The sequence below is a fragment of the Vigna unguiculata genome, chromosome 1, assembly GCF_004118075.2.
Source record: "Vigna unguiculata cultivar IT97K-499-35 chromosome 1, ASM411807v1, whole genome shotgun sequence".
Lineage (NCBI taxonomy): Eukaryota > Viridiplantae > Streptophyta > Magnoliopsida > Fabales > Fabaceae > Vigna > Vigna unguiculata.
The window spans coordinates 28,157,556-28,229,644 of record NC_040279.1 but is presented as its reverse complement, the minus strand read 5'-3'; the positions used below and the strand labels follow the sequence as shown (position 1 = coordinate 28,229,644).

Genomic DNA, 72,089 nt, shown 5'->3' with positions numbered 1-72,089 from the left:
TTTAATTGATAATTTGTTTCAAGGTGTGATATCTAGTTTATAGTGATTTTTTTTTTCATGAATACTAATTGTTCAATTGACTCTTTCGTGTGTACGTCTTCATTTATTTTTTTATTGTCCTTTTGCAGCTTCTTCTATGTATTATATTTGTGTTGTTAGACAGTCTTACAATGAGTTTGTTCGATCATATTTTACAACCAACTCGTGTGGTGAACATGAGATTCAATCATCGTGACTTTGATAAAGTAAAGGTTGAAAAAATCACTAATACGAAAGATTTTAGATTCTGACAATTAAAGATATGTACTTTTGGTTCAATAAGAACTCCTTGAAGAGTTTGAATGTGAATGTTGGCATAATGTAGCCACAACGAAGAAGAAGGACAAGAAAATAGAGTCAAAAAATGTTCATATCACAATTGTCCTTATCCTTGATTATAACTACTTGAGACAAGTATCAGAGGAGAAGACTATAATAAGATTATGAATGAAGCTTCATAACTTAAACGGTGGAGATGCATCAAATATCTTATCTTTCCATCACAAGAAGGAGCAATGAAAGCTTCTATTCTAAAAGACAAAAGGAAGGCTAAGAACCTTGACGAATTCTTTAGATCTAGTAGATTGTCTATCTCTAATAAACCGTCTACGTCTGGGGAAACATATTTGGTTGAAGATGTTTATGAATCATCAAAGGTCCTTATAGTGTCAAGAAGTACTGATGAAATTGAGTGAATAATGGACTATGGTTGCTCATTTCACATGACACATAATCGTTTATGGTTTAGGAGCTTACAAAACTTATAAGATTTTTCTTTCAGCTTAGTAATAACAAAACTTGTAAGATAGCTTGAGTTGGAATCATTAAGTTTCGTCTGCACAATGAATCTAAGAGAATGTTAGAAGAAGTCGGGTTTGCACCGAGCTTGAAATATAATATGATATCCCTTGGTGAACTAGAAAAGAAGATATGTGTTTAAAGGCGAGCAAGAAATATTAAAGGTGATAAGAGGATCCACGATAAGGATGAAAGGTGTGGGGAAAAACAAATTGTAAACCTTGAAAAGGTACGGTTCAAAATATTTTAATATAATTTAAAAAATAAATAATTAGAGACTCAATAAATCTATTAGAGACTTAATAAGTATTATCACAATAAGAGATAAAAAGTAGATGAGGGAAGGAGTAGAAATAGTCTGGGTCGAGACACGTATAACTCTATCTTTAGAGAGAAAATGTCCATACTGCACAGGATAAAACAAAATCATATGTGTTTCTCTCCCACGATACATAAACCTGTCAAATCAATCGAGTGCAAAGAAGGATCTCTGAACTTTATGAACACCAATATAAAGAATATAGAGAAGAAAATAACATTTTTTAGAGAACTCTAATATTTGTTGTGTCTTTCCACATGCACCTATAGGTGGTATTTATAGGTAGAAAAAAGAGACACAAGATTGAATTGTAATAAAAAATATAGCCGTTAACCATAAATAACAGTAACCCATAAAATTAAGAGTCCATAATAAGATAATATTTTAATTATTTATTTTTTAAATTATATTAAAATATTTCTAACAATCCTCACATAATTTAAAACTATGCGTGTCTCAACCCAAACTATTTTTACTTCTTATCTCTTATTGTTATAAGAATTATTGGATTTGTGATTAACTAGTTAATATTTGTTGATTTATATGTATGTCTTGATATTATTACTACTCTAATAATTATTATTATATTATTTTATATTTTTATTATTAATAGTATCATTTCTTTAATCATTTACTAACCGGTACTGTAATATTTGGTTCATCATTTGCCTTTAAAATATATTATTTATATAAACAATAAAGTTATTTTAAATATGTTATTTAACATATTAAACTATCATTGACCATGAAAGAGAGGAGAATGTTTTGAGATGAAACCACCTACCATTACCTTAAATTCTTATTTCGTAAAACCTTCTCTTACATAATATATTGATATTGATTCTAATTAAAATAAATTATTTTTGTATTAATTACCATAAAAGGTAAAACTTATACATTTCATTTTTTGTTGTATAATTTTTAAATAATTATTGAAATTAAAGAAGTTAAGTCATAAAGGTTGGAGATTAACTTTTTTTTTTTAATTTATAAATTCAATTACATATTAAATGTCATAGGAAAAGACTTTTGCCAAAAATAGAAATTTGAACCTATATTTTAAAAAGATTAAGATAAAATAGCTCAACAAAGATTGAATTAACATTTTCTTATATAAATTAGATATAATTTGAAGTTATCATAAAGGAAGTTGGTGGGAATAGAAATACAACAAAGGATATTAAAAGAATAATTTAATTTTCACATCTTAAACGATATCCAAAACTCCTTATTTGAAGGAATAGTCAACAGGTTATTTCTACAACACTTATGACGAGTGACATATATAAGATTCTAAGTTATTGACGATAATTATAAATTATTTTGGTTTCACTTAAACAATCTTTTCAAAGCAAAAGTAAAGAGTTAAGGAGATTAAGATTAGGGGACAAATATATAAGATTAGTAGAATAAAATATATATTTTTTAGATATTGATAAGAAATTTAATAAAATAAGGGGGCACTTATTGTTAAAGCGAGCCAACTCGGCTCGGGTTGACTCACCATGAGTCAAGTTGAAAATGAGTGAACCCAATTCGACTTACTTTATGGTGAACCAGAAATTTTGCAATCCAACTCAACCTATCACGGGTTGGTGGGTTAAATGAGTTGGCTCACCAATCCATATATAAAAAATTATTTGTTTATTTTTAAGAATTCAAATATTTAAATAATTTCTTAAGCAACCCATGACATGACAATCACAATAAAATTAATAATCAATGTCTTCGTCATGCTGACCACAAATATATGATGAATTGTTTCCATGAAAGTATTCATATAGTTCAAGAAAATATGGCTAATATTACACATTTTCTGTCATGCTATTTAACAAAATATAAATAAAAAAGTTAAATATTTTTGTCATGTTAATTTAGAAAAAATTGTTTATAAGACAGTTGTTTGAGTATTTTATTATAAAAGCTATAGTTAAAGACTAAAGTATCAACGTATATAACTTGACAATCAAATTAATTAAACATTTAAACTATTCAAATATTATATAGCAACATTTTAGCATTTAAAAATATGAAATTGTGAACCTACATAATTAGAATTAGTAAATAATTATTAAAAAAAAATTAAAAATTGTAAAAAAATGTTGGTGAGTCAAGTGGACCTTCAACCCGAGTCAAATCTATGGGTTAAGTGAGCCGAGTTGAGTTCAACCCACTTTTGAAAAAACTAAATTTTTTCCAATCCAATCCAACTCGAATCCGTGATGAACCAGGTTGACTAACTTTTGTATTATAAATATAACAATAGTTATTCAAAAAATTCATAAGACTTGTTTTATTTGATGATTTTCAAATTTTGTGTAAATTTTTTCGAATAGTTTTACAATAATAGAAAAGGTGTAAAATCCAATTCCAAACACACTATTTCAAATTTTATATTAAATTAAAAATGAACTCAGAAAAGCTACAAAATAATTATTTGAATTTTATATTTGATATGAAACTATATTTTACTTTTTTATAGTTGATATGTGTAACTTTTTAATAAACTTCTAAAGAAATAAGATGTAAATCAATACTTAGGCAACATTATACGAATGGAACATTGTCATTTCCTCTGAATTTAATTGAATCTAAATAATTTCAATTGTCATATTCATATTCTTCTTTGTGAAAATAGAAAACATCTTCAAATTCGTTTTCTAAAGTGCTGTCCGTGACACAACAAAGAAACATGATTTTATAAATTAATTTTGACATTTATCAATATTTTGATATTGATTTCCTTTTCTATTGTAGTACTCAGGTTTATCAACAAAATTATTTTCATATATTTCTTATTATTGCTATTATTTTAGTATTGGCATATAGATTGAGATTACAAATTCCCAGAAATTTATATATTTATTTTCTGAGGATATGTGTAATAATTAAAGGAAATTGATATATTACATGTCATTTTTGGTAGGTCAAGAAATATGTGTTTCCTTTGAGAATCACGATATGATTCATTCACATCCGTTTTTCTTTTATTATTTTAATAAAGTTCCTTTAATTAAGCAACTCATTTTGAACTTTTAAATTCATGACATTTAAAATGTCTCTCATTCTATATCACATCACAATCAAATAACTTAAACATATTTTATTTCGATGGTTAAATCAGTATTAATAGTTATAATTGCCTTAAAAAAGTACATTCCTTGTATTCTTCTAAAAATTTTTGACAACCTTTGCCATACACTTGGATAGGAGGAAAAATCATAAACAAAAAGAATACTTTTGAAATTTAAAATGTTCCCAAAGATATCTCTTTTCTAAGTCTAGCAAGAATTCAAACCTTAGTGGATCACATTATGAAAAAACATATATAATTTAAACATTTATTAAACTCCCATGCTTTGTTTCCCATATCCAAATTATAATAAAGTGTGATTGTGTCCGTGCCAACCCATTAAGGTAGTGAAATGAATAGTTTTAGGTGCATAAATTAAGAATATTTTGCAGCAACAAGCACCCACAATTTCTGTGGATTTTTCTCCTCTTCAACAACATGATATATATGACGATACGTGTGGAATCATATGTAGTTGACAATTTATAAACACTGTGATGTTGTTAAATGCAAAAGGGTTTCAAAAACATCTACATTTTTCGCCTTGTTCAGTGTATCAGTGACCTGGAAAAAAAGTTTACGTCAACAACTATGCATTAGTTTAATGATTCATATATGCAATTGGCTTCCTATCTTTTCATGATGCAACTGCTCAACCTCTAGATATTGCTCCTCGCAATTCCACACAATTTAATATCACTGTGTATGCTTATTCGCCTGCAAAACCCTAATTTTTGTTTTATATGCTCTCTCCTACCCAACATACACAAATTCAATATTCTTTATAATTACTCTCAACATATGTTTCCACTAATTTCTCTTCTCCATAGACACTTACGGAGAAAAATAAAATCATTTCTTTCTCAAATCAAAATTAGTTTATGTATCATTTAATTTATCAAGATTTTCTGACCGTTTCACAACTTTCTTATTTTTTAACTTGTACACAAGTAAATGGTTTTCTTTTTACTATGTGAATATAACTTTTTGTTGAGATATTTTAGATGAAATATACAAAAATAAAATAAAATATCATTTAAGTGATATCTTCATCTTTTGTAATATGTTGTTTCTTCAAATATTTTATGTATTTACTTATAAAAGGGTTGGAATATAACGTATCCATGTCTGACATATATGTATGATATTTTAGGATATTTTATCAATACTTATCAATGAAGTATGTAATTCATAAAGTCGTAGTACATCACAAGAAAATCTTTAAATACAGACAAATTTTAGTAACAACAAATGATTAGTCTTTATATAATGACCAATTTTGGTAACAATTTAAAAACTAAAAACTATTGACAACTAAAATAGTTCCAAAAAATTTATAATTAGTCTCTAAATTGATAATTAAAATAGTTTTTATTATGAATTATGGTTGGCATTCATAATAATTAATATTTTTTATATTGACAACTTTAGTAATATAGTTTTAAGTTGGATTCACACAATAATTAACAATCATATATTTATTATGTTTTTAAGAATTATTGTATATTTTTTAATATTCATATATCACGTATCGTATCCTGTTAGTGTCAAAATAAATGTATCGAATACGTGTCATATCCGATACACTTATATGTATCATAGGTTGGAATACGTTTTATATATATATATATATATATGTATGAAATGGAAGGATGAATAAAAGGGACTTGCATAGGAGAATATTTAAATATGGGAAATGAAAGAGGAGTAATGAAAATTATGTGTAGAATTGTTGAGTTCATCTAATAGTCACACATTCGCTTAAGAGTTGAGACTAGTTTAAATTTTTTTTTCCTTCAACCTCTGAAATGCCTTTTAAATATAAATATGTGACAGAGTTTTAAACTCCAAAACAGATAATACCTCAGATGCGGTGATTAATCCTAACAATGTCAAGAGTTTGGATCGAAACATTGACGCCGTTTATGTGGAAGGAAAATGATTTCCCTTCATTGGGGGATGAATCTACATTCCCTTTAGACCTCGACTTGGGACTTATGTTTTAGTACACCCAATAGTCTTACATCATTTAGGAGTCGAGGCAAAAGACAATTTAAATACATCTTCCTCCTTCAACCCGATGATGTGCCTTTTAAAAATAAAATCGTGATAGAGTTCCAAAGCAGAAAATATCTCTTATGCATTGATTAACCCTAACAATGTTATTTGATGGGCTGGATCAAACCAAGAATTTTTCTAATAAACTTAGTTGTAATTGGGTTAATTAGATGGCAATATTATATTTATTTCATATTTTTATTAACGATTAAAAGGTCTTATGTTGCTGTAAAAAAAAGGTTAAAATTGTACCAAAAAGAAAAAGGGTCGCGTTATATTTTATTTTACATTTTCTTATTAAAACTAAAGATATTTTATAAATGGGTTAAATATGTTTGTATCTTTTAACTTTGAGCGAAAATTATTATTAGTTTTTGTTCGAAATTTTAGCATAATTTAGTCCCTCAATTTTAAAAATGTATGAATTTAGTTCTTTTTAATTATTAATTTAATTTTTTTAACCAAATTTTGTTAAGTTTGTTTAACGTTTCAAATATGTTTTTCAGCTAAAATTAAAACAGAAATGTGTCAAATGATGTAAATAACTCAAGTACTGTATATTTGAAACGTCAAATAAACTTCATAAAATTAGGTTAAAAAAAATTAATTCTACACATTTATAAAGTTTGGGGACTAAATTGTACAAAAATTTTAAAGAAAGATTAATTCTAATTTTTACAGAAAATTAAAGAACATAAATATATTCAACCCTTTATAAATAAAGATTAGAAATTTTACTTGACCAAAATTTCAAGGGTAGATAAAAAAGTTGAATCTCCGTAGGGTTTGAATTTTCTTACGATGTTATCCAACTTGATTGTGGATAAAGATGCATATGTTTCAAACATTTCCTGAATAGAAAATGCATGTCTGCCAAGATTCATGCATTCAAATTATTGTGCTTCTGCTTTTCATCCATTTCTAGCCGGCTGCCCCTTTCCAATCCGATATTAGCTATTCCTACCATGCCTGTCAAAAATCACAACCAAGAAAATCTAAGAAAAGATTAACAAATAATAATTTTTGTTAATATATATTTGAAAAATAAATTTCGTATCTAATTCAATCTTTCAAAATTAGGTTGTACGATGATGTTCTTTCATGTGAAATTTCCAATATATTATGATGAAAGAAATTAATATAGTCTTTACATTCAAAAACAGTCCTGAGATAATCCATGATTGTTTCTCTTCAGATTCAAAGAAAAAAGGAAGTAATCAGTTTAAATTTCATGGAATTGAAGTATACATCAATTTTCAGTTACTTCAACCTTACATAATAATTAATATAATTCTGCTGACAAAGAAAAGCATATAAATATATTTCCTAAATTATCCTTAAATTTATGTATGTGACTACCATCTTTGTTAAACATGATTAAGAGTTCTTTAAGAAATAAAGCTTTATATTTATATATCATTAAGGAAGTCAAATTAATTTATAATTCGGCATTACACCTACGAGATATACAAAAGAGTAATCAATCAATTCAATAGTTCATAATATTGAAAAGAGATTTCAAACCTACTAAATGTACTGATTTTATTTTTAAAGCTAGAATCTGGCAACTCTTATTATTTTGGGTGTGAAAAAGGAGTATAAAATTGGGCATTTTTATTTGTATTTGAGATTTGATAGAGTAAAATTTGATTCTTTGAGGTTTAGAGTACACCACGAATAAATTAAGAACTGACAGACAGCATCATTTTTTTTCTTCGTTTCGCTTATTGACTGGCTCCAGACATGTCCCTACACCTAGAATCGATTTCTCAAGTGTTTATTATTTTGTTGGCTTTTTGTTTATCAATTGAAAAAAGTGAAAGAATATGATTGATCCTTTGTTTTGAATATTCCAATAATTAATTTCAAAACAGTGAAAAGCTAAAGAACTGTCTTGTTCAATGTATTCTTGAATCAAATAATATATATATGAGGTTATATTGGGAAACTCTTTTCTCCCTTCACTTGTTTTGCAGGATGAATGCAGTGAATGTGCAGAGCGAAAGGAATATAGTGAAATCACATTGCACAGGTTCAACTTTTCTTGGTGATAATGGGTGGACAACCCTAGTTACATTGAATAATTTACTGACAAAGATTGAGTGAATGTAAATTTTAATTTGCAAAAGAATTGGTCACAAAATCTATTACTTAACCATGAGAGTATAAATTTATCTAAGAACCAGCCAAAAATCTAGAGTAGATGTTTCTAAAATTTTGTTTCTTGAACTCATTATTTTTTTTTTAAGTTATTCTAAACTACTAAATAAAGGCTTATATATGAGATTCATTGTATTCATATCATGTAACTCCTTGTCACAAGGTTTTTTTATTGTGGGACATATTTTGAGTGAAAAATTATATGAATTATTACTTACGATACATGAAATTACTTTCGTATTCATGATTCAACTTTTTATTCTACATAACTTCCGCTCAAAAAAATTTAGTTTAATTAACTGTTTTCAAAATTTAAAAATAAAATCAATATGTTTCCTTATTGAAATTATCTTAAAATAATTTTCCTCTCTTGATAGATATACTTTTTACTGCAACTATCAACAAACATATAATCTATTTAGGAGCGTATAAAAAAATGACAAGCCATTCAAGATTTGAATATTATGTGATTGGCTTTTTCTTTCTTAGGATCAAAATTGCAAATACTCTTAAAATAATAACAATAATAATGATAATTATATCTTCAAATTAAAATTTATAAGTTCAAACTTCCATTGTTTGATTCACACAATGAATATCAGAATTAAACTAACATGTCGATTGGTGAGTCCACTTATTTAATGACTGATCAGACTTGGTTTTAAGAAACCGGTGTTAGGTTTTGAGGCATTTCGATCGATTAGGGTATTTTGGATGTTTCCATCGTTAGGAAGGATAGGAAAAACAAATTACAAGAGGATATGGATTCATGCATCTAAGTGACTAAAGTGAAAAAGTAATGGAATATTCATAATTAAGTTGACATAAAGGATTGGATTTATCGATAACATATATAAAAGTTAATCAAATCATACCTTCAAGCTCTTTTGTAAAATAAGTTGATTTGATCTTAGATTTCATCGTGTTTCATGTTGAATTTATGTGAATCTTTTATGCATTGAAACATGTTTAGAGGGAGGACTTTCAAAGGCTTTGGTTGGAGAGTGATTCTTTTTTAGTGTATCATGTTTCTTTGGATCATCGAGTGTTTATTTTTAACAAATTTTCATATGACAAAATGATTTATGAATTTTGAGATGTTAATATATCTGAGATGTCATGATGACAAATGATTGATGAGCTTTGAAGTGTCAGTATAGTTGAGATGTCAAAGTTCATAGTGATAATTAACATAACCTTATTTGAGATGTCAAAATTTATAGTGATGTCTAACATGACCTTAGTGAAATGTCAAAGTTCATAGTAATACCTAACATGACCTTATTTGAGATGTCAAAGTTTATAATGATGACTAACATAAACTTAGTGATATATCAAAGTTCATAGTGATGTCTAACGTATCTTATTAAAAAATTTCATATACTTATTTATTAGTTAAAATAGGTATACAATTTCGTATAATTTCTATTTTTATAGATGTATTCTAATAATAAATATTTGTGGTTTTTAAATATAATATTATACGATAAAAGTAAGTAATTTAATAAAATTTTAAATAATTTTGAAATTGTGTACTCTTTATTCAAGATATAAATAATAAAAACCGTCAAATTAATCTTTTATATATATATATATATATATATATATATATATTAATAATAATAAAAGTAATTATGTTTTTAAGAAAATGTTTGAATACCAATTTCCTTAATAATAAAACTTTGTTAGTATTTCTTTTATATTGATATGATATTTTATCTATTAATTATTGTGAATGTAAAATCAAATTATGAATCGTGTATATAGGAGATTGATCGTAAATCATTCATTATATTCTTTATAAAATAAATCTTTTATTAACTTAAACATCAAAAAAGTGTTGTAAAAAATGAACCTCTATTTGATCTTCTTCAACAACACTTCAGAGTTATTCACAAGATATTCATGGTGTATGTAATAAGAGACTTTTCCCTTTCACAACAAATCATAAAGCATCAGGATACCAAATCCATATGGATATGTAAAATCCACTTTCCCAAAACACACTAACATACCATATCATTGGACGATCATTTGAGTAATGAGAAATACAATTTCTGTAATTTTCTTAATATATAGACACACAATTTCTATATTTTTACTAATAGCACTCTCAATATCTAAATTAATAAGCTGCATCAGAGCAATTTAACTCTTGTTAAATGAAAATGATATTATTCCTCTATAACCAAATACGCAATATAGTAACAAAAAAAAATAAATGTCACAAGTTTAAAGAAAGAGTGAAATTGATTTTACCTATTTTTCATTTGTTGACCAGAATGTTGATGGCATACTCCCCATTTCACAACAAATAATGAGGTCGAACCCTTAGTTAGACTACTTTACCGGTGTCCATGTTCATATTCGTCTGAAATATTGTTGTGATCTTTTCTCTTATAAGATTTTTAGATTGCCTTTGTACACATTCCTGCATAGCTAAAAGAAAATATTTGAGATCAAATTAAAACTTACAAATCAAGAAAAATATTTTCTTTGATTTCATATTTTCCTACACAAATCATTATTCCATTCTGCATATTTTTCTTTCAGATGACCTATAAGCTAAGAACAGGTTTCTGCGGGCGCAGCCATATAAGAAAAGTTATGCTTCTTTAGTGAAGAAATTACGAATATAATTTAGGACTGAGTATCAACAACTTTTGGTGAGTTATTTTCCTCTATAACAACACGATATATGACGAATGGCTGTGGAATCATAGCTACCCGACAACTAGTAAAAGCATAGATGATGTTAAACGGCAAAAATAACCCAAAGCATCCAAGTTTTTCTCCTTGTTCAATGTATCTTGAACTGGATAAACCCTAAGTCAACATGCAAGTAGCATTATATTAATACTATTTAAGTTCTAGAAATGGATGACCTCCCTATGTTTTCAATTCCAACTTTACCACAACTCAAGCTTTAGCTATGGTTCCGAGTGTTCCCTGCAACCAAAATTTAAGAGCTGAGTTCCATTACTTCATATTTATCAACCAATTTAATTAACAACAAAACCCTAATTTATGTTTTATGATTATCAATTGGCAGCAGGCTTAATAAGAATAGAAGAATGATAGTATTTGTAAAGAAAAGAAAAAACTCAACATTCTCTCTGTGTGGGTATAACTATATTAGTTTTTGCCCTAGTTAAGTTCCTCTTTATTTCAGAGAATGGAGAATTCAAGAGTTTAGGTTAAACAAAATTTAGAATTGGACGATGTTCGTTTAATTTTAAAAACAGTCTTACATCATTTTGAGAAAGTTACGAATTTTATTTTAACACTTGTGATTAATTAAATATTATCACCACCACTCATTTTAACAAGGTTATTCTTTAAAAAGATATAAAAAATAAAAAGTATGAAAAATCGTAACAAAAAATAGAAAGTTATAATACAAAAATTAACAAAAAATCTAATAGAAAATCATAAAGAAGATATTAAAATATCTTTAACAGAAGAAAAAAAAAATTAAAACAAGAGAATACAAGCTACCGTGAATTTCTACCGACCATATTTCTTCCCCATAAACACATTTTACGTTCAACCCTATCCCATCATGTTCCTCATATATGCACAAAACTTGATAATAATGCATAGTAAACCAAAGGTGGTTGGCGTTGTATTGACCTAGGAGTTCGTCACTAAGTGTGGTTGGCGTTGTATTCACTCAAAGTCAATGCCCAATTTCAACTGGGTGACACAATTAAGACTCACTACGATTCCATTGACAGTGAAAAACATGGCATGGTGCGAATGGATTTGAGTTTTAGATTTGCAACAGAAGGTGGGTATTGAAGTTTTGTGGAGGATGAGACAATAGTGATGGTTTAAGGCAGAGGATCCCAATGGTATGGACACGAGGGAGACAGTGACTTTGTTGATGTCGTATAAGGTGGTTTGGAATGTGATGGGTGGTGTTAGGTTAATGACTTTTTAATTGGACGACGATGTTGACGAAGAAGGTGACAAGACAGTGTTGGTTGGTGTGTGGTTCACTCTGGAGGATGCTTAGCCACCATGGTCTCGTCTTGAAATTCATCATTTTGTTTGGTCCAAAAGATTTCTGAAGGCTGTAAAATCTGAACTATTCAACTAAAGAACCAATCTTTTCATACGTACTTGTGCTTAAGGTAGAGAAAGGTTTCAATTTTGTTATGATGATGGGTGCAATGCATGCATGTTTGTCTAAGGTTTCAACAAAAGATAAAATTGCGAACACTTCAAATCATTGCTACTCACGAAACCCAACGTTAATGTCATAGTTCTGCTCATTCATCTCGCCGCCTCCCTACCCTATCCACAACATCTCTTTACTCGATTTCAACGTTGAAGAGTAAGAACTCAGAAACAACCATATTAATATATATAAAATATATGTATATACTTAGTTATCTGAAGTTTGTAGGTAAGCCACAATTAAAATAACTTCCTAAACGGTTCTTTTATTTTTTGGAAAAGGTCTAACGTTATGTTTTCTTAAATTACAGAGTATTTTCTTCATGCCTTAAATATTTATTTTTATTATTATTATTTTTTTAATATTATTATTTTCTTTAGGCTTTAGGATCTAAACTTAATCGAGTTTTAGAGCATTTAAGTATGTTCATCTCTTTCTGCTCTCTCTCCATATTTTGGAAATTTCTTCAACAGTAACTATAGGAAAATTCATTTTTTACCCCTAATGACCCATTCATGATTATGTCCAATTTAATTTTATATTGATGGGATTTGGTGATTCAAAGTACTACAGAAACAATACATTTTAAAGTTTAAGTAAATCGTAAAGACTTTTGGCAACTGAAATTGGGACGAACATATGTGGTAGAGAAAATCATAACTGCAAGGTAGTCAACGATTATGGGTGGTAATTCGGGACGGGTCACGTTGACTAGCGTGCTGTTTGAAAAGTGCGAGACTGGCCAAGGTTGCTTGAATAGTTGATGGAATTCAAGTCCCTCAATCTTCACCAATCCTATATTTATTCATTGCATTTTTTAAATACATAAGCCTTTTGTACAAAAATGGATCTAATGACTTATTCTTGTTCTAGATCTCACCTATACTCTTTCTTCATCAAAAATCAATTAGGAAATCAACAATAGAATAATAAAATAATCATGTAACCATAATGAGAATTATCTTAAACTCTCAAAACCATTTATCTTAAAGTTCAATTTGAACCTTATTTGAAACTTCTTTCAAATGGGATTAGGTTCATCAAATTATTGCTTGATAATGTATAGAATTACAACAAAAGGATCATTTGTTGGTGTAAATCTGTGTTCAAATATATTGTCAAAATTTACACATACACACATAAATAATGACATATTTTGGAGAATAACAACTTAATTAAATTTTACTTAATCTCGTTTTTCAAAATGAAGCCAAGGTCTTTGATCAAGGACATTGCCAAAATCATACTCAAGTGTAAGTGATCTCGACATCGATGTAACATGATTCAAAGTGGGGTCTTTGGAAAAGGTATTAGGAGATGATTAACGTACAATGATGACCATGTTGCTCCTAAAAATGTAGGAAGTAATGCTCCTTTAGATATTAGACGTGTAGACTCCATGGTTGTTGGATGAACTGAAGAATTGGGAGGGTGGGGATTAGATGAAGCTCTCACCAACATAAAAATCACCTCAATCCCTTGGTTTCATCTATATGTGAAATTTATTGCATATATAACATGTGATAGAGCAATCAAATTGGAACAAGTTATTTTTAATAAACAAATAAGCTAATTATGATAAAAAGTCTCAAAACTTGATAGTGTTTTCTATACTCAAATATGTCATTTATCTTGTCTCTCATTGACTATAAATATTAAAAATCACAATCACATTAATGCAAAAATTAATTAACACAAGGAATACAATCAATTTTAATGCATGAGTTATCAAAGAGGTATTGGTGTCATCAAAATCACCATCATTGTTGCCCTCACTTGAAATGTATAGTCTTCCTCATATTCTTCATCTTTGTTTGTTTGATTTAGTAATTGTATGTCTATTTATTCTCTCTCACCATCAACACCAACAAGACCATCATGAATGAAGTATGGATCAACATGTAACACTACTTGGAGTTGCAGAAGTTCATCGTTTTGGTATGGACTCTTACCATATTATTAATGATTATTAAACTACAAGATTTTGCATTATATTACTTACAACCAACCTTGGCGTCCCTCTTAATGTTTGGTGTATAAACATGATCTACTTATTGTACAAATATGAGTCAATCATATATTTTAGTTGAACAATTTCATATTTATTATCTACTTTGATTTCTAAATTAGGAGTATTTTTAAACCATTAATATTGAAAGATGACTAAATTCATCAATGACAAGTCAATATACTCCAATTAAATAATATTAGACCCTATTTTATAGAAATTTCACTATAATCAATCATTGCTTCAATTTCTGCCTTCACTCCGAAGAACAATAATATTTACATCCATCGATAACTTAGAGATCATGATTATACTTTTCTATTAGGATGTCATACAAAATTAACTAATAATAGAACTTAAAAGTTATCCATCCTTAATTTAGGTCTAACAATTTAGAAATCATTAAAATTTAACTGGAGACTAACAAAACAAATAATCAACACAAAAAATGGATAAATTTTCATTTATATGAATTGAAATAATTAGAAAAAAGTAGAAGAAAAAAAAAAAGATAAACAGAATAGACATATTTTTTAAATAGCATATTTTGATGCTCACAAACAAAAGGATAAACATGTCACGATTTAATTTTTTAATTGTTCTTTGAAATTTTGTTTACCCTTAAAATCCCACACTTTCTTATAACATGAATCTGATCGACATCAATCTTCTCTTAGTTTCTCTCACTTCTATCTTTTCCCAGACAATTGTAGCTCTTATTTTCCAAAATCACTATCAATGACAAACAATGAACAATCTCTATCCCACCAATTCATTTGATCAAAAGTCCAAGACATGTGATAAAAGTCTTTAAATTGTCGATTGCATAAGGTTCAGACATATATCAATTTTTTCTCATATATTACATGGAAATTTTCTTGTAAATTTGTTAAAAAAATTTACAAGAAAAGACTTTTTCCTACTATTTTTTCTAATAATTTTAATTGGCAGATAATTCCTTCGTGGATAATTATTTTCTATAAAATTATAAAACTCTCAAATATTTCCTACAAAATTTGTTGCGAAAAGTGTTTTATACAAAATATTTTGTAAAATAATTGACAATAATTTCCTGCAAAATTTTTTTCATAACAAAATTTATAAGTATTTCCTAAAAAAAATTCAAAACAAAATTGTTAAGAAATATGAATTTTTTTAGTAGTGTTTGTATTTAAAACTTACCAAGATAACATATTGTACCAAATATTTATGTAAATAGTATGGTTTTGTTTTCAAGTTAAATTTTGAATTGTGTTATTTTTGGTAAAATTGTTTTTTTATTTCTAAAAAATTCTTTCTCCTTTTCTTTTAAGTTAAAACAATAAATTAAAAATTTAGTTTAGACTTGGGTTTCAATTGAATTTTGACTTATTTTTCAATGAATTTCCTTTCAATCATATAATTCATAAATTAGTTTAAAAAAAACTAAATTTTTACCTAAAAAAGGTACTATGTTTATAAATATTTGAAAAAAAATAGTATTTAACTAATTTTTGGATATATATACATGGTAAAAAAAATAGAAAATGATGTTAAGGTGTTGAGATAATAATGTGTAGTTTTAGCGACAGTTGGAAGGATATAAAGTGTGAAGGAAAAAGAAAAAGGAATAGTAAAGGGAGCAATCAATTGGAGGTGAGTGGTATATGATGTACGTAGACATTTTGTGTGAACATGCAATGCATCTTCGTTAATATCTCCCTCTAGCCACTGCCTAAGGTCAGAACCAGAACGTACAACAAATAAATTTCATTATTAATATTGCACAATTTCTACTCAAATGTCAATAACAACTACCACCCAATTTTCACGGATTTCAATTAAAAAAAAACAAATTACTCTATTTTTTAAATAGTTTCCACATGTGTTTTCAATAACACTAATCAAGTACATTTTTGTTTTTATATGGTTTTAAAAACAATAAACTCTTTCAACTATATTTTATATTAATGTTATATTTGATTGATCTAAATTTTTTCTCATTTATATATATGATAAAAATTTCAAATTGAATAAAATATATACTAACTTATCACATCATGATATATTGTCTCTTTTCTTCTATGATCTATCTACTACAATGAACTAATATTTGTGTTTCTCACAGAATACTATTGTGTATATATTTGATTTTTTTTTCTTTGTCGACTTGTTTTTGTCAGCAAAAATATGTATAGATATATAATAGACTACTTGAGATATTCTAATCATTAAATTTACTTACAAGATTTCTCAAATACAGAATATGCATATATCATTACAAAAATAATTATTTTTAGTGGGGGTTATATTTGACGTTTCTGGGGTTTTAACCCCCACTAATGGTTTTACCAGAGGTTTGCAATTCTCCGAAAGAGCAAGCGTAGCTAACAGATTACCGGAGGTTTTTAGCAACCCCTGGAACTAACACAACTTTACCGGAGGTTTCGAAAACCCCCGTTAATACCCGGAGTTTCGAAAACCCCTGGTAATGCATGGGGTTTCGAAAACCCCTACTAATGCTTGAGATTTCGAAAATCCCCAGTAATGTCTGGGGTTCTGAAAACCCCCAGTAATGCATGGGGTTGAAAACCCCCAGTAATGCCTGGACTATAACCATATTTTCTATTCAAATAGTATCAATAGTGGACTAGCAATCATTGAACCCTGGTGGATTATATGCAATAATTAATGTATAGTTTGTTGATTAAATGTAACTAAACAATTATATTAGTCTTACATGTTCACAACCAATTACAATGACATGTCATATAATGTGCCACATTATATTAAGTGTTTATAAATTATAAGTGTGTAATTATCAGCGTACAACGTGATCGTAATTTTATAGACCGAATAAATAATATTTTTCTATAATTTGTAAACTCAGTAGTAGTAGGCATCAATATTTCTATCCATCATGTTTGGGATCAACAAATTTTCAACTGTAAAAAATATTTATGTCTAGAATAAGAAATAGAAAAATAAGTCATTGTCAACTAAAATTAAAAGACCTACACTATCTTTACATCATTACATTTACAAAAGAAGTTTCATCCAAAAGAAGATTCTGATACATGTATGCACCTGCAATAATACAAAACTTATATTAGTAATAATACAAAAAGTATTATGTAAGTAGCTGACTTTACTCATTCAAAAGAAACCAACATATACAATGAACAATCAAAGTCATTAAAATTAAAATATAGAATCCTTCATAATTTCGCATTAATTAATTTAATAATATAGAATCATTTCTTTCTCAAACAAGTTATATATTATTCGTCTTACATCTATAAATATTATAAAAGGTCACAACAGTATAGTTATACACACATTAGTGTATTGGATGTAAAATATTTTTCACAAGACTTACCGAAATGTCACTTATAGAAGCATCAAGCAGCTCATCTGCCAAATACAACATTCCTGTCAACCAGCCTAATAAAAAAAATATCAATAAAAAGAATAAAACTTTGAAAAGATATATCTAAATCAAGTGAGGCTCTACAAATATATCAATCCAAGCATCGTACTTATATTAACCTGCACTATCCAAATTCATCCATCAAATCAATTACTTTGACTCATAAAGTTAGATACACTTTCATGTATTTTTCTCAAATATTAGAAACAAGAGTTAGATCGACATTATTTACCTTGGTTCCATTAGGGACAATGGTTCCATTAAGGACAAGAATCTGTAGGATTCTTGAGGTGCATATATGAATGTTAAAATATAAATACTATTTTGTACCAAAAGAACATAAGTGGTATGTGGGGATTGGACAATTATTTAAGGCATGTTTTTATGGCTATCACAAAATTTGCATATTTATCAAGGGCCACCACCAAGTATTGTATTGTCCTTGATCTCCCTGCATTGCATCACTTCAGACTTTGCAATTAGAAAATTATCTCAATTATCAAAAAATTCCAAAATCATAAAACAACATAAGACACCTAATAAGCTACTTAGTAACAGATGAACTAAACCATTTCATCCTAGTCTTGAATTTTAACTAAGAAGACTAGTAGAGAAAATAGGAGAATAAAAGAGATCACCAAAGTACTGAGAGAATATAGGTGTTTCTTCATAGCATGATAGCTCATATCCAAGTATTCATTAATCACAAATGGTTTGATCAAATCATAAAGCTGAATTCTAATGACTAAGAAGCATTTAATTGACACGTAAAGATCATCCTATATCCCTTAGCAATACTATATTGTGATACACTTCTAGTTCACAAAAACCCAAACTATACTACCACATAGAAAAACCAAACTAAACATCATCATTCTACATTAGAAAAAGGTGAATATAACAGGAAGAAAAAAAAAAGAACGGCGAAGAAGCAATTAAAAAGTCCATATTTTTAATAAATAAAAAAGAATACACTCATCAAATAAAACAATAAATTGTAAAGTAAGCAAACAATAACATAATGGTTATGGATACTACTATGATGTTTGTGGGAAGCAAGCATTGGGTGATATACACTCACCATTTGGTGAAATGAAGAATCAGTCAAATAAAGTAAGATAAATTCTTCAACTTCATCCAAGGAAAATCAATGAAGAATAATCATGAGAGTTGATTGGATTCGCTCTCTCTTCTCTCTTGCACTTTAATATATTTAACATATTGATTGGGCAGCAGCTGGAGAAGCATCCTGTAAAATTAATATATTTAACTCATTGATACCAATAGTGTTAAAAGACAAATGAACAACTTAGCATTACCCCAATTTTTCTGTAAGCAGCTATAATTCCTTCAAGTGTTCTAAGTCTTGGCTTAACATCACCCTTATTGGTGCCATCTTCAAATAATTTCTCCCTATCTCATAACTTATCTACAACAGAAGGAAGAACCTCTTACCAGTCTTTGTAGTAAAAATGTGATAAATGTTTTGAAAGTGATTTACCTTAATAGTTTTCCAACCAGGGTCATTGTTCAACCTAAGATGAACATAGTAGTGAAGTGCAATTAACAAGACAACCACAAATTCAGTTCCAGGAGTAATGACATTTGAATCCAAAGTATGTCCCTTAAACCTTGCTTCTTCAGCAACCTAAACACAAGAGAAAAGAAGGCAAATATGAACAAAATTATTAGGCACAAACAAAACCAAGTGATTTAAACATCTTTGTTGGAAGTTTAGAAAAGTAAAGGGGAGAAAGGAATGTGGAAAGAATCAAACAGTATTATCCTCTATATCAAACAGTCGACCACTTATGAAAGAATGATATTATATAGGTGGTAAGAAACTCTCTATAATTGATTCATTGAATTCCCTAAAACACAAAAATGGGAAAGAAAAAAAATTCTACCGACTGTTGACCTTTCTATGAGATAGAAGTATCACAAACTCTGACTACCTTCAACTGTGAATTGCTAAATATTCTGCATTGGAATAATATATTAAAACTTACATGGAATTGCTTCCTATCTAGCACACACGAAAAATTTTTGACCTCCTGGATTACAAATTGTAATTCATCTCTAGATTATTATAATAAAATACAACAAGTAATTGAGAACCTCACTGACTTGCAATGAATACACAACTTTCTACATGTGTCCAGGCATAATACTATACAATATGATAATAGCATATAACTTAATTATTGTCTTCATTATCACATATGTCCAGCTCTTTTCACCAAACAAAATCACAAAAATTAGCATAAAAACAAATGACCAGTTGTTATACAGTTACAGAGCCAATTGTAGTGAACGAACCTGTTATACAAGAATGTTCTCATGGTGAATGATAATAGTTTTGTCCCGGTTCCACTGGATCAAACAAATGTTCAAGCTCTTGACAGGTGCGTACACAATGTCTTGTTCAAAGATTAAACTCTTTTTCTCTTGCCACAGCTAGAAAGATGCAGAAATTCAGCTATGAGCACGTGAAGTAGTTTTGAACTAACAATTTCGGATGAATAAGCGAGCTAACATGTGAGAAATTGAGAGAGTGAAAAACAATTTCGGAAAACCAAAGAGGGAAAACGAAAAATCGGTACCAATTGAAACATTTGATTGAGAGACGAAGATCCTGAGTTTGATAGATGAAGATTTGTTGAGAGATGGATGACATTTTAGGGCACACGAGCACAGTGATATGAGTATAGGATATACTAAGAAGAGAGAAAAGTAAAAAAAAATGAAGAGAAGGAAGTTACAGAAATTGGAAGAAAGAAAAGGAAAAAATAGGCGGGAATAAAATGCAAGGGAAATTTTCTGGGATTTTTGAAAGAACCGCTTATATTTTTGGGGGTTTCGAAAACCTCTGGGAGTCGTATCATTTATTGGAGGTTACTGTAACCTCAAGAAATAAACCCCAAGTAAAATTAAATTTTGTTGTAGTGTATGATAGACCTTAATGCTTATACTTTAAAAAAAAAAAAACCTATGAAGATTCTATTCATATATAACAAAACTACCACAAACTATAGTATATAAGAATGCACACTATCTTTGTCAACTTAATGTATGGAGAGGAAACAATTTTATACATCACAATGTTTACAAATTGGTGATCAAGTTAAAACATAAAGGTGTTGACGAGAGGTAAGTAAAGTTTGATAGATAAAAGAGAAATAATGAGACATGAAAAAAGAATATGTTTAGGATAACAAAATAGACAAAAATAAATTAAATGCGTAAGATTCGCTAATTATTTATACTCCATTTGTCATTTATTTATTTATATTATTTATATTATTTTTTTAAATTAAATACCTTTTATTTATGCATCTGATATCTTGTATTTTTAGGATAAAATTAAAAATGTTTTGATATTATTCTAAGATGCTTTGAAGTTGTATTATGACTTAAAGTGAACTATGTAAGAGCAAATGAAGAGGTGTTGAAAATAGTGACAATCAACTTAATAAATTTGATGCTGTTTTGAATTTCTCAACGATGAAAATGACCTTTACATATTTTGGGATATCAATAGGAGGAATTCTTAAAAATTAAAATTTTGGAACATAGTGTTAGAATTAATTGACGAATTAATTCTATTAGTGACTCATTTGAAATATTATGATGGGCCCAATTGTGATTTAATAAAATATAAAGACTTATTGGTTATTATTATGGGAAGTGATAATAAAATAAAGATAAAAATAAAATAAAAACCAACTTGATGGACGTTGGTATAAAAAGGAATTGGGGTTCTGTCTCTGGCCATAAGGTTCTTTTCACTGTAACCCATCAAGTACGTGTGAGAAGAGAAAGAAAGGCAAAGAGATAGATTGAGAAACGGTGGTTGAAGAGCACACAAGATTATAAATTTGAAGAACGCATATTCACAGGATCTCTCATGGATCAAGTTAGTGCTCTATGATGTTTTATCGAGTGAGAATCATAAATCTTAAAGATCCTTAATTAAGTTTTACATGTGGTATCAGAGCTTGATTGTAGGATTTATGATTCTCCTATTATGTGATGTTTCTCTTTATGATGTTTTCTCCTAATTTAATTTTATGAATGATGATGATGCCATGGATCAAGTGCATCCGCTGCTACCATTAAAATGCCATTAATCAGAATTTATGCGTGCGCTGCTTTACTTTAATGGTGTTTTGTTTTTAATTGGCAATTGAATGAAGATATAATAATACTGTTATGTGCGAAAGTGTTATTATTATTATTTTTTTTTTATTTTAATTTGGAATAAAGTAGTGTGTGAATGGCTTAAAAACGGTTACTGTGTGAATGACATGAAGCGTGAACATGGCATTGGGAGTTTAAAAAAGGAAACGTACCTGTGAACGTGCCTAAATGAAAGTTTAAAAACTGCTGAACGTGCATTATGCTTAAATTAAGATGAGTAATTTTTTTTGGTTTACGTCACCAATAAATTATTTATTTTAATTATTTTATTTATATAAATAATATTAATTATTTTATTTATATAAATAATTAATAATTTTATTTTAATTTGCAATAATATTTATGTTTGTTATTGTTAAATTAAAATTAATCAAATTATTAATGTTTTTTTTATTTTAATTACCCATAGTATGGATGCTAAATTATGAATAATTAAATTTATGGGTTAATTAAAATTCATTAATTATAAGACATTTAAGGATCGCCCAAAGGTTGATTAATTGTTCTCATAATTAATGAACATGATTGTAGATAATTTTGTATGCGTCACTAGTTTTATTTATATACCCAAAGGTAGTAGGTAATTCTAGTTGATGCATATTTTAATTATCAATAATGTTATAATATGATTAGCATCATTATGTTTATGTTTGTGTATTAGTGGATCTCCCAAAGGAGAACATTAGTATGCATAGAATGATTATTTATATCTGAATCTGTTTTTACGTTTAGTTTTATGACTCAAAGCATTAATGTTAGGCATGTGTTAATTGCAGTCTCTGTTCCGGTATCTTTACACGCGCTTGCTTCGTCTGTTCCAGTCTTTAATGGGTTGAATTTCCCTGACTGGAGTGAGCAAGTCCAATTTCACTTAGGTGTGTTGGATCTTGATCTAGCTCTTCTAGTTGAAAAGTCGGCTGCTATCACGGATACTAGTAGCAATGAAGAGAAAACCCATTATAAAGCCTGGGTAAGATCAAACAGACTTAGCTTAATGTTTATGAGAATGAGCATAGCAAGTAATATAAAGTCAGCTCTTCCCAAAACTGATGACGCAAAAGAATTTATGAAATTTGTGGAAGAGCGCTCCCAAACTGCTGATAAGTCTCTCGCTGGGACACTGATGAGTACGTTGACCACTATGAAGTTTGACGGTTTGCGTACTATGCATGAGCATGTGATCGAGATGACAAATATCGCAGCAAGACTTAAGTCTTTAGGAATGGTAGTGGATGAAGGTTTTCTCGTGCAGTTCATTCTGAACTCATTACCGTCTGAGTATAGTCCGTTCCAGATGAACTATAACACCATGAAAGACAAGTGGAATGTGCATGAATTGCACAGTATGCTAGTTCAGGAGGAGACCCGACTGAAGAACTTAGGAAGCCACTCTATTCAATATGTGAAGAATCAAGAAGCTGTTGGAAAGAAAGTTGCTAAGAAACATGGAAAGGGTAAAGGACCACTGAAGATTGACGAGTCCTCAACCAAAATCCAGAAGAAAAATGACAAATGTCATTTCTGCGGGAAGTCTGGACATTTCCAGAAGGACTGCATAAAGCGTAAGGCTTGGTTCGAAAAGAAAGGTGAGCATAATGCTTATGTATGTTTTGAATCAAACTTAACTGAAGTTCCCCATAATACGTGGTGGATTGATTCTGGATGTACGACTCATGTTTCTAATGTGATGCAGGGATTTCTTACAACCCGAACCATAAACCCAAATGAGAAGTTTGTCTTCATGGGCAATAAAGAGAAAGTTCCAGTGGAAGCGGTCGGGACTTATCGTCTAATCCTCGACACTGGATATCACTTAGACCTTATGGATACTTTTTATGTACCTAGTATCACTAGAAATTTAATTTCTTTGTCTAAGCTAGATATTGCTGGATATTCTTTTAAGTTTGGGAATGGTTGTTTCAGTTTGTTTAAGCGTACTTTTATGATTGGATCTGGTACACTTTATGATGGTTTATATAAATTGAATTTGGATAATTTATATGCTGAAACTCTTATGACTTTGCATCACAATGTTGGCACTAAACGTAGTTTAGTGGATGAACGATCTGCTTTCTTGTGGCATAAACGTTTGGGACATATTTCCAAAGAAAGAATGCAAAGATTAGTAAAGAATGAATTTCTTCCGGATTTAGATTTTACTGATCTGAATGTGTGTGTGGATTGTATTAAAGGCAAACAAACTAAACACACAAAGAAAGGAGCCACAAGAAGCACTCAGCTTCTTGAAATCATACACACCGATATATGTGGTCCGTTTGATGTAAATTCTTTCAATAAAGAGAAGTATTTCATCACCTTTATTGATGATTTTTTGCGTTATGGACATGTCTATCTACTGCATGAGAAATCTCAGTCAGTAAATGCCTTGGAAGTTTATATAAATGAAGTGGAAAGGCAATTAGACAGAAAGGTGAAAATCGTAAGGTCTGATAGAGGTGGTGAGTATTATGGAAGATATGATGAAAGTGGACAACACCCTGGTCCGTTCGCTAAGTTCCTTGAGAAACGTGGTATTTGTGCTCAATACACAATGCCAGGCACACCACAACAAAATGGTGTATCAGAAAGGCGTAATCGAACCTTAATGGATATGGTTAGGAGTATGTTAAGTAATTCATGTTTACCCGTATCATTGTGGATGTATGCTTTAAAGACTGCCATGTATTTGTTGAACAGGGTTCCTAGTAAAGCTGTTCAAAAGACTCCTTTTGAGTTATGGACGAATAGGAAACCCAGTTTGAGACACCTGCATGTTTGGGGTTGTCAGGCAGAAGTAAGGATATACAATCCGCAAGAAAAGAAACTGGATGAAAGAACAATCAGTGGATTTTTCATTGGTTATCCAGAAAAATCAAAGGGGTACATGTTTTACTGTCCTACCCATAGTACTAGAATCGTTGAAACTGGAAATGCTCGGTTCATTGAAAATGGCGAAACCAGTGGGAGTGAAGCTTCACGAAATGTGGAGATTAAAGAAGTTAGAGTACAAGTTCCTATAACTAGTACTTCTTTATCAAGAGTTGTTCCACATGTTGTAGAAACTTACAACAATCAAGAAGAACAACAAATTAATGATCCCGAGGTTAACAATGAACCGATAATAGAACAACCACAAGAAATAGTATTAAGAAGATCTCACAGAGATAGAAAGTCTGCTATTTTGAATGATTATGTGGTTTATCTACAAGAGTCAGAAAATGACTTAAGTATTGATAATGATCCAATTTCTTTTTCAGAAGCCATTAATGGTGATAATTCTGATAAGTGGTTAGATGCCATGAAAGATGAGCTTAAATCAATGGCACATAATGACGTATGGGACCTTGTGGAATTGCCAGAAGGATGCAAGAGAGTTGGGTGTAAATGGGTCTTTAAGACTAAGCGTGACTCTCAAGGCAATATTGAACGTTACAAGGCCCGTCTTGTTGCCAAAGGTTTTACTCAGAAAGATGGCATTGACTATAAGGAAACATTTTCGCCTGTTTCTAAGAAAGATTCTTTTAGAATTATAATGGCATTAGTAGCTCATTATGATCTTGAGTTGCATCAAATGGATGTTAAAACTGCTTTTCTGAATGGGGATTTAGAAGAGGATGTCTATATGGACCAACCGGTGGGGTTCGCTGAAGAAGGAAAGGAGCACATGGTGTGTAAACTTAAGAGATCGATATATGGACTTAAACAAGCTTCTCGGCAATGGTATCTTAAGTTCAATGATACTATTGTGTCCTTTGGATTTAAGGAAAACACCGTTGATCGGTGTATATATCTGAAGGTCAGTGGGAGTAAGTTTATATTTCTGATTCTGTATGTTGATGATATCTTGCTTGCGACGAATGATCTTGGTCTATTAAGTGAGACTAAGAGGTTTCTCTCTAATAACTTTGAAATGAAAGATATGGGTGAGGCATACTATGTGATAGGAATAGAAATATTTCGTGACAGATCACAAGGATTGTTAGGTTTGTCTCAGAATGCATATATTAATAAAGTTTTAGAGAGATTCAGAATGGATAAATGTTCAGCATCTCCTGTTCCAATACAGAAAGGAGACAAGTTTAGTCTCATGCAATGTCCAAAGAATGATTTGGAACGGAAACAGATGGAAAATATCCCTTATGCATCTGTTGTTGGGAGTTTGATGTATGCTCAAACCTGTACGAGGCCAGATATTAGCTTTGCAGTTGGTATGCTTGGTAGATACCAAAGTAATCCAGGTCTGGAGCATTGGAAAGCTGCAAAAAAAGTTTTAAGATACCTACAAGGAACAAAGAATCACATGCTTACTTATAGAAAATCTGATCACCTTGAGGTGATAGGTTATACAGATTCAGACTTTGCCGGCTGCGTGGATACAAGAAAGTCTACATTTGGTTATGTGTATCTTTTAGCCGGAGGAGCGATTTCATGGAAAAGTGCGAAGCAGTCTGTCATTGCTGCATCCACCATGGAAGCTGAATTTGTGGCATGCTTTGAGGCCACAGTTCAGGCTAATTGGTTGCGGAACTTTATTTCAGGACTTGGAGTAGTCGACAGTATTTCCAAGCCGCTGAAAATTTATTGTGATAATTCCGCAGCAGTCTTCTTTTCTAAAAACGACAAGTATTCTAAAGGTGCTAAACATATGGAGTTGAAATACTTTGCCGTTAAAGAAGAAGTTCAGAAACGTAAAGTGTCAATAGAACATATTAGCACAGATCTTATGATTGCTGACCCTTTAACAAAAGGGTTACCGCCCAAATTGTATGCTGGTCATGTAGAGAATATGGGCATTATGTCTACTAGTGAATGTTAAATGTTGAATGTTAATGTTTTGAATGTTTATGTGACACTTTGAGCTCCCTAATGTATAAATTTCTGAAATCTGTGTTTTCTTCTTTATGTTTATGCATGCAAATTATGATGAAGAAAACAAATTATGTTATGTTATTGTTTTGTAAAATGACATTATGTTTGAACCCATTATGGACTTCTCATTTTTAAGGTCATATTAAGGAGAAAGGGATGATATAGTAGTACATGGAAGGGATCATGTCGATCAAATGATGTGTGACCGCCATGACTCTTATTATGTCTGTATCTTTAATTATGAATAATGATGGAACCAATTTATGCAAGGTCTTTTATTGCGCATTATGTTTATGTATTAAATCACATAATGTTATGACATCATATGAGTCAAGTGGGAGAATGTTAGAATTAATTGACGAATTAATTCTATTAGTGACTCATTTGAAATATTATGATGGGCCCAATTGTGATTTAATAAAATATAAAGACTTATTGGTTATTATTATGGGAAGTGATAATAAAATAAAGATAAAGATAAAATAAAAACCAACTTGATGGACGTTGGTATAAAAAGGAATTGGGGTTCTGTCTCTGGCCATAAGGTTCTTTTCACTGTAACCCATCAAGTACGTGTGAGAAGAGAAAGAAAGGCAAAGAGATAGATTGGGAAACGGTGGTTGAAGAGCACACAAGATTATAAATTTGAAGAACGCATATTCACAGGATCTCTCATGGATCAAGGTTAGTGCTCTATTATGTTTTATCGAGTGAGAATCATAAATCTTAAAGATCCTTAATTAAGTTTTACACATAGTTTTATACAAAATTAAAATTAAGAGAAAACTGAGAAGATGAAAGGGTCGACAATTATCTTTTGTAGATAAAGTGTGTTTGATTTGCATATTTAGAATAATGTTTATGTCTAAAAGCTTGCATTAAAAGTATCTAAAAATAAGTTTATGTCTCATGTATAGAGATAAAAAGACCGAAGGATGAAACAAATTATAAATAGAAGTGATGCAATTAATAAAATTGGAAGGTGCTACTATTAGTTGTGTGCAGGTTTGCAAGAATGATAGGAAGTGAAACAATATTGCTTTAAGAGAAAGATGAAGGTGTTAACCTTAGAAATCATAATGACAACCATGAAAGTATTATATTTCATAATTTTTAATTGACTAGAATAAATATTGCTCTGAAATAAAGGTGAAGAAGTGTCTAATAAATTGACTAAGAATTAATTGTCATATCTAGTCTTATTTCTAACATAATAAATGAGAAATTATTTAAAATTTTACGATTTTTTCCGATTTCTATTATATTATAAATAAATAAAAACAATATTATAAAGTTTAATATGATCATACACGATTAATGCAAATACTTTTATATTACCAACCAATCAAATTTTTTATTGATATTTAACTTTTAATACAGTAATTACAAAAATTATAATTTTTTTTCAAGTAAATAATCTTATCAAAATGTTTAATGACTAACTTTTATATTACCTTATCAAAATGTTTCTAGGTAAATAATCTTTTCAAAATAAACTTTAACTGTTTATAAGCTAATCTTATCAAAATGTTTCTAAGTAAATAATCTTATCGTTTTGAAACTTATAACCTTGACACTTATCATCTAGCAACTGATTTATTCGATAGAAATTAATCATGTAACTTATAAGCTAATCTTTAATGACTCATTTTATTTTAAAAAAAAAAAAAACTATTTTGCTTTTATGATTTTTTTTTTTAACATCCCAATTTAGGAGATTTATATTAGTAATTGAACTATTACAAGTTAGGTATTAAAAAAAGAAAATAATTTTTTAATAATTAAATTTTGACAACTTTCTCTTACAACTTGATGTGTCATTTTTTAATTGGTCTCCCATTTTTCATTTTTATATATTTCTAAACTAATTAGAAGATATCACCTCATATTGAAAGTTGTTAATATATCATTATCCTAAACAAAACCATCACATAAACATATAATATATTTTTATAGCACTCCATGTCAACTATACTCTATCTAACAATTATGCAATGTCATTGCTTCAGAACCTTCCTACTTGCATTATCTTATGTTCACATATAATACAATTATAATAAGCATATAAACATAATATCACAAAAATTAAATAGGAACATCAACCCACACATTTGACATAAAACAAGTATTATTAATTAATTACATCTTATAATTCTAACATAACCTATTTTAGACTCAATTCGAGATTTATGAATTGAATTAGATGCTCTAAATGTATGGCACTGTCATGAAATTACAAAATAATACATCCAAAATTTATACATTTAATTATTGTCTCTTTGGATGTTTTTCGTTAGGAAAATGATAGTTTTCAAGTTGTATTTGATATGGACCCCATTTTAAATAAGCTCTTTGAATTTCATCTCTTTGGCTCATTGCATATTCTCATATTTGAAGATGTTTTCCTAGATCACATTCTAAAGAATTAATATGAAACTTCTCACCTATAATTCTTTCAACCTTAAGAAAGGGCTCTTCTGACTAAACAATTGGATCATTAGTATCATGCTTCAGGATATATGGAGGAGTTGAATTTGTCCTATTTTTATCGTCATAGGTAACTTTCCTTTTATCACTTTTAAAAAATAAATTTATTCTTTTATTTTTCATCAATATACCTATTTAAAAAAAATAAGACTAAAAAATAATTTATCACAATCTAATAAAAAATGAGAACAATTTCTGAGAAACTCAAGATATATAATGGAACCAAAATTAAAAACGCGTTATAAAAAAACACATGGTAAACTAATATTTCATTATCAAGTGAGATGAAATAATTACCTTCTTCTTTTTTTCTTCAAGAATTGAAGAGAACAAATAAGAAATAAAAGCAAAAAAAAAAAAAAACAGACATTTTCTTCTTAAAAACACAAGAAACAGGTGAGAATAAGATATGAGAACAATTTATGAGAAACTCAAGCCATAATGGAAAAAATAAAAAAAAATGTCTTGATAAATCTTTTTCTTCTTTATTATGTTTAATTTTATATTTTATTATTTATTAACATTAATTATTATATTTATAAAAGAAATAAAGTATTTGTATTAATCATCATTAATTTGTAATATATTACCTAATACCTATAATACAACAAAAAATCAAAATACCTATAACGTAAAAAAAAAAATTCAAAGTTTTTGGGGGGCCATGGCCCCCTAGTTACCACAATGCCGCCACCAGTTATATCCTAATCGATGAAAAATTTATCTTGAACCCTTAAACGCCTCATGAAAATTAAAACACCCCACATGCAATTGGTTCTTTAAAGACTAAAAAGAAGAACAAAATAGGAACTTATTTTGTTCGACGCAAAGAGTCATGTGACATACTCCGATTTTTAAACAAGTAAAGAAGGATGTCAGAAACATAAAGAAAGCAAAATGGCAAAAAAAGAATTTAAAAAAAATAAAAAAATAGTGATTCTTATAAATTAAAACTCCATTAATAAAAATTTATATTTATACCGACTTTTATTAATAAAATAATTGTTATCACCTTTTAAGACCAATACTATTATTAATTATTTTCTAAATCCTTACATTTCTTGCTTTAATTTATCTTTTAAACAAAAGGATATTTTTTTTAGTCGTGATAGCAAACTTTTTAATAGTTATAAATTTTATTTTAACCAATATTGCCATAAAAGTTTAACCGGTTAACCAAACCATAAATTATTATTATTAGTATTATTATTAATATAATTTTTAACTGCTATAAACTGTTAGTAATATATATTTATTTTCTAATATGGTCTTCTTTATTAACTAAATTTTAATAAACGTGAGGGGAATTAAATAAGTGATCAACCACAAAAATGCGATTTTTAATGAATTTTAGCTTTTTATAAAAAGCATGTATAAAAAAAAAGTACAAGTAAAGAATATGATTTTACGATACATGTCACCATTTTTCAAACATTACAAGTAAGGGAGTGTTTTTTTCTTACCATTTCTGATTGTGAGGAGTTCTAGTAACAAATCATTTATTAAAAATAAGAAGAGAGATTCCCTAAATAAATCGTACGAAAAAAATAAACTTTTTAATTTTTAACAAATTTTTATCTAGTAAAAGGTATATTAAAAAGTATGTGTTTCTGACATTTGGCACTAAAATAGCTTTGTGTTAGCTTTTACTTCAATTATTGATGGATACCATCAAATCTGGTAGAGCTTCCTTTTGGACTAAGGTGTCTTGGTAGACAATTGAGTCATAAAGCCCAATCCAATACACTTATGTAAACCCATTGTCTTTGGGTAAGGTCCATCTTCTGGTACGAATTTATTAACTAGTAAAATTGCATTAACACAATTAAACAATAATAACTAATGAAAACACGCATGTTTTCGGCTTTATCTTGTGATAATAGAAAAAATATAAAGGAATTCTTTTAACTATTATTGAAATAAAAATTATTATTTAATTTATAAAAATAATATATTCTAAAAAATAATTATAAATAAACAGTTATAAAATATAAAAAACATAATGGTTAATAAAATTATTATATTATAATAAAGATAAGATTAATATGTATACTAAAAAATAGTTATTGAACAATTACAAAATTACAATCATTTTTATTAATAATAATAACAATAATAATAATAACAATAATAATAATAACAATAATAATAATAATAATAATAATAATAATAATCGTTAAAGCTTTTCAAATTTAACACTAAGTATTATTTTCTATTAACTAAATAATAATGAACCTAAATAGGTCATAATTATCGATTTTGAGAAGAACATGAAAGTATAATTTGGAAGAGGACCTTTTGTAAATAATTAGTTAATATAAAAATCATATTTTGTAAACACAAGACTTGTATTTACAGTTTGTATGACTTAATCTGGTGCTACTTTTATTTATAAAAGAATTCAGTTACACTCTTTGCTACAAACATTGACGATATGATTATAGTAAGTTTCACTAGTAAAACAAAATAGAAAATAATGAAAACTTATTATGATCGGTATAATGTATTTGTTATACAAAATGATAATAAATACTAAATTTATTATATTAACTAAAATTTAAATTGACATAATAAGTATTAATATATAATCACCACAATAAGTTATTTACCTGTCAGTTGTAATTTTAATTGATTTGTTAAGTTCATTTCAATTCAACATTCAGAAAACCTTAAACTCTCTTCAACAACAAAAAATATTGAATCTCAAAGTCTTCTCTCTTATCCAACACCGAAAATAATCATGATTCGTCATTTTTATCATCATTCCTGCTCTAATTCATACTTCATCTTGTGCTTTCTTCCGATCAGTTCATTGTTCGCTTGTTGTGGGCGTGGTCAGTGTTTGTGATATTTTATAACTAAATAATATATATTATAGACATAATGAAATATAACAAAATTGTTAGATTTTATCTTAATTTGTTATTAACTTATTTGTTAATAATAGTTTATAAAGTATTTAAGTTATATTATGAGTATATTAGTCACGAATAGATACATAAATTCTTCAAACTCTATGAATATGAGTAGAAAGTAATTTTTATGTGGATTATTTGATTGAATTAATACTTTCATTAAGGAAGTGAGGGGGTTTTGATTAACTTTTGAGTTATATAAATTTAACTTCACATAGTACTTGGTAAATTAGTGTGATGCTAGATATGATGCAGGTGTGTTTGATAATAACATTTTTTTTGTTAAATTTTAGAAATTAATTATAATTTTTCATTCATAATAATAATTATTTTATAAATTGATAATTAAATCGATCGGTATAATGATTAATAATTTTTTATCTATGAAATTAGTTATTAATAAATTATTTTCTTGATAAAAGATTATTTTGTAATAGTGTGTGGAATAGGTGAAAAAGTATTTATTTATGATACCTATTATGTGAAAAAGTATATACACTACAAGAAAAAATAGTTTTAGTGATACACATATTTATCACTAAAGGTTATAAATATGTCACAATTAATACTTTGTGACAAAAATTAAATTGTCACTAGAAATCTTGTCACTGTTGTATTTGTGACAATATTTTCAAATGTCACAAAAATTAGGTTTTATTGTGACAAAAATAATTGTCACTTTTAATTGTATGTAATAGTAACAATAATAAATTGTCACAAATACATAAGATAATAGTGACATATTAGTTGTCACAATTGGTACTTTAATCATTATTGTATTTGTGACAATATTTTTAAATCTTATTAAAATGTTTTTTTTATTGTGACAAAAATAATTATCACTTTTAATTATTTGCAAGAGTGACAATGTCAACTTTTGATATCACTATTAATTATTTTTATAATAAAATATTTATCATTATTATTGAAAATTGAATTGATATGTCACATATTACTTTCGCGTCATAACAGTAGATAAATTATTCTAAAATGTTAAAATAAATAAACATCACATATAAAAATTGAAATATATAAAATAAATTATTCATTACATTTACGATGAAAAGGTATACCATTAATATCTAACAATAAATACAAATAAGTAATTTAAATACAATAATAAAATGCAGTATCTTCGAATATTTTGGTCCTCCAAATATTTGGTCCTACAAATAAATAAAATAAACAATTAATATTTTAAAATGTAAAGATATAATAGTAAAGATATTAATGACAAATTTTAAGTAGGAAAAATAACCAACAGAAGATAACATTGTTATACTATTAATATGAATTTGACTATACAAATTACACATATGAGCAAATTAAATATAAGCATTCATATTACTATAAGAATATTATTATTTACCTTATTTTTACTTTAATATTCTTCTTGTTCATTGAATATTAAAACTTTTTCAAATATTGTGACATATACACATCTTCCTTTTTTTTCTTCTTTTTCGTATGATAAATAAGGGCCTTCAAAGGATAAATGTAACATGATAATCCATCCCAAAGTCTCTAATCTTATATACCTTACCATTTTTCTTTGTACTTAAAAACATATACATTTTAGCCAATCACTAGTGCAAATATGTTAATTGTTTTAGTAAAAAAAGGAATATAAAAATATAAATTAATATAGTCATAAAAAAACCAAACAAACATTAGATGTCATATTTGCACATCAGTTATCTACACAAATGTAATGTTATTAGGAGAATAAAATACTCAAACCTTATTGTAATTCACGTATATAAGAAACAAATTGAATAATAAGACTGATATAAATAGATATACATAGCTCATATAATCAAACTTTCATAAGATCAATTTGATACAAATAGTTATACCTTATAAATAATGCAAAAAAGATAAATGAATGTTTTTGTTTTTGTTATATTTTTCATCTCCGTATGAAACAAGCTCACCCACATAGCCATAAATGAAAAACAATCATTTGTTCTTCATTCCATTACCAACATAAATACCATTCACTCCCCTTTCCTTGTCTTCATTTTTTTAGCGTAATTTGTGTATAGAAGGAAGGCAAAGTCCCATCAAATTGAATGGTTGATGGTGTGAGAAGAAAAAAAAAAATGTATTCCTTACAATTGGATTGCACTTAAAGGGAACGAAAGTCCTTACCTTTTGGTGCTGAAATTCTGCCAATTGTTGTTATCTAAATCTTTCTCTGTTTGGATTTCACTCTTTTTTTCCCTATCTCTTTTGCACTCTTCATACAAGCCAAATAAAAAAGATTAGAGAGAACAACAACAATTATATAATATTATATTTAATTCTAAAAGGAATCAATTAGAACGAAAAGAAGAAGAGAAATAAATACCTTGAAGATTATGAATTGTCTGAGATAAAATATTGATATTAATGTTGTTGTGTGGCATAAGAAAGAATATTTACATTGTTATAGAGTATTTGGAAGAGAAAACATGAACCATTACAATAAATAAAAAGGAATGAAGGATATGAATTCATACTTTAAAGATGAAACCATGAATTTGAATTTGTACAACTCCAACAAAATAGAACTAAAAGTAATAAATTATAAAATTATAAAAGGTAGAAATTAATACCTTGGAGAAATAGAAATCAAAACCATGAAACTGATACCTTGGAGGAGGAACTTGAAACTGTAACTTGCGAGATTTTGTAGAGCCTTGAAATTGTGGTTATACTACGATTAAAATATTGCACCAAATTTTACAATATAAGGGTTGAACACATAATTTTGTTTTCACCCAAAAGCAAATTAGGTTTTTTCTAGAGAGTGGAGATTTCCGTGTGTGAGAGAGAGAAGCGTGAATGTGAAAAATTGAGAAGGAGAAAATTTTTGGATAACTGTCAAAGGGCGCTATATAAAAACACCTAAAAATTTAGTAAAAACTAATTATCATACTAATTTATAATTATATTTATTAATTTAATTAAATAATTACAAATTGAATGTTTTTATTACCTAATGGAATGGAACTTTACTAGAATTCATATATCTGTCTTCTCATTTTTTTATTATTTTTTTATTCTAATATATTATTCTATTAACTAAATTTTGTTATTCTAAACATATTAACAAACTTTTTTGACGTATTTTTTTCAACAAATTAACAATATAAAATATATTAAAGATAAATTTTTTTAGAAAGAGATAAAGTTTAGTAAATAATAGTCTATATAAATTTTAAAGTACAAATGACATGATAAAGAAAAGAATAACATGATCAAATAGAAGGAGAGTTTTAAATTAAAGAGAAAAGATAAAAAAAAATTTAGTAAGTTATAAAATATATATTTTTAGTTATTTATTTTATGATTTAAAGGGTTTTGATTATAAGACTTTATTTGTTCTTTACCGTGTTTAATAGGAATTTTTTAAACTTGATAATGTATTTTTTTTTCTTTGATAGGTATGAAATTTAGGAGTGTCAAATTGAGTCAACCTGACTCACATGGGTTGGTTCATCACAGGTTGAGTTAAAAAAGGATCAGCTCAACCTGATTCACTTTTTGGTAAGCCAAAATTTTGCAACCCGTCCCGACCTATCACGTGTTAGTGGATTTGCTCACTTAAGAATGTTTTTATTTTTTGCAACTTATTTTAGATATTTATTGCATTACATGAAATCAAAGTGTTTACCTAATTTTTGAAATATTATTATGAAGATAATAGTCAAAGATTAAAGTATTAACCTATATAACTTAGCAAACAAATAAGTCAAACATTCAAATTATTCAAATATTATTGAGCAACATTTTAGTGTTTAAAAACATGAAATTATGAACCTATATAACTAGAAGTAGTAAATAATTATAACAAAAAAAAATAAAAAAAAATTGTAAAAAGATGTTGATGGGTTAAGTGGGTTAACCTACTTTTAACCCGGACTGAACCTGTTTAACCCGTTGTTAAGTGAATCGGGTTTAGTTCAACCCACTTTTTAAAAAAATAAAATTTTCTCAACCCAACTCGGCTCACGGCTCGAACCCCTGGTGAACCGGGATGACTCACAGGTTGAAACTCATTTTGACATCTCTAAATTGAATAAAAATTGGATATAGATTATTGATAGAACAAAACCTTTATATGAGAAATATTTAAGACTTAATTAAACTTGATTGGTTGTTATTATATAACTCAACCACATTTATCTCATTATTATTATTTTTTAAGGTTGCACTTTTGAAAATAGGAGGCAATATAAGAAACAAGTCATTACTTCACTTGGCTTGTGGACCAGATTCACATGTTTTTTCGATATACAAGTTATTTTGATATACATATGTACTTGAAATTACAAAATAGTTGAGTTTTAAGTTTTAGTAAATGATTTTATATTAGTAATAATATTTATATTGATATTAGTAAATAATATTTATATTGAACGATGAATAAAATAATATTATTGTTGAAGATGATGATAATTGATTATTGTTTTATATCATTTTGTAACAAACTTTTTTATTAGTTATGCTTATTTTATTTATCTATTTATTTTTATCCATCTGTCAATATAAATATTATTTACTTTTATATATATATATATATATAAAGATAGAGATAAAAAAAATGTAAGCAGTTTATATTTTGCATAACGAATCTAAATTTGTAATGAATATATATTTTATATTATTTACTAATATTAATAGAAAGTATAAGGTTATAAATAAATAAAAAATATCAAAATAAATATAGTAATTGTGAAGTGGTATAGTGGTCTAATTTTGGCTCACTTTTACAAGGTCATGATTTGAAATCCATATCCAAAGTAAAATGAATTTAATTTTCTTTTTGTTTTGAGCAATTAATAATAATTTATAAATATTCAATGGAATTTTTATTATTTATATTTTTATCAATAAAAATAATTTTATTATATAGCATTTTAGTAGTGAATTTGTGATATGTATATTTGATGAATTTTAATAAAATCCGTGACAAATATAAAATTTATAACAATTAACTATATCATTAAAAAATTAAATAATATTGACTAAAATAACAGAAATTTAATAATTTTGTGCCACTAATATTATATATATAACAAATATGTAAAAAAATAATAAAATATTATTAATATTTCAATGATAATAAATAATTATTAATTTATAAATATTTAATAATTTTATATTAATTATATTCTTATTAAAAGAAAAATAGTTTTATTATGTAACATTTTTTTAACATGTGTTTTTATTCTTTAGAAATATAATTATTATGACATTTTTATGAAAAAAAATAGTTGTGACAAATATAAAATTAGTTATAATTAATATGTAAATAGTGACAATATTTTTATTTATCACTGTTAGTTGAAATTTCATTAGTTAACTAAAAAAAGAAAGATTTCACGTTTAATTTTAAAGTAATTTATATATATATATATATATGAATATTTTTTTTCAGATAAACATTTTAACAATTTTCAAAAATAATAATTAATAATTTTTAAATTCGTAAAATGTATTTAATTTTATAATAAATTTTATTGTGACATTTTTAAATTCGTAAAATGTATTTAATATGTAAATAGTGACAATATTTTTATTCATCACTTAGTTGAAATTTTACTAGTTAACTAAAAAGAAGAAAGATTTCACATTAAATTTTAAAATAATTCATATATATATATATATATATATATATATATATACTTATGATATTTTTCAGATAATAATTATTAATTATTAATTTATAAATTCGTAAAATTTATTTTAATTTTATAATAAATTTTATTGTAACATTTTTTTGATTTTGTCATTGATATAAATAATATTTGTAACAAATAAAAACTTTGTCACAAATAATATATTAATTGTGATAAAAATTTTCTTTATCACTATTTATTTGTCACAATAAATTATATATTATATTTCTTGTAGTGATAATAACTAAAGACTACATATATCTACCACTTCCATGATCTAAGTGAAATATGAAAACCTCAAAATTTAATCTAAAACCATCTACACTTTGTACTAAAAGGAAGAGACAAAGCACTTCGCTTTGTAACATTTATATTTATACAATATTCATTAAATTTCCTTCTGAACTTGCAATCAGTACATTCCAAATATGTGCAGACTATTTTAGGTGTCAAATTTAACATCAGAGCACTTAAAATTGTTTGATCCTGAGAGCCAGCTCTTTAGTTTCACTAGAAAATCCTTTGCTTCTCATATATTGGTAAAAGCTTCTCAGTTAAAATCTCGGTCTCTAATCTATCAGTTTTCTCCACCTGCAGAAACACCAACACCAGCATTACTTCATTAATCAATTCTCAAAATTATAGGGTATATTATAACCTAATTAGGTGCATTTTTAATCATTAACCACTAGCATTATAGCATTGTCCTTTTGTTAAATGTCCTTTTTCTGTCTTTCTACTTTAATATTCACTCATGCACATTTTGTTTTTCTTGATAAGAATGAAAGAAAGGATATATTTAAAAACCTAATAGTTAATATTATCTTTTGAACTAATGAAGTAATCATAATTTGGAATATTTTGAAAGATACCTGAAAATGCAAATTGTAGAAGAACCTTCCTCCAAAGGTTTCTGAGGAAGAAGCATGTAGCAGAAAAAGGCCATCATTTTCTAAGCACTGCAGAATCTCTGATAGTGGAGCCTTGTGTGTCTCATGAGATGAAATGTGAACTACAGCTTCACAATCGTTAAGCCTAGTCGTTGAGACAACAAAAGAAGAGTTGTGATGGGAAATTTTTCTCTGAGATTCTTTGTTCACTGCTTCTCCTTGCAATTGCCGAGAAATTCTGCACAGAAGCTCCTCTTTTCTCTTTGTTAGTGCTTGCACTTGCTGTTGTAGTTCAGGTATGTATTTCAACACTCTGGAAACTGTTGCAGGAATGCTCATTTTTTTCTGCAACCATACATTAACATGGAATTATGAGATATCTCTATTACAACTTAGGGGAAGTTTCATTTGCTTTTGTTAAGATATTGTTCATTTTTGTGATTTTAGCTGTATTATTAGTTAGTTTATGTAATAATACCGATGTAATTCCTGTCTATTTTTCACGTATTTGTTTCTCACCCTTTTACGTGTGTAGTGGTGATTTTTTTGTTAATATATGTAAAATCGTAAAGTAATATCAATCAATGTAACATTTTTATATTATCATTACAATCATATTAATTAAATTAAAATCAAAAGATAAATAAGACAAGACCACCTAAGTATTTTCTAACTACGTGTTTTTCTCCACATACAAATGAAGAAAAGACTTTCGTGGTATCATTCAAACTTTTGCATTTGTATAAAGAATTAATTAAATGTGAACCAAGTAAGGCCTAGCACGTCATTGTTAGAAGTACTTGTTTTATTAGAAATTATTACATCATCCATTCGGTCAATTTTTGCAGAATTTGATAGGAATCACACAGTTTCATACTGCGGAAAATTTCTGCATTTTATCCCGTTTGTTTTACTGCATAAAAGTTCTTATTTTCATGAAAATTTCAAAATTAACAAATTAACCCCTAATTATCTTTCATCTGCACGAATCAGTCAAAATAAAAGCTGTATACCACAAAATATATGATCCAAGAATAAGCCTAAATGCATAGAAAATGGAAGCTATATACCAGAAAACAAAGAGAAGTTAAGGGAACACATCCCAGTTGACAAATAAATCTCAGAAACCCTCATGCTATGGATATTAATTTCATGAAATCACTTCCTACAATAGATTAGCATGTGTCTTCTAATTTGAAGAACAGAGTACAGACAGAAACAGTTGCATGGATATTTTGGTTTCGAGATTTAATCAGAACTGAAATTTTGCTCTCATATTAACGAAACGAAATTCAAATCCATATTGAAAGCAAACAGTAGCAAAGTTGATAGTATTGTGGTAAAGTGAGAGAGAAGCGATGATATATATAAATAAAGAAGTACCGTTTGATCTGCCATTGGAAGAAGTGAGCGAAGTGAAGAAACCAAGTTGTTGACCTTCTTGCGGCGATCACGTTCGCTAGCATTGTGGCTAAGTTTCTTGACCATGGCAGGGTCAGAGGATGGTGCAGTGGACCTTTCAATTTCAACCTCAATCTGTGTCTGTGGTGAATAAAATTGATAGGGAAAGGAGTACTGAGAAGACGCATCATCTTTGTAGGAGAGATTATGGGTATTATTATAGCCGAATGGCTCCTCCTCTAAGAGCCACCCTTTGGTTGAGAAGAGAGGAGGAGAGAACAATGCGACCATGATGAACGATGATGATTTGTTGGGGGCAGTTAACAAGTTTGTGAGACAATGAAATCATGATCTGGACTTGTGAATATATATGCACCAGTAGTCACTATCCTTTACGTAATGGTGCATGTTAGTATAATTGAATAAAACTAAAATATTGTTGTTTTCTCGTGGTCACTTGGATTAGTTAAATATAAGTTGATTGAAGAAGTATGAGTTAAGATGTTAAAAAATAGAAGCAAAGACATTAATAATGTAGGGAGATGATAGTTTATGGGAGCACATGTAAACGCGTGTTTGAAATGTGGCATGTATGTAGCAGAGAGGGTGAGAGGGTGGGAGAGCGTGCATTTCTGTACTTCTTTAAGTGTCTACGTGGCATCTATGTGTTTTCCTTTGGAACAGTAGTTAACTCCTCCACTCTTTGCTTTGCGGGGGCTCATTAAGGTTCACTTTGAGTTTGGAATAACTCAGCACTACCTTTTGTTCGTAACCGCTTTGACTTATAATTCAAGTCAATTCATCTTAATCTTCGATAGTTGGTGGGTGAATATTAAAGTTTATGAATAATACAAAAAAGAGAACAGAAAATAAAAGTACAAACGAAAAGTTGTTCATGGAGTTCTTATATCAACTCAATAGTACTGTATCACCAGTCAAAAGTTTATAATTTGTGAGGAAAATTATACTACAAAGTGTTCCACAAAAAGTTGCATAATAGGAATTGCCAGTTTTGTCACAACAAATTGCATCAAAGGTTTGCAGTCTTTTGTCTAGACAAAAGTTGTATAAAAGTTTACAGTTTTTACCGCGTTGAGTGATAATATTGTTTTTAGTATTTTGTGAACGTAGATCTTAGAGTGCCTTAGATTTCATGTATGTTTGTATTTATATTTATGTTCTTATTTTGTGGATATATCTATGCTTGAAGAGATTATTTTTGTATTACATGTTTTCCAACATATCTAATTTGATTTAATTCGATCTTGAGTTCAAGATAACTTGATTTTAACCTTTGAGATGGGTTGGTTCAATTTGACCTTTCGGTCTTGTCAATCTTCTTAACATTTGGCTTGGATTAACTCATTTAAACATTTGGCTTGAACAAATGTTTCAACCTTCAACTAAGATTAACTCAACTCAAACTTCTATCAGAGTATACTCGATTAAACCTTTGATCTGGATCAACTTGTTTCGATTTAAACCAATTTGTCTTAACATTCGCTCAATGTTGACTCAACTTAACTCTTTGAAGTGGACCAACTCAATTCAACCTTTAATCTGGACCAATTACCTAGTCTTGTAATTTCTAAACTTGACTTAGACATACTTTAATTTTGAATTTTCAAAATCCAAAAAGTTATTCTAATTATAGATTAAATTTCACATTTCAATTTTTTTTTCACCTTACTTTGATCGATGTTAACCTATATCAAATGTACCATATTAAAAGTTTGAAAAAGAAAAACACCATAATTTTCAAGACTTTGATTCAATGATTAACTATATATTTAGATGTCATATTATAATATATCATGGTCTTAAATTTTGAAAAACTATTAGGTGGATTTGGATTACTTTGATCCAACGAATTTTTACATGACACGTGATCTATTTATTATTATTGTTATTATTACTGTTTTCATAAATTAAAAGAAATTAAAATATACAGAATATAGAAAATAGACAGAATTATATGATGGGATAGAACTACGTAATAATTATGTAAAGGAAAATATAATAATAATTTGAAAATTTTGATGACGTCTAACTTCTTAATTATGAAACTAAACAGGCCAAGTTTCCCATTAATACAGTAATGTTATATGTTGTTAACAAAGAGACTGAAAACAAAGTAGGAAAGAAGATTTTTCTATTCATTAAAAGCTAAATTAAAAGAGAGAGAGAGAGAGAGAGAGAAGTTGGTCAAAAAATTTATCAGTAATCATTCACTTACCATTCATAATAATTCTTGTGCTAACACTTTTGAACCGTTAAGTAATTTCATTCAATAAATTTGACATTTTACAATTTAATAATTATTAATAAACAATATACTTACTCTTTCTGTATTTTCTCATTTTTTTTTATGCCTTAGTCTTACTCTATATTGGTAAAATTTGTAACCTAATATTTTTTTCAGTTGAACTTCATCTTTTTTGGATAAACTTATTCTCTTATATTTTCTCATTTTTTTAATGCCTTACTCTATTTTGGTTATATTTATAACCTAACATTGTTTCAATTTGAAATTGAAATTGAAATTGGTGATCTGTTATAGGCAATTGAATGAGACGTGGCAATGTAGATTATGATGTGCACGTGGCGATGCATGCAATACACAAGCCTTTGGCTTCCTTGCGTATGGTTTGCACGGAATGTCAAAATTAAATAAGATATTAGTTAATACATTAGGTACTACTATACTACATCACATTACCGTAAATAATAAAATTAATAACTAACTTTCTAGTATTATTATAGTTCAAGATAAAAAAACAGTTCTGGAGTTAGTAACAATCTACATCGTTTAACAAAGATCATAACTATAAAATATCGGTTATTCCCACCTCACTATTGTTCTCTTCCTCTTGTATTTTTTTTTTTTATATATCTTTTTCTATCTTTAAATTATTGTAAATCAGTGTCTTAACTAAAAGTGCCTTTGGATTCAAGTATTTATTGTTTATGCATAACGAAAACCGAATCATAAAAAAGAAAACAAAATTGGGATGATAAACTTTCAAAGAAGGTGTAGATAAAATAATAATAATAATAAACTTTCTCTTTGCCTAATTGAATGTATATAGATAATAATAAAATATTTATTCACGATTTTAACTATAAATAGGAGTAATGTTTTCAAAAATTATATTGGTTTATATTTTTGTATCATTAAAATAATTAAGTGAAATAAAAATAGTAAAATAAAATTAATTATTTAATTTTTTAGTAATACATTTTCTTATATAATAAAAATAAATATTTTAAAAATATTAAAATAAAATAATTTAATATTTTATTGATAGTTATATTTTATATTTTAATAAGATACACAATTAAAATAAAAGATATTTAAACGATAAAATAAAGTCATTTACATTTTAATAGTTGTAAATTAAAATAATTTAATATATTCTTATTTTAAAATATATTTTTCATCTATTAACATTTTATAATATTCTTTATTTATTAATATTTTATAATAAACTTTGGTTCTTAAATGAAGAATTGGAAACTTATATGACGTAGTTGGTTAGTGTGTATTCATTGTTATTAAATTTGTAAGTTAACTCATTAACTCTTATGGAAATTTTATGTTGGTCAATTTAAAAGTATATAAATCGGTGTAAATCGATTTGTAGATGAAATTAATTTTAATTTTATATATTTTTTAATTTTATTTTGTTTTCTTAATAAATTATGTATAAATTAAATTTTAAAAATCAAACAAATATATATATATATATATATATATTAATTGTTTTTCATTTCATTTTTTATTTTATTTAAAGGTTTTTTTTAATTTTATTTATTTTAATACATTATATAAAATTAAATTAAAAAATATTTATATATATATATATACTAAATTTTGAAACTTAGTGTATTTTTTTATATATTTCGAAATTCGATAACTATTTACACCGAAATTCAAAATTTAATAATTCTTTAACTAGATTTCAAAATCCGAAAATTTTTTTAACTAAATTTTTTAATTCTAATATTTTCTTTAACCGGATTTCAAAATTTGGTAGCTTTCTAAACATTCCTTTTTAAAATCTGTTTGAGCGGTGCAAATTGATGAGATATTAAATAGTGTAAAAGTTAAAAGAAGGAACTTTAAAAATCCAGAGGTGTTGAAGAAATGGTTGGGGTGGAGGAAGGAGCCCCTTGTATTTGAGGCTTTATGCTAAAGGCCCAAATGGTTTGAATGCCTATAAGGCAACTAGTTCTATAATGTTTTTTAGAATATATGTTGTATTTCGTATTTCAAAATATATAATCTAAAATATATATTTTTTAAAATATATAATTCAGAATATAAAAATGATATTTCAGATCGTATAATTTAGAATAAAAAAATGTATATTTCAGTTTAAAATAGAAAATTTATGTGATTACAGATTGAAATGAGATGGCCTACCACCCAAGTGGACCTCATCATAATCCTCTTCAAGTCCATTTTATTTTAGGGTCTTTCTTCGTGCACCTCCAAAATTTTTTCTACACTTTCAAAAGGAATTTAAATTCTAAAATTACCCTTTGATCATTTAAGTAAAGTCACGCACATCACACCGCCAAAATTACTTTCAAATGTTCACTTCCGAAAATCAAAAGATATAACCGAAAGTCGACTTTCAAAAGTTAAAATATATAACCGGAAGTCGACTTTCGAAAGTCAAAATATATTACCAGAAATTGACTCTCGGAAGTCAAAATATATTACCGGAAATTGACTTCCGAAAGTCAAAATATATTACCGTAAGTTGACTTTCGGAAGTCAAAACACATTCACATTACCAGAAGTTGACTTCCGGAAGTCAAAATATATAACTGGAAGTTGACTTCCGGAAGTCAAAATATATTACTGGAAGTCGACTTCCGAAAGTCAATATATATAACCGGAAGTCAACTTCCGGAAGTCAATATATTACTGAAAATCAAATTTCGGAAGTCAAAATATATAACTAGAAGTCGATTTTCGGAAGTCAAAATATATTACTGGAAGTCGACTTCCGAAAGTCAATATATATAACCGGAAGTCGACTTCCGGAAGTCAATATATTACTGAAAATCAAATTTCGGAAGTCAAAATATATAACTAGAAGTCGATTTTCGGAAGTCAAAATATATTACTGGAAGTCGACTTCCGAAAGTCAATATATATAACCGGAAGTCGACTTCCGGAAGTCAAAATATATTACTGAAAATCAAATTTCGGAAGTCAAAATATATTACCAGAAGTTGACTTCCGAAAGTCAAAATATATTACCAAAATCGACTTTCGAAACTCAAAATATATTACTGAAAATCAAATTTCGGAAGTCAAAATATATTACTGGAAGTCGACTTCCGAAAGTCAAAATATATGTTTTTTTCGTTATTAAATTTAAAAACAATACCTTTTTAACAAAATACTTTTAAAAATGGAGAAATATATATATATATATATATATATATTAAAAATTTATTTTATTTTTAAAATATGTTTTAAGAAAATAAAAAATTAGAATATTAATATATTACCAGAAGTCGACTTTTGGAAGTCAAAATATATTACGGAAGTCGACTTCCAGAAGTTAAAATATATTGTCGAAAGTCAACTTCCGGAAATCAAAATATATTACCAGAAGTCTAAATATATAACCGTAAGTCGACTTTCGAAAGTTAAAATATATCACCAAAAATCAATTTTCAAAAGTTAAAATATCTTATAAGAAATCAACTTCTGGTATTATTATCTTTGGAGGTGTAGATGGTCAAAGTTAAAAAGGATATTTTAAGTAGTTTTGTAAAATTTGGGGGTGCTAAAGAAATTGGTGGAAGTGCAGGGAGAAACAGACTTATTTTAACACTTGGAAATGGAGTTACTTATGTTACTCAATCTTAAGCATTGTTCCCAGCTTTTAATCCTTTAATCTCACTACCCTCCATAAAAACTTCTTGTTATCAAACTTCCTCTCCTTTCCCGTTGAATGAATGAAAACTAAGGGTTAGGGATGAAATTTTGTCAAATGTCATTTAAAAAAGTTGCAACCTACGGTTACTTTCGCTTTATTTTTCATTTATTTTCTTTATGATTTTAAGCTTTTAGAAAAAAACATAGATCAGTTAAAAGATATAAACTCCTACCTAAACCTAAACCTCTTAGATTAATGGTTTTTATAGGTTCACATCTCTTTCATACATGTATCTACATACATACACACACATTGAAGAGTACAACATTTACATCTGCGGCCTTAAAGCTAAAAGCCTAAAGTACTCTACTTGCATAACATCATACTTATTGTCAAAAGCTATCACCTTTCACACCTGAACCCCAATCCTCTGAGCTACCTGCATCAGTAAGATTTTTCAAGTTATATCAAAATGAAAATAAAATGAACCAATAAAAATAAATATTATTACTATATTAGGCTAAAAATATCAGAAGATACATTCATAAAATATTATCAATGTTAGATCATGTATGTTTGGACAAACTTCTCTTTAAAACACTTTAGAGAAAAAAAAGGAATTAATTTGTCGAAGCTCTTTCTCATATAGAACGCCAGCTTTTTAATTTACACACAAGTAAATTTTAACTTTTTTCTGAAAAGTTTTTTTTTTCTTATTTCTTTTTTCTTTAAAACACTTTTAGATAAATTTGTACTGATTTTAAATACTAAAGGAGGTGCCTTGATGGGGCTGATATATTATGCTATCCTAGTTATAATCACCTTATATACATATACTACTCTACAGTGAATTTCTGTACAGTACTAGAAAGAGAAGAAGATTTTAAATACCTCCTTAAAAGAGTGAACATCGCTTCCCCAAAGCCAAGCATCACAGCCGGCATCCCTGGCACCCCATATATCATTTCTGCGATCATCCCCAATATGAACAGCATCCTCAGGTTTTACATCCAATAGTTCACATGCTTTCAGAAATATAGTTGGATTTGGTTTTTCGGCCGCAACCTAGTTGAAAAACACAACCAACCACCCACAAGAGAAGTTTATAAGCCAATTATCATGTAGAAAAGGAAAATTACAAAATTTTGAAACCTCCTGATTAATACATTACTAATGTAACCAACCAATATGTAAATACATGGATGCTCAAACGAATTTGAGATACAAAAACTTGACCATCTAAAATATTTTCAATTCAAGACTCGAGGTGTGAAAGGATAATGGCTAATTCCTGAAAGTTGGTACAGGCAACAATAATACATGCCGTAAAAAATATGGTTTCTGCTAAAGAATTTATAATTATCAGTATATTTTAGCCATCAAATTTACATTTGATTCTTCACCAAATTTACTCAAGTTGATATCATCCCCAAAGCTAAAGGTAATGTCATTCTGGCGTAAGTTCATTGTTTCAAAAAGGTTAGCTTGTAATGTAAGACTCAACGGTGAAGTTTTGCAGCATGATTCTCAAGCCCAGAATCATGTTGAGTTGCTCTCTACTCGCATTGGATAAGTTTATGGCTAGAAAAAGACCCGCTACCATATTAGGGCGATAAAGAGACCCGCTATCATAGGTCAAAAAGAAAAGAACAATAAGCTTACCTCAGCTGACACTGCTACCGCATCAAACCAAGTGTCACAATTTAATGCCCGCAGGAGAGGTCTCAACCTAGTATCAAAATTTGATACAACAGCTAATTTCACACCTGATTTTCGAAGAGCTCTAAAAACTTCTTCTGCTCCGGGATCATTGAGGTGCCACGCCTGTATGGATGATAGACATATAAAAATATCAAAAACTGTCCAATTTACTTTTAAGGAAAATGCGTAATACATTTCAGAAAGTGATCATTATAAATGATCTTACCTTGTCTGTCATATAATAGTTATAAAGTTCTTCAAAGTATTGAGGATCTGAACAGCCGGTGGAATAACTAACTATGTATTGCCAGAAGGGCTTACCGTCATTGACATATCTGCAATACAAAATAAAAACAACGAATCTTAATTATACTTAATATGAAAAGAAGTAAAGTGTCTCCTCCATAGTTATGTCTAAGAGATTGCTTTTTCTTTATTTAGTCACACGACCAACATAAAACTTGTCAATATACTAGCATGGATATATAAGACTTTGGCTGCTTTTTGATACAAAGGCAGAGAAAGGGAGGAAAAGCATTTCATTCCAAATTCTGTTTACAAAAAACAGAGTATCTTAACCTAAAGGCTAGCGGCATTATTCAAGCATTTTAAGAGACAAATAACTAAGAATGTGCATATGGCAACAGTAACTTCAAAGTTAAAAGGCATATAAGCATGGATATTTAAAGCTGCATACAAAACAAACCACATGATGCTTGTCTAGCTAAATCATAAATCTGCAATCAGAAATTGGATTTTGACAATATGGCTCATATATATTGTGCTAAGAAATTTATCACTAATTAAAATGCTTACATCATTTTACTTTCACGAAGCAGGCAACTAAGACAGATCATTCACTACAAGCTATATATATTTATTGTCACGAACAAACAAGCTATCATACAATCAAAAGACTGTTCTTGTCATTTCACTCAAAAGCAATGGAAATTCCCATGGCAACCTTTATATGCAAATGACTGATGCTTGGCTCCAAGACTATCAAACAAATCAGACATGAGCAACTCTAGCATATTACAAGTCCAATCATTTAAAAACTCAATAAACATCAAAATATTAATATTAAAAGATAACAACAAAGCCCTCGCTGAAGTTATTTTAATGTAATGTTGTCTTGAGATTTTTATCAGCGGCGTCTGCAATAGTACAATTACTCATTAGACAAGCAAGTGAATCACTTATACACACAAAGGACCCCATTAAGAAATTTAGTCCACCAGACAAAATCAACCGCCATGAATTCGCTAACAACATCTTTCCTTTTTCTTTTTGAATTTTAAGGTAGATATACAAAAAGATCCAAACTAGGAAATTTTCAATCTCGTGAAAGCAAATCATGATAATTAATAAACACCTACTCAAAAAGCAACAACCAATATCAACATCAAGATTTTTAAAAACGATCCAGCACCACCAATTTGATCACAATGTCAAATTATTTTTGCCCTCTGCAATCACATCACAACCACAGTTGCGGTCACATTAGTCTGCAATTTCTCGCAAAATCAATTAATGCGAAACTTTTAAAACTTACAAACAAAAATTATATTTCAGCCAAAGTCATATCCATGTAATAAAATCTAACTTTTTTTCACACGAACGATAAAGTAAAAAAATAAAAGTAGAAGTAAGAAGCTAACCTGAGACGAGATTTTCCCCAAGGCTGCCCATATGCTCTTCTGTACCTGAACAGTATTTCATCCTCCGAATACTCCACACCATACTTTTCGCCAATCGTCCTATAAATCTACCAAAAGCACACAAACCGGAATCAGTTCCAAGTCGAATATAAAATCCATTTCAGGTTCAGTTTCTCTTGGCGCGCAAATCGAAGCACGTGACGTACCTGAGCCATGGGTTGCGAGGGGAGGACGAGCGTGCCAACAGCATCGACGAGGACCGCCTTGTGCGTGATCTGTCCGTATAGGGAGCGCCGGTAATCGGCGTAGTCCTTCACCTCCGTGCTCTCCACTTGCGCCACCGCTGCGGAGGTGGAGGAGTAAGAGGAGCGACACCAGCGACGGAGCGCGGTCCGCGAATTGGAACCAAGAATCCTTGCAGCTATTGCAGCCATGTTTGTTTGGTAAAGCTCAAGCTCGCTTCACATTGGAGACCAAGATGCGCTCTTTTCTCAGTGGTGATGCAGAAGAAGGAAAAGAAAGGCTCTTGCCTAAGATTGTTGAGAAATGAGAACAACATAAAACCTTTGATCTTATTAATACTAACAATCACTTTTTTAATTGTTGAACAATTCCTTCTATTGGAGTGTTTACATCACACTTTATGATACCAAAATTTTTAAACAACTATAATTTTTTTTTTTTAAGGCTTATATAATAATTTCAAAGTTTATTCATACTTCATAAAAAAATAAAATTATCCTAAACTTCATAAATATTCCGAGAGTCATCTATGAATGTATACCGATAAAATATTATTCCTAGTCCCTAATAATTGTTAAAAATGTCGGGATGAACTATCGTTATTGGCCATTTTCTTACACGATTATGAATTTTCTAAAAATAATTTTAGCATTATAGTTAAATTTCAAAATTAGCCTTTTAAGTTTTTACACATGTCAATTTGTTATTGAGTACATTAGGTGAGAGTCTTGTGGCTTAAACAGATTTGATGTAGTATCAGTTAGACATTTGTAGTGGAATGCATTATTAGTGTCAGATGGAATTGACGTGATGAGTGAAGTTAACAGAATAAACCAGTTGCATATTAGAAAAACTGTTCCTTGAAAATAATATTTGTTATTTCTTTAAAAAAAATTAATACTAAAATTTGTTCAGTTTTTTTCCTGTTAGGTCCTAATTTTTTTTTAATTTAATTTTTATATTTCTCAATTTTATTTAATTTAATTTTTTTTAATCTAGTTAAAATAATTAATGGATTTTGTATAATGACAATCACATATTATTTTATTTTATTTTTTTTAATTTCAAATAAAATGTCTACATATTAAGTTAACGTCATTCAACTGAATAAAACATTTAAATGTTAACATAAAATATTAGAAATAAATTTTAATTCTAACTTAATCTTAACTCTGATACCAGATTAAAAAAGAATATTAATCCTAATTCAATTTCACAAAATCAGTTTGTAAGATCATATTTATACTTCATTTATATGTTATAAAAAAAAATTCTAAACTACGTAAGACTTTCAACATAAAATGTGTTTAATACATCATAAACATGTAATGTAATTCAGTTTAAAAAACTGCATATGTTATTTTTTAAAATTTAAAAATAAAAATATATTAAAATTTTGAATAAAAATAAATTTTAATTTTACTTCCAGGTTAAAAGAGTACAAACTTATTTAATCTAATATAAGATGACAAACTTACAAATTACGGTGAAAACAAGTAGTTTAAAATAAAAAAGAATTGACAAAGAGCTGAAAAAATATAACATAGTAACAAATCCAAAACAATAAAATTACAAATACATGAAAAATTATAAAACCAGAATAAAATTAAAATAAGAAGATCGGGTTTTATTGGTTTTCACCATTTTTTCAATGCATCTTGATTCCACTGAGTTGTGGAAGGGAAATGGGAGGGAAGAAAATAAGACTCTAGAATGATGGGGTAGACAAAAAAGATGGTTCATAAATAGAAAAGATGATATCATAAAAACAATTATATGAAATGAAGTATATTTTATATTTTTCAACATAAGAAAAGTGAATTTGTCCATGTATTTTAGAATTTTTAAATTTAACTTTACTCCTTATCAAATTATTTTTAAAGGTTAATGTTTTTCTCTTTAAATTATTATCAAAATTTATATTTTGTTTCTAAATTAAATTATAAAATATGTTTTTCTCTGTAAATTATGCAAAAACATTTTCTCTATCATATAAATTATGTAAAACATGTTTTTCTATACGAAAATGATTTTTTAATAAATATTTTGTTGACAAAATTGACAAATTTACTAAATAGAGTAATTTTTTTAATGAAATTTATAAAAGTAAAATGATAAAATTTTATAAGATTTTTCTTATTAAAAATGATTGTTTATAAAAAAATTTCAAACAAATTTTTTTCAAAGTAAATTATTTGTTTCATCAATTTGGATTTTAAACACTTGGAGCTTTTAGATCTCGACAGAAAATATCAAGTACTCAACTCTTGAATAAGAGTTAATTAAGTAATATAAACCTAATTTCATTATTCTTACCATAGTAATGAGAGCTTCATACTTTCTTAGATTTAATGAAATATATGTCCTTCTCCACTTGTTTTGCCGTATCATAATGGGCACCTCTTCAACCCACTTTTTCACTGCAAATAAATACTACGTTGCTTTGGGTCCCCTGCACATGGGTTAGATACTTGCACTTTCACCACTTCATATAAACTACCTAAACAACTGAATAAGTAATCTATCTATATATTTATATAAATAATTATTTTACTATTTTTATTTTTTAATAATCATTTTATTAGATTTAATTATTTTATTCATTTTTTTAAAATTAATGATATGAAAACTAAAGTAAATAAATTAAAAAAAGAATAAAACTCATGTGTTATAAATATATTTTCACTAATTTTTATTATTTAAATAACATTTAACATAGGTAACCTTTAATAAAACAATAAAAATTAAATATATTTATAATTTATAAATTTATGTGCAAAATTAAAACTCATCTGTTTTAAATTTAAATATAATTTAATTTCAAACTCAACATAAATGCAAAACATTTCGATCACTAAAAAAAATCTTTTAGCTCAATTATTTGTCATGCACAGATGAAGTACCCAAATAAGAAAGATAAGGTTTTCTTGTTTTGGGTGATATATAAATTAATGAAAGCTAACATTCTATAGTACAACATTCCACAAATAACTGAAAATCTGCCATTGTTGTCCAAATGAAGTGTAGTTCTCACTCCCTAATCAATCATTGCGAACAACAATAATGTGGAGTTAAGAAAGTAACTTAGTAACCCAACCAAAACAACCTTTAACAGTTTATAGCTGTCAGAACAAATGCATGGATGAAAGCAAAGATAAACCTCACAAAAAATAGGAAAAATGATAGTATGATTCTTGTTTTTTATTTTCTGAAATGATTTTGTATTAAGTATTGATTTTTTTTAAAAAGAAAACAATATTATATTAAACATTAAAATAAAAAATAAGTTGTATTAGAAAGAGACTCTCACATTATAGCGTGTCTCATGGGCTAGAATTTGATCGCAAAATGTTCAGAGTCTTCGATATTTGAGGTGCCATGAGAAGTGGGTCCCACGTGCACAACTTTCGATGATTTTTATGAGGTTGTGGTTACGCAAGACAGAATTGTGGTGTGAGGGTTTTGATAACGATGTGGGACTTGTGTGTGTTCTCGTATACTCTTTCGTTATTGTGCTTTTAAATTCTGTGGTTGTGTTGCTTGCTGCCGATGTTGTTGTATTTTGGAAGTCTCCATCAATCGTGAACACAATAATTTATTACACAAGTTTATCGTTTATCATACATCAATTTTGTATTAAATTTATCGTCATTATAAATAATATTATTTTTATAAAATAATAAATTTAATGTAAAATATTGTTTAAAAGGTGAGATATTTTATTTAGTTTGTGTAACTTGTTTATGTACTAAAGACTTACCTAATCAATTGGGCAGAATCTGATCTGTTAATAAAGTCAACAAACATCGCACCACATATTATCAATTATTTTTCATAGTTAGAAAAAGAATCAACTTATCACATATTTTTAATCCTTTAAGTGATCATAATAATTTATTTTTCATTTTTTTAATCATTTTATTTATGTTTTCATTTCTTTACTTTTGATTGACCAATTCAAAGAGAGACTTAGTGTTATAAATTAAGACATATTATAAGGTTCAGAAGATATCTTGGACACCCCAAATTCTCACTAGTGGAGGATATAATAATACTAATTATCAAATTTGTACATATTAGTTTGTCGAGGGTTACGATGAACATTATGAACATCAACATCTATCTGTACAAATTACAAATTTTTAAGTTATAATAAACTCTTGATACAAATTGAATCCAGTTAAATCTCTACCATTAAAAATGATAAGTTGAATATGTCCGAAGAAAAAATTACAATCATTGTTAATCAAAATAGTGATATAAAGGATATGAATATGAAAAAAACAATAGAGTTAAATATATTTCTTTTATCTTTAAACTATTTAAAAAACTGTACTGTTTTCTATTAAATTTTAAAGTGTTTAGTATTCGCACTTGATATAAAACCTCTTTCTAATATACTATATTTTAATCTAATATAACTTCTACGTATTATTTTAGAAAAAATAAATAATAGTTTGACAAAAATTTGTTTGACAAATTTTGAGAAACAACCATTTTTAGTAAAAAAGGTTATAAAACTTTATTATTTTACTTTTGTAACTTTCATAAAAAAAAATAGAAAATTATTCAATTGGGTCATTTTGTCAACTTTTTCAACAAATGTTTGTGAAAAAAATCATTATCGGATGAAAAACAGAAATGATAATTTGACGATGTTTTGTTTGACAAATTTTGACAAACAATAATTTTTAGTAAAACAATCATAAAACTTAATTATTTTATTTTTGTAACTTCCATAAAAAAATAAAAAATTGCTATTTTTGATAAATTTGTCAACTTTATAAACAAAATGTTTGTCAAAAAATCCTTTCGGATGAAAAAAGGAAAATGACACTTTGACAAACAATTGGTAAAAAAACCTATAAAACTTTATTACTTTATTACTTTCTTTTTTAACTTCCATAAAAAAAATTAAAAATTAATCTATTCAATAACTTTGTCAACATAATGTTTGTCAAAAAATCATTTTTTGATGAAAAAGGGAAATGATACCATTGGCATAACTTGCACAAAAATTTTAGGGAGGTCAATTTTTTTTTATATATATAAATTATTTTTTCTAATTAAAAAAAGTTTTAATTTCTTAACATCATTTTTTCTATTCAAAACAAGCACACATTATGATATAATCCAACATATGATTAGAGGTGACAAATAAACCCGTCTTCATGGGTATTGTCCGAACATGTTCCCGTTTTGACAGAGAATTCCCGCATTGACTGGGTATGGGTATGGGTATGAGAATCCTCGATTTTTTTAATTGGATATGGGTATGGGGATGAGTATGGGAATGTACATATTCATGTCATAATACCCGTCCCCGTTTAAATTATTAAATATTCACAATTAATTAAGTTACCCTATATATATATATATATATATATATATATATATATATATATATATACACTTTCAATTTTTTATTTCTTTTAATTATTTGGTTTGTCATGAAACTCATTCACATCTATGATATATTTTTCATTTTATCATAACCTTCTTTATGTAATTATGTTAAAATGATGTATGTCAATTAAAAATTTTTACGTCTCACATTTGAATATTTTTATTATTGTTTAATATTTATGTTTAATAGTCTCAATTTAAGTGATTTATGTAATTATGTTAAAATGATGTATGTCAATTAAAAAATTTTATGTCTCACATTTGAATATTTATATTATTTTTTAATATTTATGTTTAATAGTCTCAATTTAAGTGATTAATAGCATAAATATTTTATTTACTAGGTAATATAAAAAAAATTCTTTACTTATTATTATTAATTTTTGTTTCATTTGAAAATTTTTTTTGTTTCGCTAAAACAATTTTTGTTATTTCTCAATCATTGAGTATATATGTTAATATTTGAACATTTTTCTTAGATCTCTAAGATATTTTTCATCTTATCACATCCTTAATAATACATTTTTTTTTTCTTAATGCGATATCTTTCAATAGTCTCTTTAATTGTTTATAAAACACACATTTGTTAATTTTTTAATATTTTTATTTTTGTTTATTTTTATCATATAGAATACTATTTCGATATTATTTATCTAATTGTTTTTTATTTTCTAACTCATTATCAATTATACTGTAATTTTTTCACTATAATTGTATCAATAACTTTTATTTATTACAATATAAAAATTTAATGTAACTGTCATGAATATTTTTTTTATCACCATTTAATATATATTGGAGTTCAAAAGATACAAGATCTATGTCAAAATTTTATTATTATATTTATTATTTGTTTTATGTCATTTTAATAAAGTGATGTATTATAACTTTAAAGCATGATTTGATAATCTCTAACAAATAAAGATATGTCTAGAACATAGAAAAATCATAGTAAAACAAAAACTTGATTTTTAAATTTTAAAAAAGTTTTTAAATTAAATAATAATATAAAAATATATATTTTAATATATATATATATATAGAAAATAAAAATAAAACATTGGGGGAGTCACAACTCCTCTGTCACAACATAGGTCCGCATCTGAATGATACTTTGACAATTTTTTTTTTTACAAACTTTGACAAACAATATTTTTGTAAAAAAAAAACTATAAAACTTTATTACTTTATTTTTTAAACTTTCGTATAAAAATAAAAAATTACTCTACTTAATAACTTTGTCAATTTTCTCAAAAAAATGTTTGTCAAAAAATCATTATTGGATGAAAAAGAAAAATGATAATTTGACAGTTTTTTTTTTTTTGACAAACTTTAACGAACAATAATATTTGGTAAACAAACATATAACTTATTACTTTATTTATGTAATTTCGGTAAAAAAAAATACTTTATTCAATAACTTTGTTAGCAAAATATTTGTCAAAATATCATTTTCGAGAACTTATTTTGTTTTATGAGTCATTTGTCGAACTTTTTTATTTATAAAAATATATTATAACTCTCTCTCTCTCCTTTCCTTCTTTTCTTTCTCTCCCGTGCGCTTATAACATGTACCAGCTAGCTAATTTGCCTATCTTAATAGGCCGAGTTGTGAAGTTAGAAAAATAGCTATTACTTCGAACACCATCACAATTACTAATTGCACCTCATAATATTACGAAAATATTCAAACACCCTAGATTACTGCATCGCACCACATCACCATGTCACCGCTGCTGCAGAGAAAGAAGAAGAGAGAAAATGCAGAAAAGTACTGATGGAAAGTTTTTTCCGAAATATACTTCATATGTTCTGAATAACTCTTTTCGAAATATATTTCATTTATAGGTATTTCGAAAATTTTATTTGGGAAGATATTTTATGAGTTTCAGAATGGTTTTTCAAAAATTCCATACCAAAAAATTTATTCTAGAATACATTTCATACGTTTTAGAAATTTTATTTCGAAAACTACATTTTGAAAATTCAGTTTTGATAACTTTATTTCGAAAATATTGTCCCAGAAATATCAGAAAACTTGTTCCGAAAAGTTTTCGAAATTTGTAATCTAGAGTCACTTTTTTTCTGGATGGCAAAATAATCATTTTGAAAGTTTAATGGATGTGCATAGAAATTGTTGGGGAGCAAGAAGTAAAAGCCTAGAATAGATGGTCTATTTAACTTGAGCCCAACATTTTTAGAAACTATCACAATTTATTCTCTGAAGGTATATTTTGTTAAAATATCCTTAAAAGTGAAAATATGTTTTAACTTGGTCTTATCATTAAATTTAACATGTTAAAATTAATGTGCCTACTTATTATCTCATTCGCCTAAAAATATTGATTAAATTAACAAATATCCTCTTCAATCCATCGTTAATGTTGTATATTTTTCTTTCATAAAGTGTCACTATAATATCTTTAGGTTCATCCAATTAATCCTTAAACCACATATTTTATTCAACCAAGGTTAAAATTTGAAATTTTTACGATAGATCTTAAAGTTGTATGTATAGATTTAACTAAATATTTTACATAATAATATATTTGATTATATAACTCTTGGATTAATTTTCGAATGGTTATAGGGTAAGAGTAGTTCTTAGCTTAATCCAAAATGTCAACAATAAAATTCTCTTATGTTTGAAACAAATCTTCTATTCAAATCAAAGAGCTTTCTTTTAGGATAGAATCTAATTCATAGTTTTGATATCATGTTAAGAAGTTAATTAAGAGCCTAACTTAATTTTACAAAATCAACTTATAAAATGAGGTTTGTATCGTAAATCTTTTCTCTAGACATATGAACTTTTCTTACCATACCAACATACAAAGCAATTCAATGGCTCAGCATAATGATTGTCTGTTAATTTTTCAAGAATTATACACAAAGCACTTTGGTTTTTATTTCTTTGGAAAAGAATGATTGCATAACACTACTGTTGGAAGAAGTCACTCTCATGTTTGTTGAATTTTCTCAGTTCCTTGGTTCTTGAAATGAACTATGAGATATTCCAAAGGGTTCTGCGGCACTTCATGATGCCTCATCTACACTAGTGGAGTTAACTTCATCCAATTATTTTGGTGAGGACTTCACCTCTCTCTCACCACAATCGGTGAATAACCAATAGGGAGAAGTAAACCAAGTGACACTTATTATCCTTTTCATATGGTAAAGAAGTCAACTACTCAAATTTGATGCAACCTTTTTGCTCTTATTGGTTAGAACTATAAAAGCCTTAACAAGCTCCTCTTTGATCATAAACAGAACAGAGGCTGCAAAAACACTCTGCACTATCTTTGTGCTCATCCCCTTATAGAAGCCAGTTATTCCTTCATAACGGATCATTTTAAGTACAGCATCAAAAGTACCTGCATTTATAGCTTTAGAAAAGGGAAGACATACTTTGACAAAGTGGAATAGTTTTGTTTTCTTTCTTGTTATGATTGTTGATGATTGTAAGTGAAAGGCTTAAAGATACAGAAATTCTTAATTAAAATGAAGAAAAAGGGATTATATCAGAGGCATGAATCGAAAAAAATCAAAGTCCTAAGACTAGAAGTAAGACCAAAACAAAGTATATAACAGTTAATCCGTATTTCATAATATAAGAATTTTCTAGGATTCTGTATACTCCCTCTGACTCTTGGCTACAAGTTAAAATTGATCAAAGATCGCTAATTAGGTAGATCTCAAGTGTTGCCAGCACTCCTCTTAAGTAAAATAACAAATAGCACACTTTTTCTTCCCTTTTATTCCTCTCTTGTGTACTGGGAATATAAACCACTTTGAACAGCAGTTAATGAAGTTTCAGCCACAATTTTAATGATTCCATAGCTTTAATATTTACCAAATAGAAGAAAATCAATGATCATTGGTCGCTTCAACCAGATATTGGTAAGAATGAGGTTAAAACAAAAGAAAATATATTCACAACATCCAAAGGCAAATTAAGTTATAGCTTATATATCTAAAAGCAAACCTGAGTATCTTAAGGAGTTATTGCCACCAATCTCCTGTTTTGCTTGAAGCCTTGACTGTGTACAAAGAAACATGTAGTGGCATGAATCGTCAGGCACATATAATAGTGTTATGATGCAAATGTGTTTAAGACATGATGAGACTCTGCAGAAAACTTCAAAAGATCAAATTCTTTGCTGTACCAAGAAAACTATAGTTTCATTTCCTGGAATGTAATTTAATACAATAGTGGACCAATGATTGATGATTTGTAGGATATATACTTTGAAGTGGATGAGGTTTTATCTTATTAATAAATAATAAGTGAGGAGAAGATGAAGGAACAATTAGTTGATTTACCTTCACAACTAGTAATGGATATGTTGTCACAGTGGCTCCAAGCTTAGCTATTGCTCCCACCAAAAAGACCTTTTCGAAGGATAGGACGATGCTTATTTACTAATATTCAAAGAATAGGAATATATATATACACACACATAAAACAACTTAAAACGTTCTTGTACAACATGTTTTCCAATTGTTTCATTTGAAAGTACTTTATACCTCCAAAGCAGATATACTTGTATTCCCTTGCTTCTTAGCTGCACGTTTTGCCCTTAGATGCTTTAATGAGCTTTCATAAATCATAAACTGAATTGATGGATTGCATACCTGTAATGAAAATTCTCAGAGATATGGAGATTATATAAATATTACACGTGAATTTGCTGCATAAAAAAAATAAGTGATGAGGCTGACCATAATAAGGGCAGGGAAGACACCCTTCCAAAATCCTACTGTACCCGCTTCGTTGTACACTTCTCTAGCCTTTTAACCAAAACAAGATTCATATCAGAATGAACAGAAGTGAAAGTGATAATTATGCACATCTTAGGTATAGTTGTATTCTTTATATTGCCAACCAGGACAACCCTATGAATAATCCATGCCTTTTGCTTTTAACGATATAACATATCAACAATTCAACATGAAAGATCCTGATAGTAATTGCAGGAAGTAACTCAACCACTTTTGTTTCTGACAAATGGAGCATGCAAAATGTCAAACAATAGATCATTTCCTGATATAAAAAACCTAAAATTTCTAAAGATTTGCAAAAATAAAACTCGATTGGTGTTGTTATAGTTCAAAGTTATGGTTTGAACAGTTATGCAGTCATTAAGAGAAGTAAAAACAACAAGAACAAGAAAATTCACACTCAATCCCTGACCAGTGTAAAGAATAAGCAGTAGTTAGAGAAGGAAATGAAATAAGAGACTAACTGCATGTATAGTTCCATATGGTCGAGGTTTCATAGAATTCAGTTCATCCAATTTATCTTGCAATGTGGAGTCTGCTATGGCGCTCTCAGAAGCAGCCTTCCTTAAAGCTTCTTTCTTTTCATCCATAATTTTCCTTTCTGCTTGAGTATGAGTCTAGAATAAAAATATAAAATGTCACACATCATTAAAACTGGACCAAAATTATGGATGCATGGCTTGAGTGTAGCAACAGGGCAATCAAATAGTAGATAGCCTTGAGCATTCAGAGTCTATGGATTCTAACCCTTTTTGGCTTTAAGCCACATCCCGGCATTTTCATGTGAAAATTGTTGAACTTTTGTTAGACGTCAGTAGTACACACACAACTTTTAGACACAAGATACATAGATTACACGTTAGCATTTGACTCAGTTAAAGGTTAAGGGTATGTTTAGAGAAACTTGTTCATAAAATTTTTATAAGCGAAGGAAAAATGAAATTCACACCTCTATAAACAAAAATTAACTTAACATACATAATGTCTCACTGTAAGTGACCGTATTCATAAAACAGAAGAAAAAGATCAAATGAAAAGCAACCAGCATTATGTTTGACAACATATAATCATATAAAACAGTCCAGGAAGAAAATAAAAGCATCTGAAGCACCTGCATCCGAGTCACTAAAACCCATATTGGATTCGTAAACAACACATTCAAGGACCTGAAAAATAAGACAATTAAACAAGAATATCAAGCAAAGAGAGAGAAGTTGCATTCATTATCACAAACACAACACAAACATGTCTATTCTGAAATGCAACATTCAAATAAAATTTGTATGATGGAATAATCACCCAGCAATTGCAGCCACAACAAGCCAACCAAACATCCCAACAGTACCATCTCCATGCCCTTTCACCTTCCGAGCAGCTGTAATCGCCACTGCCTTGTTCTTGAAAACTTGATAGAAATAGTAGTAAATGCCCTGAAAACAGAAAAATAATCATTTAGATAACTACCCACAACCCACTGAGTAGTCTTGTTATTTTGTTTTTCGTTTAATGGTTTCCCACACCACATGTATCCTCATTCAGATGTAATATTGTCCAAGACACAGTCAAACATTAAGTTTGAGCACCACTTTGAATAAATATTTGAATCTTAATTCATCAGGTTATCGGAGACTAGCCCCTTTCGCTAGACACAATCTCATTCACCACACACCGTGTCTTAAGCCTTGAATTTTGCATCTTATAACAGGTGCATACTGAATAATCAACAAAAGCTATTGTAGTGTAGAAGAGTGCTAGCTAGCAACATACTCAAAGTTGTTTCTAACACACTCTTCTTTACTGGTCAAATTTTATTGAAAACAACAAATTCATGAGTGAAGTTCATTACATAAGAAGTGAAACCAGCACAATTATGTAATTTTATAAAATGTTAAATCAATAATAACTAGAGATTTCACAAGCGTGTATTGGTAGGATTTCCCGTGTGGGGTATGGTCGAAAACTGAAAACCTGAGAAGCAGCAGTTCCAAGAAGAGAAGGCTTGAGGCCACTGTAGAGTCCACCCCAACCCTCAGTTTTAATGACCTAAAAAAGGGTCACAGATATAATAAATATACCCTCATAAAATAAACCAACCAAATGCCAAAAAGGAGCAAAATTTGAACCTGAAAGATCTGAAGAAGAGTGCTAGGAGCAGTGGTTGTGTTGGAGGGCAAACTTTGCTTGTTCTTCTTTAGTGTTCTCTCAGTTTGCTGGCGCGTGTTTACCTGAAAAATTGCAAGGGAATTGGTCACACAGTCAAAGAGAGAAGCATATAGAGAGAGAGAGAGAGAGATTACCGTTTGAAGAGGATAAGTGATGATTTGAGCAATGATTCCACCACCTGCACCAGCCAATCCATTCGCAATTGCGTTTGATTCTGTCATCGTTGTTGCAATTCTTGTTCAATTCTTTCTTTTTCTTTGTGTCTTAAATCTTAATTCTTTTAGCTTCACTTAACATAATTGTTGCAAAGACAAGATATCATTAATAGTTGGACATGCCAAGACTTTGACTTTACACGGAAAAGTCTGTTAGTAAACGGTTTATTATTATTAGTTAGTTATCTTGATCAGTTAAAAGAAATAAAAATAATAATAATAATGTCATCTAGGATGTCAAAAAAATCCGTACCCACGGATATTCGTGATAAAATCCGTAATGGGTAAAAAAAAGGGATTAAAAATGGATACCCGCTACCCGCGGGTACGGGTATTTTTGATACCCGCATGTTAACGAGGCGGGTACGGGTATCATAGTATCCGTACCCATGGATACCCGTACCCGCTAAACTTTAATTCACAAAAGTACCCTCATATATATATATATATATATATATATATATATATATATATATATATATATATTAGTAAAAATATTATTTTTTCTAAGTTGTACATCTTGTCTTCTGTCTTCATTATTCAAACTTCAAGTATTAGTACGTTGTCTTCTTCCAAGTAACCCCTTGACATTCTTCTCTTTCCTTTATTTGAAATTGCACATATATATCAAATCATGTATAGACAATTATGTTTATGGTATGCTGGTTGTCAAATGATGAAATCAAAATAAGAATACTTGGCACGTGGCAATTGAGGTTTATTATTTGTTTATTTTGTTTATTTTTTAGGAATCAATTGGAAAAAGTGAACTTTTTGATCAAAAACACTAATTAAAGAATTTTCATTGTGTTGAACGTCATTTTATATTTACTTTTATAATTATTTGGACTTGTATGAACTTGAGTTTATTTGAACTTTATTTAAAATTTATGACACTGATGTATTTTATTTTATTTTATTTGAATTTATAATTAAATATTTGTTTTTTAAATAATTTTGTAAATACCCGCGGGTACCCGTGAATATCCGCGGATATGAAAAAATAGACGTGTACCCACATAACGGATACCCGACGAATATGGGTACGGGGAAGCTACTACCCGTACCCTACCCGCCCCGTTTACATCCCTAATGCCACCTCTAATATTATGTATTAGAAATAAATTCAATTTTTTTGTCTTGGTTATAGAAATATGTGTATAATTTTAAATATATTAGTTATTACCTTTTTTTTATCGTATTTTTAATTTACTCTAACTAAATGTTCACTTTCTCTTAATGAAAATGAATGTATTTATTAGTTAAAAATCTTAAAGAAGAAATAGAATCACGCAATATCAAACTACTTAAGTATCTGAATATTTTTTTGAATATATTTTAAAACTCTTTTTATTAAAATTAACTAATTAATTTAATTATCTTTATTAGTTTTAATAAATTAGATACGTATTTGTTATACATAAGATGAGACAAAGAAAATGTTAGTATGTTCAAAACTTTTTAAATTATATTATTATTATTATTTACTCTTTGAGTAGGCAGGTTAGACATAACTACATAAGAGACTTTTATCCTAGGTGTGGATCATAAAAAAATCATACATGCACATAAATTATCATAAAACAATTGAGTTACTCTTATCCATATATAAAATAGTATTTACATACCGAAAATAAAAGAAAAAGTCATTATGGGAATTTGTTGGGATTGAGTTTGAATTCTATATTAATGTGTTGTTTTGTTTGAATTTGAGGGTTATGAGTGAATAAGTAATTTCAATTGAAAATTCATGCACAAATGGACATGTTAAAATAAAAAGGCTAGTACATTTAGTTGAAATTTTATATTATGAAATTTCTTGAGTTTTCTATGCATTATGGCTAAGTGTTAAACTAACACTTTGAAGTAAGTAAGACGTTGAAGCAATTCTCTTTTTTCTAAGATTCTTATAATAAAGTAATTGTTAGTCATTTAAGGAATGAAGAAAAGGTATTTGAGATATTTGTAATGAGATTATCATACTTTAAAATATGCGATCAAGATTAAGATGCTCAAATTTTAGAATAGTGCTATAAATATTATATTTGTGTAAAGTTAAGAATGATTAAAAATACAATCAAGAGGGAGGTGAATTTATTGAAAAGTGTTCTTTAATTTTTTAAAGAAAACTTTGCCTTAAAACTATTAATCACAGAAGAAATTCAATACAATGATAAATGAATCAAGAAGATGGAAGAGAATGAGCAAAAATAAAAATAAAAAACTCATATTTTTATACCGATTCAATTCTTTCCAATCTACGTTAAGTTAATCCAACAATATGAACTAAATTTTTCGCTAAATAATCTTGAATTATCCAATTATAAAAAAACACCTTTGTAAGTAGAACAAAATATTCAAAACATTCCTTAAAACTCCATTTAATAGGATTTACAAAGACAGAAACACTCAATAACCTACAACACATACTAAACACCGATGCAAATATATTAAATCAGATTACAAGAGAAAAAAAATGTATAACCTAATATGTGATAGATTATACAATAGAAAATTTTATAGCATAATCACTTTCTCGATAAATCTTGAGCACTTATTTTCCAAACAAGACATAATGTATTACACCGGAGAATATCTCTTTCAAAAAATAACATAACTTTCTTTTCCAAATAAGATGTAATGTATTACACCAGAAAATATCTATTTCAAGAAATAACATAACTTTCTTTTTAAAAATGTAGGAAATGTATGCAATGAAATGAGTAAAGGAAAGCTTATTTTTAAAAGAGTGTTGAGGTTGCTAATTGACATAATTAACTATATATAAATATAATTGATTATTCTTCATCTAACCTAGAAATCATTTTCAATCAACACAATCCATTATTATTAAACATAATCAATTACTTACAAATTAAATTTTTTATTTTTTCATAAATGTATAACATAATAATTTATTATTATCCTTGATAATCGATTATTTTCTAAATATATGAAAAATAATTTTTAATCAACATGACTATTTTTTTTTAACATAGTTAATTATATAATTAATTATTTCTCAACACATAGCCTATTATTATTTTCAAAAGAAGTATAAAACTAAAATACTACCTGTACTTTTTCTTGTGAATATGCAGTTCACATGTTCATCCTACATTATCATCATATCCAAAATGCATTTCAAATTATGTATTTTAAATTACATATTTTGGAATGCAAAATAAAAAGTACATTAAAAATTTTACAATTCAAAATACAAAATTTATATTATGATATCCTCAAATGATAACAAAAACAAACTAGTCTCTTCAACCAATATGTCGGAACAAACGATGGTGTAGAAAGAAGAAGACAAAAGGAGAAAGATAATGACAAATATATTGCACCACATATCACTAGCTTGGTATGTTTGGGTTTATATATTTCATTATATGTGTTATAGTTATTGAGATTGATAGATTGTGATTCTATAGATATATGACATAAATTTTATACATATATGACATTTGACACCACTTTTATCCCAAAAACTTGAGGTAATAGTGTTGAATTTTTATTTTTATATAGTGTTTAACTTTGTCTTTTCTATTCAATGTTGAACTTTGACTCACTTGAATTATTCCCAAGAATATGTACCACAACTTTGTGCATGACAAAAAAAACATCTTATTCCACTGAGACAAGAGAGGTGGAGTTTTGTGCAAGGATTGAAACATTGATATTTCAATTCAGAAATCTAAAACAACATAATGGAAAACAGCAAAATTATATCTTCAAATCCCTTTTACTTGTTCTTTTGTCATATGAATATTATACTTAGCAACAAAAGGTGCATCAATGGATCCAACCCATAATATTCCATCTTTTTCCTCCACTTCACTAATAGACCTCCCTTTGTTCCATTTTTTGTCTTCAACAACTTCTAATATATCTCCATCCTCACTTAGCCTAATTGCCATTCCACTACTTCTTTTAAGCTTAGCCAAATATGAATAAGCTTTTGTAATGTCCAAAGGAAGTGCAAGCAAAACTTTTCCAATCCATGGATATGATAAAATCCATTGGATAAATTTTTCTCTTCTCGAGTAAATTCCCACCCAAAACCCCCCTCTTGGACTTCGTTTGATGTTGTCTGGGAAACCTGGTACTTGAGCAAACACTTCCAATGTTCCAGCTTTTGGTGTTTCTAGCCAATACCTTAATACTCTGCATGTTGTTGTCTCTATTATTAGAATGTAGTCACTATCTTTGCTTAATGCTACACCATTTGCAAACGAGAGATTGTTTAGAATAATGCTAAGTCGTTCACTTTCTGGTTCATATTTCATTAGCTTCCCCGATTTATCTTTGCTCAAGATCAAAGAGATGTAATTCCTGCATTTCACAAATATTATCATCAAGGAAAAATATGACTGAATATAAGAAAAGTCAAATACAAGTCTAAAATATTTTTTATCGTAAAAGAAACATTATTGACTTATAGTCTATTATATAATAATAAAAACTTATTTTCAAAACATCATTTTCAGCTGTCTAACACATATATTTTCATCGATCCAACACACGGAGAGACCGACCTATGTGTACATGAGGATGGATAAGGACACTCCTTGATTTTGTCAAAATTATTACTAAATATATAAAAAAAAATGTTATTTACTTCCTTAATCTTATATATTTGTCTCCGTAGACATATTGTCTCTACTGACCTAGGATTTTAGACATATTGTCTCTACTGACTTAGGATTTTAGATCCGTCGGTGAAAAATGACCAATCATAAATAGATTTAGGTAAATAGATAATTTTAGTTTCTTAAATTTTAATTGTGTTAGTTTAATGTTGAAATATACCTCCTTTGATATTTAGAACTACTGGTGGTGAAGTAGACTGCTCCAGTCCGTTGATCAACATCCAAACCATTTGTGAAAGCCAAGGGTTCATCTTCCTCATCTTCTTCTTGTAGAGTTGATATGAGTCGTGATGGAGTGCCACCATTGGGGCCAACAACAACTAATCCATTGTAAGCATCTGCAATGTAAAGTTCATTGGATAGCTTGCTAAAGCACAACCCAAGTGGTCGCCCACACACGTGCTCTTTCTTCGGATGCTCCTCGTATGCTCCTCCACACTCTTCATTCCTGCCAAACACAACCTTATCAACCTTCCCATCTTCATTTTCTTTTCTTACTTATTATCTAAAAAATGAAAATTTTTATCTTTAAAATATAAATGTAGCAAAAACTCCCTTCATTATTATGGTTAGACAGAGAGGGGGATGAATAAGAAAGAGAAATAAAGAAAGCTTCAGTTTGGGCCCACGGTATCTTGAACAGGTAGTAAAAGAACAGTGTTCGCAACAAACCAAATGTTTCCACTAAAACCAGCGCATGGATCCTCTACACCCATACTACCTCCACAACAGTAATCTTAGCCGTTACATTTACATCTAACGGTTATTAAAAGACAGAATGCAAAAAAAAGTTATTGCATAAGCTTGATATGGTGCTGTAGGGGTGGACAGCTGTAGACAATCCAAATGCAGTTCAACCATCATGTAACGATTTAATGCAACCCAAATTGTAATTACACCTTTCAAATTTTGTCCAATTTGGACCGTAATCAATACGGTTTAGGTGAGATTTACTTTGTTTAGAAACTACGTATTTAATTTAGGGGAAGTACTTCTGCTAAATGGGATAGAATTAGTAGTTTTTTCTACAATTATTTAATGTAATTATTTATTACAATTTTTATTTTTTTATTAGTGATTATGTGAAAGAGTCTCACGTCAATATTATTTCAGAACTTATTTTTGTATTTCTTTTACTGGGAAAATAATATTTTCTGAATACATATTCATACATATATTAATTTTAGTGTTGGACTTAAACACAAAATAAAATAACACACTTCGTATCTTAATTAGTTATAAAAACATAACAAATTAAACATTTAGGTAATTTAAATTTGATAAATACTTTAATTAAATATGCAATATATGTATATTGCTTAGAAAAAATAAAAAAGTTTTAAAAAAATCAAATTGATCACAATATATTAAATAAGTATTAAACAATCAAATTTTATGTTTACTTTAAGTTTTAGATAATTATTTAATATAATAATATCAAAAAAATATCCGTATAATAATTTTGCTAAAACTTAACTTATCATGTTTAAGGCATAATCAATTTGCAAAGCTTGATTACATGAAAAAAGAATGCACTGATTTCATTAATAATTATTTCTCTTATTTTCTTTTGTTAAAACAAATAACTTTACAGTTTTATTTCTACATTATTTTGCTTATATTTCTCTTAAAGCAAACAAGCAATATTCCATTTCTCATTCATTTATTTTCCTTTATCACGTATTTATTTCACTTTCTCTGTTCCGTATTATTCACTACCTTGAGAAGAGTGAATTATTATACCCTAACGTGTTTTTTTTTCTTTCTTTTTTCCATTTTTCTCAACTAAATCAAATATGTTTTCGTTTTTTACTTATTTATACTCGTTTTAGTTCTTTCTCTGTCAAACAAACTTAATTAACATATTTCAAAGTCTGATATAACCTAAAAACTTACCTATTTATAACTAGTGATAGAATTATAGTCCAAATAGGTCGATTACGTTTATTGATTGATTATTTAATTTAAAAGCAAAACTAGTAGTTTGAGGTAAATTGACAACACGATGAGCTTGTGTTGGGGGTGAATTTGTGGGGACGAGTTCAATTTCATTTTTGCTGAATTTGCACACCGAAAACTCTCGACCAATCCACACAGCTGAAGGTTGCAGAAACATGTTTGGATAGTTTTTTATCCCTATTAATCATTATAATAATAATAACACCAAATAATAACTGAAGGAATTGTTTGATTTTATGAGAAGATGAAAAGGTTTGGATAAAGCGTAATTTTCTCCAATTTGTACACATGCAGCATGAAGAGTGTGGAAGAGAGAGAGCGAGAGAGAGAGAGAGCACCTTTGCAAGGAAGTAACGGAAAAGTTGAGCCAACGATTCTCGGAGCGCTGCCATTTGATGATTCGACCGTCGGAAATGCCCGTGTAAGGCCCTTCGCCGCGGGGATCGAAGGCGAAACTCTCCGGTCCAACGCCGCCGTCAATCGGAACACCTTCGTACTGCCAATCCTGCATGCCTTCCACGTCTTCCCCCGACTTCCAAACGCCGCTGTGCATGTGCACCGCCCAAGCGGTCGCCACAAACGCCGCCACGGCCACCGCGAAGTGCGGTTGAAGCCTCATCGTGGATTGGAGAGGGAAGAGAAAAGGATGAGGGAGTTGAGTTTCGGTTTGTGTGCCCTGGCCTTTTTAACATTAAATTCAGAGATAGAATTCCAAAATAATTCGCTACATTCTTTTTTATTTTATTTAAGTATATATAAGCCAGAATAATGTTATTTGAAGAATTTTTTTTTAATTCTTCTTCCATTTAAGTATGTTAAGGTGAATTCTTTTTAGGATTATATTAGTTTACATGAAAATAAAAGATAAAAATAAAGAGTAGTTGTTTTTACATGCTTGATTTCCTTTACATGCTTTAGTAATATTTTTACCTTAACATGTTTCAGAATTATCTCGAAAACATAATTTTTGTCTTTATAATGTTAAACTAATTTGAACATGTTTTTAAGGTTGTCTTGTATCCACGTGTATATATGATAATACCTATCTTTATAGATTTTAAGATGATTGTACTTGGTTATTAACAACCTATTATTCACCATAGGCTGGGAGATTATAGTGTGTGGTTGGAGTTTTAACTTGTAGTCTATGTTTGGAAAAAAAAGTTACTTTGCAAAAGCACTTTTCATTTTGTATGTTTGAAAATGGGATTTTCTGCTGATACGGGAACCCAACATTAGTTGTTATAATATCTTAGTGAATCTGAATTTTAAAGGGGTGTTAATATTATTTTAATGGACCTTCAATTCATTTATTAAGAATTTAAATAGGAACTCTTATACTCTAACTCAATAAGATTTCTGCACGAGTCTCACAAAAACACCACAACCATTGATGTTTGTGGAAACACCTATCTCAAAAGCTGGGTTCATTTAATTTATATTGAATTCCTTACTTCTTAAAAAGCTTTTAAGAACTAAATATAAAAAAAGTCTTGGGTATAACTCCTAATTTCAAACTTGATAAATGAGGGATCTAAAAATCTGTAGTAGGTTAAATAGTGAAAAACTACACTATATTCGATCTTAGGCATGGTAAATAGATAAAAAACTAAGAGTTTTCCTTAAAATAAAAGGAAAATTATTTCTTTATTATAAATTTTAAGCGCAATGTAATTTATATATTTAAAGTATTTTTTGTTGTTGTAATTTTACACAAAATAAAATACTAACACATAAATAAAATATTTTGATTGTGGGTCCACTTTGCCTACCTATGGGTCAACATCACAGTAATTCTCTATTTATATATTTAATTCGAACAACCATGAATATAATAAGCATGCCGAATGGAAATCAGAATTTCTAGAGTAACGTTGTTTCTTTTAATAAAAATTTTATATTATATTCTTAAATCTATGAAATATTTTCATATAAAATTTAACAAAAATATTATTACTACAATGAATTGTTTCTTAATTACTTTTTTCGTAAGAAAAGGTTAATCAATTAGAAGAAACATAATTTTCTAGTTTTAACTCTTTGAAAAATTTAAAAATTGTTTTATATCAAAATTTCTTATGATACATAAAAAATATGCAGTTTTAAATAAAAACAAACGTAAAACTGGGTATTTTTTTTTCAATTTTTTATTTAATTTATGTTGAAAATACATACTTAAATATATACATAAAGTAGACAAAAATGATATAATACTCATAGTATAAGACTCGTTCTAATTTCTATTTTTTGTATTAAAAATACAATCATAACAAGTTTACACAAAACAATAAAGTAAGAATAAATTATTAATTTATATTTAGCATATAAAAACCTGTCTAACATATATTTTTTTATGTGAATATCATTAGATCATGAATATTGTAATGAATTACCTATCTTTATACTCAGTAATTATACTCAGTAATACATCTTCACTGTTACAAAATCTCATATCATATGTCATTATATTAATTTTAATATCCATTCAAGTTACATCAAAGTCATATTTTAAAATATAAGCGTTTTTGGTGATTTTGATTCAATATTTGTGTTCTTTTAATCTTTTTAACCAAATTATCTTGATGTGAGTCGATGTAAATTTGTTGTACATAGGACTATCAAATAATTGATTTTTAACTATATTAGAGTATTTTAATTCAAGATTTCATAATTAATATAAAATTGATGTGTAAATATTTTATATTATGAATCAATTCTACAAATTCATTGAATTGTCTTTTTACATGAATATAAATAAGAAATCATGCATTTTTTTTAATGATCGTACTTTTGTATTTTCAGACAAAAATGGAATGATGTAAATGGAGATGGAATAAATTGTAAAGATGAAGATAAAGATGATTAAAGTGAAAGTGCTTGAGAAATCGAAAATGTAATGTGCAAAAATGAAAATGCAATAAAATAA

At 28.1% G+C, this 72,089-nt stretch overlaps 4 protein-coding genes across 4 annotated transcripts; all 4 read right to left on the bottom strand.

The window, feature by feature from the left end:
- Nucleotides 1-38,462: 38,462 nt before the first annotated feature.
- On the bottom strand, nucleotides 38,463-40,821 carry LOC114178106 (transcription factor ORG2-like). The gene is made up of 3 exons (XM_028063825.1): nucleotides 40,458-40,821; nucleotides 39,057-39,419; nucleotides 38,463-38,775 (listed from the first exon to the last, which is right to left on the bottom strand). The coding sequence occupies exons 1-3, from the start codon at nucleotides 40,764-40,766 to the stop codon at nucleotides 38,695-38,697; spliced, it is 753 nt and encodes a 250-aa protein (XP_027919626.1). The 5' UTR covers nucleotides 40,767-40,821; the 3' UTR covers nucleotides 38,463-38,694.
- Nucleotides 40,822-46,589: 5,768 nt separating this feature from the next.
- On the bottom strand, nucleotides 46,590-50,351 carry LOC114174893 (haloacid dehalogenase-like hydrolase domain-containing protein 3). The gene is made up of 6 exons (XM_028059630.1): nucleotides 49,947-50,351; nucleotides 49,741-49,847; nucleotides 48,306-48,414; nucleotides 48,041-48,202; nucleotides 47,270-47,443; nucleotides 46,590-46,817 (listed from the first exon to the last, which is right to left on the bottom strand). Exons 1-6 carry the CDS (start codon nucleotides 50,172-50,174, stop codon nucleotides 46,788-46,790), a joined length of 810 nt encoding a protein of 269 aa, XP_027915431.1. The 5' UTR covers nucleotides 50,175-50,351; the 3' UTR covers nucleotides 46,590-46,787.
- A 7,817-nt stretch (nucleotides 50,352-58,168) lies between these two features.
- On the bottom strand, nucleotides 58,169-62,643 carry LOC114164838 (peroxisomal nicotinamide adenine dinucleotide carrier-like). Its single transcript, XM_028049612.1, has 11 exons — nucleotides 62,469-62,643; nucleotides 62,295-62,396; nucleotides 62,140-62,214; nucleotides 61,471-61,601; nucleotides 61,283-61,337; nucleotides 60,636-60,788; nucleotides 60,112-60,180; nucleotides 59,917-60,024; nucleotides 59,713-59,781; nucleotides 59,375-59,429; nucleotides 58,169-58,763 (listed from the first exon to the last, which is right to left on the bottom strand). Exons 1-11 carry the CDS (start codon nucleotides 62,553-62,555, stop codon nucleotides 58,573-58,575), a joined length of 1,095 nt encoding a protein of 364 aa, XP_027905413.1. The 5' UTR covers nucleotides 62,556-62,643; the 3' UTR covers nucleotides 58,169-58,572.
- A 3,564-nt stretch (nucleotides 62,644-66,207) lies between these two features.
- Nucleotides 66,208-69,861, bottom strand: LOC114178830 (protein STRICTOSIDINE SYNTHASE-LIKE 2-like). The gene is made up of 3 exons (XM_028064945.1): nucleotides 69,502-69,861; nucleotides 67,365-67,652; nucleotides 66,208-66,887 (listed from the first exon to the last, which is right to left on the bottom strand). The coding sequence occupies exons 1-3, from the start codon at nucleotides 69,780-69,782 to the stop codon at nucleotides 66,287-66,289; spliced, it is 1,170 nt and encodes a 389-aa protein (XP_027920746.1). The 5' UTR covers nucleotides 69,783-69,861; the 3' UTR covers nucleotides 66,208-66,286.
- Nucleotides 69,862-72,089: the final 2,228 nt, after the last annotated feature.

Bases quoted from the DNA above. Each gene is read 5' to 3' on its own strand.
- LOC114178830 (XM_028064945.1), bottom strand. From the start codon at position 69,782: ATGAGGCTTCAACCGCACTTCGCGGTGGCCGTGGCGGCGTTTGTGGCG. The intron at 67,653-69,501 runs GTGCTCTCTCTC...TGTGTTTGGCAG, and splicing joins TCCGTTACTTCCTTGCAAAG to GAATGAAGAGTGTGGAGGAG. The intron at 66,888-67,364 runs GTATATTTCAAC...TGTGAAATGCAG, and splicing joins AGTTCTAAATATCAAAGGAG to GAATTACATCTCTTTGATCT.
- LOC114178106 (XM_028063825.1), bottom strand. From the start codon at position 40,766: ATGGTCGCATTGTTCTCTCCTCCTCTCTTCTCAACCAAAGGGTGGCTC. The intron at 39,420-40,457 runs GTACTTCTTTAT...GTATGGTTGCAG, and splicing joins TTCCAATGGCAGATCAAACG to AAAAAAATGAGCATTCCTGC. The intron at 38,776-39,056 runs GTATCTTTCAAA...GTGTTTCTGCAG, and splicing joins TCTACAATTTGCATTTTCAG to GTGGAGAAAACTGATAGATT.
- LOC114164838 (XM_028049612.1), bottom strand. From the start codon at position 62,555: ATGACAGAATCAAACGCAATTGCGAATGGATTGGCTGGTGCAGGTGGT. The intron at 60,181-60,635 runs GTTAGTCTCTTA...TTTGGTTAAAAG, and splicing joins CATATGGAACTATACATGCA to GCTAGAGAAGTGTACAACGA. The intron at 59,782-59,916 runs GTATAAAGTACT...TCCTTCGAAAAG, and splicing joins CAAGTATATCTGCTTTGGAG to GTCTTTTTGGTGGGAGCAAT.
- LOC114174893 (XM_028059630.1), bottom strand. From the start codon at position 50,174: ATGGCTGCAATAGCTGCAAGGATTCTTGGTTCCAATTCGCGGACCGCG. The intron at 48,415-49,740 runs GTTAGCTTCTTA...TTTGTATTGCAG, and splicing joins TGGGGAAAATCTCGTCTCAG to ATATGTCAATGACGGTAAGC. The intron at 48,203-48,305 runs GTAAGATCATTT...TCATCCATACAG, and splicing joins ACTATTATATGACAGACAAG to GCGTGGCACCTCAATGATCC.